The 70,895-nt window shown below is 46.5% G+C and overlaps 6 protein-coding genes and 1 long non-coding RNA gene across 8 annotated transcripts; 4 read left to right on the top strand and 3 right to left on the bottom strand.

Moving 5' to 3' along the window:
• Positions 1 to 5,808: 5,808 nt before the first annotated feature.
• Positions 5,809 to 23,509, bottom strand: LOC307090202 (uncharacterized protein; the record flags this gene model as incomplete). Its single annotated transcript, XM_079756775.1, has 3 exons — positions 5,809 to 5,886; positions 8,482 to 8,603; positions 23,389 to 23,509. 3 exons carry the CDS (start codon positions 23,507 to 23,509, stop codon positions 5,809 to 5,811), a joined length of 321 nt encoding a protein of 106 aa, XP_079612901.1.
• Positions 23,510 to 35,167: 11,658 nt separating this feature from the next.
• Positions 35,168 to 38,981, bottom strand: LOC307090028 (uncharacterized protein; the record flags this gene model as incomplete). The annotated part of the gene is made up of 7 exons (XM_079756555.1): positions 35,168 to 36,818; positions 37,277 to 37,397; positions 37,841 to 37,951; positions 38,071 to 38,169; positions 38,246 to 38,347; positions 38,460 to 38,656; positions 38,858 to 38,981. The coding sequence occupies 7 exons, from the start codon at positions 38,979 to 38,981 to the stop codon at positions 35,845 to 35,847; spliced, it is 1,728 nt and encodes a 575-aa protein (XP_079612681.1). The 3' UTR covers positions 35,168 to 35,844.
• A 43-nt stretch (positions 38,982 to 39,024) lies between these two features.
• mettl9 (methyltransferase 9, His-X-His N1-histidine) lies at positions 39,025 to 42,706 on the top strand (the record flags this gene model as incomplete). Of its 2 annotated transcripts, XM_079756560.1 has the most annotated exons (6): positions 39,025 to 39,160; positions 39,356 to 39,517; positions 39,672 to 39,862; positions 40,240 to 40,449; positions 40,848 to 41,032; positions 41,827 to 42,706. In XM_079756560.1, 5 exons carry the CDS (start codon positions 39,413 to 39,415, stop codon positions 42,039 to 42,041), a joined length of 906 nt encoding a protein of 301 aa, XP_079612686.1. In that variant the 3' UTR covers positions 42,042 to 42,706. The 2 variants fall into 2 exon arrangements, with proteins under 2 accessions (XP_079612686.1, XP_079612685.1); XM_079756559.1 differs by lacking the exon at positions 39,025 to 39,160 and having other exon boundaries at positions 39,341 to 39,517.
• Positions 42,707 to 42,949: 243 nt separating this feature from the next.
• LOC307090653 (ER lumen protein-retaining receptor 2) lies at positions 42,950 to 49,295 on the top strand. The gene is made up of 5 exons (XM_079757394.1): positions 42,950 to 43,219; positions 44,822 to 44,922; positions 46,554 to 46,712; positions 47,240 to 47,492; positions 47,847 to 49,295. The coding sequence occupies exons 1-5, from the start codon at positions 43,129 to 43,131 to the stop codon at positions 47,879 to 47,881; spliced, it is 639 nt and encodes a 212-aa protein (XP_079613520.1). The 5' UTR covers positions 42,950 to 43,128; the 3' UTR covers positions 47,882 to 49,295.
• A 505-nt stretch (positions 49,296 to 49,800) lies between these two features.
• Positions 49,801 to 54,471, top strand: LOC307090042 (uncharacterized protein). The gene is made up of 5 exons (XM_079756572.1): positions 49,801 to 49,908; positions 50,090 to 50,292; positions 50,655 to 50,768; positions 50,850 to 50,967; positions 51,088 to 54,471. Exons 1-5 carry the CDS (start codon positions 49,878 to 49,880, stop codon positions 53,895 to 53,897), a joined length of 3,276 nt encoding a protein of 1,091 aa, XP_079612698.1. The 5' UTR covers positions 49,801 to 49,877; the 3' UTR covers positions 53,898 to 54,471.
• Positions 54,472 to 56,181: 1,710 nt separating this feature from the next.
• LOC307090581 (uncharacterized protein) lies at positions 56,182 to 63,908 on the top strand. Its single transcript, XM_079757306.1, has 6 exons — positions 56,182 to 56,328; positions 57,580 to 58,301; positions 58,569 to 58,771; positions 59,639 to 59,752; positions 59,834 to 59,951; positions 60,072 to 63,908. The coding sequence occupies exons 2-6, from the start codon at positions 57,962 to 57,964 to the stop codon at positions 62,987 to 62,989; spliced, it is 3,693 nt and encodes a 1,230-aa protein (XP_079613432.1). The 5' UTR covers positions 56,182 to 56,328; positions 57,580 to 57,961; the 3' UTR covers positions 62,990 to 63,908.
• A 578-nt stretch (positions 63,909 to 64,486) lies between these two features.
• Positions 64,487 to 66,437, bottom strand: LOC307089969. The gene is made up of 4 exons (XR_013812636.1): positions 66,318 to 66,437; positions 65,845 to 65,935; positions 65,340 to 65,535; positions 64,487 to 65,117 (listed from the first exon to the last, which is right to left on the bottom strand). It is a non-coding gene; the product is annotated as an uncharacterized lncRNA (long non-coding RNA).
• Positions 66,438 to 70,895: the final 4,458 nt, after the last annotated feature.

Here is a 70,895-nt window from a genome sequence, read left to right as displayed (position 1 = left end):
CAAGGACGTCTTTATGGAGCGAGCCAGAGGGCGGAAAGGCCGGCCGACCCACTGCCCACATCCGAGGCGTTTAGGAACATTCCCCGGCACTGACTCAGGCTGCACTTCCGTGGGCCTTGTGGGTTTTGGACATGCTTGCTGTACATGCTATGTCTATGCCGGATCAACGCATTCTAGTTTCCTAGAGTCCGTCGTTTTCCTGGAGTCCGTAGGATAGCCAGTCGAAGTCCCCCTGCCACGCTCTGATCTTTTCCATCGCGAGAGAGTTCTGCCTCATACGTGTGCTGTGAAACAATCGTGGTGTGAAACATCAACTCTGTTTCTGTCCGAAATCCACACGCAGGAATTTGACAATTGTCGCCATTTTTACAAATCTGACCGACGTAGAACGCAAATCAACATTTCGTTCACTGAAACGGAGCCTATGTCACAGACTGCGATGGTATCACAGGACGTGTACGAAGCAGTACTCTCTGATATTAGAAAACAGCTGATCGCCCCCAGTTAACTCCCCCGACCGAGGATGTATGGGCCGGGCATGTTGGTGGAGGTCGTCAAGGCAACACCCCCCACCCACAGCTGTATCGCCCCACCCCTCCCTCCGTGGTCCTCTGACATGGGATGCCCGGTGGTCTCTCATAAGTCAGTGCTGTCTGACTAGAGAACGGCAGGAAGGTTGAATCCATCATAGGATTCTGTTCGCCCATGTCACATGACAGTGCTGTGACCTAAGCGGGTCATTTGACATGCTTGGGTCAGAATGAACACATCTCTGTGCAAACTCCAAAAACGCTTTAATCCAACCGGATTGTGTAAACTGTTATAGACACACACATATACACTAGCATCAAAAAGTTTGAATGCTAGTAATTAGCAAGAAAGAAAATTAATTAATTAATTAACATTAAATGAATCAGAAATACAGTCTAGACATTGTTAATGTGGTAAATTACTATTTTAGTTGGAAACGTAATGGTATATCTACATAGGTGTCCAGAGGCCAATTAACAGCAACCGTCACTCCTGTGTTCTAATGGTACATTGTTGAGCTAATCGTGTTAAAGGTCCCATGGCAGGAAAATTTCACTTTATCAGGGTTTTCCTACATCACCATGAGTTACCCCAGCCTGCGTGGCCCACCAGTAGCTAGAAATTGCGTTAGGTGTAAAACGAGCACTAGGTATCCTGCTCTGCCTTTGAAAAAACAAAGCTCAGACGCGCCGATTTGGAATTTTCCCCATATGTCGTCATACAGGGACATGCTACCTCCCCTTTCTCTGCTTTACCCCTTTAATGGGTCCATGCTTTGCCCGCCCAGAGAATTTGGCCAACCAATGGGACAATGAGCAACAACCGTGCGAGCGCCACGTGTGTGTGTGTGTGTGTGTCTGTGTGAATACCCACACTGTTACGCAAGTGTTGCACACTTCTTTGTTATTTGGAAAACCGTTCTGCTGTTGGTGCTATGGCGCATAACACGTCGGGTTCTCTGCGGGGCGAGGCGGGCGGTGGTGCCTCGGCAGTGGGCAGCGAGGCTCCGGCGGGAGACAATCGAGGTCAACAATCCCTTTCTCCTCCATGTCGCGGTTCAGCCTACTTCAGATGGAAGTGGAAGAACCAGAGACGTCGGAGAACCCGACGCAGTCGTTTGAGAATCATAATATCGTCTGGACGAGCGCACAGCTTTTGGCCGTGATATATATTCTATGATATAGATATCTATGTATAATATGATATTATTTAAATATAGAGCTCCAGGGCTCAAAACCTATTTACAAACAGACACATACACACACACACACACACACACACACACACACACACACACACACACACACACACACACACACACACACACGCATAAGCATATTTACGGAACAAGGCCAAAAGCTGTCTGTGCCTCGCCATTGCGATAGATCCACTGTAAACGCGATCGCATGGTACCGTGGCAACAAGCTGCTTAGGGCCACACCCCCACCCTCCACCTTGACCCGCCTCTAAAAACGGCATGTTTGTGGAAAGCTCATTTTGGGACTGGCTCGTGGTGGCTGTAATTCTGCACCAAGGCTGAATTTCTTGAACGTCTTCAAGAACTGTATTAGGGGCCCACTAACACCTATATAAAACATCCATAAAGTAGCATGCCATGGGACCTTTAAAAGGCTAATTGATTAGAAAACCCTTGTGCAATTATGTTTGCAAAGCTGAAAACAAAGCTGAACTCAAAAAAAATTCTCATGGAAAAGATGAAATTGTCTGAGTGACCCCAAACCTTTTGAACGGGAGTGTATATATATCATGATATTGTGATCAGCCAGAACTCCTTAATTGCGTGATGACTACATGTTTACTAAGGAGAGAGGCTCCAAGTCCCAAGGCCACAAATGTGATTTTATTGTGGAGACTAGTGTGATGGTGTGGCACTGTGGAACATCTGATGAATTTCCATGCAGTCCAGACAAAGCCCATGTGGTTGCTGCGTCACGTAACCAATGTTTTGTAGTGGTCACTTCAACCCAGACTCAAGTTACCCTGTCTGGAAAACACTGTTTATTTCCCCACCGACGCACAGTGGCATGGTGCCAATCTTGTGTTATCATACAAGAGAATACCTCAGACTATAACAAAATAGAAATACAGAACAGAATGCTCCATGAGTTCAATGGTCATGAACAACGCTTTGTGAGCATTGAAGCATGCTTCAAGATTCTATTTTCTTATTTTTTTATCTTGAATGTGGTTTATGGAATATAATATTCATAATCTCTGCCTTTCCATCAAAGGCCTTGACGGTCTTATTCTCCTTTTTTCTTTTTTATTCTCTTTTCTCTCCTCCCCCCTCCTTTCTTCTCCTCCTCACCTCCCCTCTTCCTCCTCCCCCATCATCTCCTCTCTTCACCTCCTCTCTTCCTCTCTTCTCCTCCTACCTCCTCCTCTCTTCTCCTCCCCCTTCTCTTATCCCCCTCCCCCCGTCACCTCCTCTCCCTCCCCCCTCCTCTCACCCCTCCTTCTCTTACCTCCTCCTCCCCCATCTCTCCCCGTTCTCTCCTCTCTCCCCTCCTCTCTTCCCCTCCCCCCCCCTTCTCTCCTTTCCCTCCTCCTCCCTCCTCCTCCTTCCCCCCCGTCTCCTCTCCCCCCCACCAGACGGCTGTGTTTGAGGGACTTCCCATCACCAACCAGCCTGGGTAGCCCCGCCCATTCTTCCAGCGAACTGAGTTCGCCCTGCACAAGGGTCTGGAGAAGAGCAATACATTTCTCTCTGCTTCCGTTCCGTTTTTGCGGATCCCCGAGCTGGCTTTTCCCCTTGGCGGGCTATTGGCTGGTTTAACACAATGACGACAGGGAAGCGACGGCAAGCAGCCAATCACGTACAGAGTCGGTTGAACTAGGCCCGTTGATCACGCCTCTTGTGCTGAAGGAAATGACAGCAGCTTCCCCAGACCAACGTGCAATGTACGGTTGGCTTGGTCTGGTAATAGCCAGGCTAATCACCAACGACATGCTAAAGGCAACCTACTAGCCCCCCAAAGACATCCCCTGACAGCTCCGCTAGGGAATCGGAGCGCAGCACATCGTGTCTCAATACCGCGCAATACTACACAATACCGTGAATAGCAGTTTTCAATTCGCGAATTTGTTTTGCTTTTATGTCAAACATGAAAGCCAAATCAAAGATGATTTTTTTTGACATGACCTAATTGTTTGGTCGAATTAGATTGGTCTATTCCTCATTCGTTCTGTAAGCCAACTTGCCTAATTAAAAGATGTGAGAATGCTAAGATGGAAATAAACCGAGGCACTTACTATCTACAAGGCACACACACCCATACACACACACACACACACACAAACACAGATACGCACATATTAAAACACACACACACACATACACATACTAACACACACACACACATAAACACACACACACAAACACACACACACACGCACGCTCACACACAAACTTCCACTACTACATTTAAGTTAGTAATTAGGTCTCATTCCACATCCCTGCTGTGAAGATTAGTAATTTCTCCGAATGCACAAGGGATTGATTTGAATACATATTTTTCACAGTATTTCCGTCATGTCCGGGCTCGTCAAAACATCTCTCGCGTGGAAGTCTTGTACGGCTGCTGTTTGTTCCTCCTGGAAGAGAGGGCTGGCCAGAGCTCCACCCTGGCCTCGCTTCCTCTTTACGCTTTCAGGCTTCGACTACGACAGCTGTCTCGGACAATAACCATGTGGGAGGATGATGTGGCTACTAGCATACGCTTCCACCGAGGAGAAGCATGACGTGGAGACCTAATTCATCAGTTGAACAGGTTAATGGACGCAGGGGCGTGTTCCATATTGAAATAAATGGTTGGGCGATTAAACTGTGATTTAATGTGCTGCTGGACACTGATTCGGAGTGAGCGGGTCAGACCTTTCAGTTTCCCCTGGTTCCTGACCGGCCGCAAGATCAACTGGAACAAACTGCAGGATCGCATTTCAAAGTAGAGCCAGGCACCACACGCACACCAGGTAGAGTTTTACATTTAAAGTTTCTACATCGCTGACTCCAGCCTCTATCCCCATCCCCAAAACCCCACCCCCATCTCCTCCCGGTCTCCTTCCCTCCTCCTCCTCCTCCTCCTCCTCCTCCTCATCACTCAGAACAGCTCTGGTTGTTCCTAGCTGCTCATGTATGGCGACGCAGCCGGATGAAGACATATTGGTTCATCAATCACATCTCGCCCTCTTCCTCTTCCTCTTCCTCTGCCTTCCACAACCAGTCAGAGGCTATCTGAGGGCCACAAGCCCAGTCACACCGTGTGTGTGTGTGTGTGTGCGTGTGTGCATGTGCGTATGTGTGGGTGTGTGTGTGTGTATTTGTGTGTGTGTGTGTGTATCCCTGTTCGTGTGTCTATTTAAAGTGTGCGCTTGTGTCTAAGAAAGCGAAAATGACAAATACCTATTCAAGCAAACTGCTGATACCTGTCTCGCTCCCCCCCCCCCCCCCCCCCCCCCACACACACACACACACACACACACACACACACACACACACACACACACACACACGTCTCCCACCACCCACCTGCTATCCGGTCTGCTGAATGACAGCCTGTTGACAGTATCTTAATGCACTGAAGAAGCGCCAGGAGTGGGTTCTGTTTTTCAAATGAACCATTCGTCTCCCTAAGTGTCGAGTCAATACATCAAATGGGAAGAAGAAGAGGAGGAAAAAATAGACACTCTCAGGGAAAGGGGAAGGCAGAGAGGAGAGAGGCGGGCATGTCACTTTTACACACCATCATGAGGCTGTGCATCAGAATCTGTTTGTGTGTTCATTGTGTGTTTCTCGGGCAGACAGGCCATGACAACGATGTGAGGGTAAAGAGGTTCTATCCTCCCCCTGCGTCTCCTGCATCGGTGAGTGTGCATGTGAGAGAATGCATTGTTATTTGTCTGTATTTGTATGTGAATGTTGTGTCCGTTAGTGCTAGTGTGTATTTGTATCCTTGTGTGTTTGTGTGTGTGTTTGTGTGTGTGTATTTATATGCATCTATGCACGCGTGTGTATGTGTGTGTCTATGTGTGTGTGTCTGTGTGCATATGCGTGTGTGTTTTTTTATTTGACTGTGTAGGTATTTCTATGTGTGCATGCACGTGTGTGTCAACTCTGAACCCAACCGCCTTCCCTCTCCTCCATCTCTGTACCCCCAGCCTACAGCACACAGCCTCCAGCCTGGCCCATCATTGGTACCCGGGGGGGGGCGGGCGGTCAGCCCAGACCCAAAGCCCAACCGGTCACGGCGGCGCAACTTACTCATTTTTCTGGAGAGTCAGAAGCAGCTGTTCACCTTCTACTTCAATCAGGAGCCTCAGTGCAGCCGGGTGGCCCTGGGGACAGACACACGGCACATATGAGATGAGCGAGATTAGCTCTGGGGGGACAGGAGCCGACAGCCGTTTGGTATTCTGCGCGTGAGCGAAGCTACAGCACACTGGGGTTGTTTCTGCTTTGTTGTGTTGTTTGTTTGGGGGGGGGGGGGGGGGGGGTGGTTCGCCAGGGGGTAGGCGAGCGGGGATGCTGATCAGATTTGTGCTCCTGTATCCCAGACGGATTACGGGTTAGATTTGGACTCCGTTTGAGTAAGGTTTGTGAACGTGAGATTTTTCTTGATGACATTTTTATTTATTTCTTTGGCCGTTTCTCGTATTTTTCAAATGGTTGTGTGTGTTTCTATCAGGCTATTGTTAAGAAGTTCTGCTCCATAACTTTTAATGCCCTTTATAAAAAAAAATCTTTCCATGTAGACAATCTATGATTAAACATCATTGGCGACACTGTGAACACATTCTTGGCCCTAATGAATAAGCATCAATTCACAACCCCCAAAATGGAGCCCTGGTCTGGGAGAGAATCGCGGTGGGAATATCTCCGGACGTCCAGCGATTCATGCCCTGAGCCCCGCCGTAAAACAGGCTTCGGTTCGATAAACAGCACATGAACACGCCATATTTATTTCAACATCTAATATAGTGTTGCAATTAGAGCTCTTCTGTGAGCAGGCTGATACTCAGGCGATCGCGGGAACGACCGGAGGTTCTGTGTTTGCTTCTCCGAGCAGGCCAGCAGAGGAAACCATCCAACACCGTAAATCTCCGCACTATTACAACAAAGCGTTATAATACCTCACCGTCGTCTTAAGAGCCCTGTGACTGGCGTGTGGATCGGACGCTACAGTGAGCCAAAGAGGACGAGCAACACTGCAGTCTCCCTTTAACGAACAGTCGGAGACTCTCGCCAGAGCTCGCACCTTAAAACAAGTTCCGAGCGGATTAGCGGAGCCCGTCCCTGTGTTTGACAATAATCCTACGGAGGGGAAGACACAGAGGCCTCTGAGCCGCTGTCTTAAGGCATTGTGTGGTGCGTGTGAGAAGCGATGTCTCTGACACACACTCAGACCAGGCCGCTCATCTCCTCTCGTATCACATCTGCCTATTGAACTCCTGACACACGCTTCTGCACGCACACACGCACCAGCACGGCAGGCACGCACTCACACACACGTGCGCACACACACACACACACACACACACACACGCGCGTTTGAAACACACACACACGCACGCACACACACACACACACAGACACAGACATGCATGCATGTACAGACACACACACACACACACACACACACACACACACAAACACACACACACAAACACACACACACAAACACACCCAAACACACACATGCACAGACACACAGATGCACACACACACACACACACACACACACAAACACATGCGTTTACACACACACACACACACACAAACAAGAGGTTCGTCACACCTAACCATTGTCAGGGTACGTCTCTGTGCATCCATTGTTTAACGGAAACATGCACACTCACGCAGCCGACTCATGCATACCCAGTCAGGCACACGCACAGACACACACAAACACTCACACACGCCCCAAAAAAACTCAATTCATCAACACAAAACACTTTAGCATCAACATCCAGCTCACATATCCCAGCTCGACGGGGGGGTGGGCCTCACTGGGGGTGAGGCGCCCCACCCAGAGAGCACTGCACTCTGGGTGAAGGCGCCGGTCCCCCCCCCCCGTGGAGACGCACCACGGCGGATCAGCAGCGGGAGGCCAGCTCGCACCACTTCATGGCCCCAGGCAACGCGGTTGCACAAGTCGTGTCAACATAAACGGGAGAGACGCCGGCCAGCGGGCCGAGAGCACAGCTGGACGTCCGCATGTCCAGGAACAGGCTGCAGCTGCTTCTGATGTGTCTCCTGGACGCTTTTATCGTAATGTCTTAAGAATGACTCCCAAATAAAAACGTCGTAGATTATTATTAGCGAGCATGAATTATTTTGTTTTCAACCTAGCCCGTCTTTGCATTTATTAGGCCAAGAAATACTCAATGGTGGGATCGAACAATGGAACTTTGAACAAACCGTGCTAGGTTTATTAAGTCTTTCTACATCGTCTTTTAAGCCTGTGTTTGGGCGGTTTTCATCTGCGAGAGCCAGAGAAAGTCCGATTTCAAACCTTTCACTCTTAGTCATAGTATTTCCCCGTCTCTGCTTCCTGAGATGCAAAACACATGTTTGAATTGTACTGCCTCTGCTGTCTGAAATGTGCTGAATCGAGCACTTTGATTACCTGTAAGAAAGGCATGGAAACCAGAACATCCTATTATATCTATATAATAGTGTTATATATATATATCAATTTATATAACACTATTATATCCATATAATAGTGTTTTGTATGTATAAATATATAGGCTGGGCTGCACATTGCGTTGTTGTACACTCCCAATGTGAAGAGTGATAGATGGGAAGTACATCTTCCATTACACATTCTGATCACGGTTACCATGGGAACGTAATTAGTTTTGATGAAGGTGTGAAATCGGGGTGTGTGTTCGCTCCGCGACGCTCCACGTGCTCTCGCCGCTATTCACCTGGAAATGAAGTGAACTGATTGGTCTCCAGTCCCGCCCAATCAGCAGGCGGGGCACCGTGGTCCCGTGGCGTTTCTGCTCGGCCGACGCTCTGTCGCCGTGGGGAGCGCTGATTGAATTTCCTGTGGAAAGAAAAGGGGAAAAGAAAAAAAAACGCGACGTTAACAAACAGCATGGCTTCGTAACAGATGTGCGTCCGCATTATTAATTCATCCGCTCGGCCGGCCGTGACGAGACGCGTCCCAGCGGTACGCGTGGGCGACTTCAGCTTAATAACGGGGTTCACAGTCAGAGCGAGCCGCCCAAGCCCCGCCCCCCCCCCCCCCCCCGATGCTTCAATCTGATGCGTTTTGTTCTTTTTAATGACATACAATTATCCAGCCGTCACAGAAACAAAACGCCGGCACTGCCGTCACTTTGTCATCGTCCCCCGCCCTGATTCTCTCACATTGGTTCCGTTCTATTTACAGACGGCGGCCGGGCCGATGTGGTCCTGTCACCGGAGCCGGCGAGCCGCGGAGACCGCGCCACGTAACGGCAAACATCAGCGGGAAAGGTATCCTCTGAGAACGACCCCACGGCCTCCCTGACACAGACGATAAGGGCCGGCCCAGGAGGAAGAGCGGGTTGGCTGGTAACCGGAAGGTTGCCGGTTCGATCCCCGGCTCCTCCTAGCTGAGTGCTGCTCCTGACGAGCTGGCTGTCGCGATGCGTGGTTGACCCCGCCATCGGTGTGTGAATGTGTGCATTAAACATTTATGCTTTGGATAAAAGCGTCTGATGTGAATGTAATGTGTGCATATTTGATGTAGTCTCAGGTCCAGCCTTCCTACTGTGTTTTAGCTGAACATCTGGGTGTGCGGAGCAGGAAACCAACAGCTGGGCTAGGCCCTGTTTCGCAATGGAGACACAAACACACACACACGCATTCAAATACACACACCCACCCACACAAACATTCACATACAAATACACACACATACAAAGTAGAGCTTTAAAGGGCATTTTTCCAGGTGTATTTCTACAATGGCCGGCCTCCCTCATGTTGGTTTGAAACCTTAACAGACCCTGCGTGACTTTTGATTATTAATATAAAGTCTGATTTGCGAGACTGCATTTAACCATCCCATAATCTATTTTTGGTTCCTGTGGGGTTAGCGATAGAACAGCGAGACACACGGCCCCGTCTGGCGAACGCTACCCGGTCCGAGGGATTATAGACACAGCTCCCAGCATGCTTCACTCTCTCATTTTCATTTTCCCTGAGCGGTATGTTCCGAACAGGGTGTTAACCAAAACGGCCACTAGCTGTGGCTTCTCACAAGCTCTGATGTGGTGCCAGTCACTCTGATGTGATGCTGCACCACCCTCCCTCCCACGTACACACACACAACTCCCCCAGTGCCCCCCCCACCCCTGCCCTTTCTTCCAAATCCAAAACCAGCGTGTCTTAAGTCTTAAGAGGCAGTCTACGTTCTGGAAAAGTACCACACCACTTCAGGCTGTGACAAGAAACTTCAATCCCCCTCACTCCCACTCTCCCACTCTATCCCTATCTCTTTCTCTCAGCGTCACACACACGCACGCATGTACGCGCACACAAACACACACAGCAAAAGCTGTAAAAAAAATAATTCAACCCTACTGAGGGACATGCTACCATGGTGACAACATCTCGCCCCCCAGGTGCCATCCCCGTCACTATGGAAACCATTTCTGAGCATGAAATGTTGGGGCGCTTGTGAGCAAGTTCACGAAAACATCACAAATCGAATGTTTCCTTCTAATTAACCTGGAAGGAGGCTCTTGCCTTCTAGACAATAACAAGAAAACACTCCAATAAGTGTGTCGTGCTGTTGAGTTTGTGGTTGTTAATAACTTCTTGACATCCAAACCAAACATTTCTCAGTTTTCTATGTCTTACCGGAACTCAATCGAGAGTCGGATTAAATTCCCATGACTACATTTACCAGGGTTAGGGTTACCACTCACACACATGTGCAGACACGCACACACACACACACATGTGCAGACACGCACACACACACACTCACACACAAACACACTCATGTGCAGACACACAAACACACACACTCAAAGACATGTGCAGACACACACACACACAGACACACACATGTGCAGGCACACACACACACACACACGCAGATGTGCCGACACAAACACACACACACACACGCAGATGTGCCGACACAAACACACACACACACACACATTTGCAGACACACAAACGTGCAGACACAGACACACACACACACACACATGTGCAGACACACGCACACACACACACACACACACACAAACAGGGTCAGATACACATTCGCACACATCCACACTCACACACAATCACTCTCTTGCACACACACACACACACACACACACACACACACACACACACACACACACACACACACACACACACACACAAACCACTCCCAGCATCCAGGCTATCTCCTTTGAAGGCCTTTACAGACGTTCCCACCAGCCATGACTCAGTAAGCCCAATAGCTGAGTGTGGCTGTTTAATAAGGCTGGGTTCATAAGGCTGGGCCCCCACAGCTGGGGCCCCCAGCTGGGGCCCGCTGGCCCTGTGTTCTGGTTCACACACAGAGAGACATTCTGGAGAGCATCACTCAGACTTCCCGTCTGATAAGAGCGGCAGAGACTCAGACGGGGTCTCGGAGACACACACACACACAAACACACACATACACACATGAACACACACACACACACACAGTTTCTCAAAGAAGCATAAGGCACGTCACACGCACTCTTACTCTCTCACACGCACACGCACACACACACACACACACACCCTCTGTTCGCTCTGCTCTGCTTTCGTTAAGTCTCGAGTGTTGGGGAAAAGAAGAAGAAGAGGAAGAAGAAGGAGGAGGATGAAAAGGCCACGGAGCCACCAGCAGCCTCGACAAAGGGGGTCAGTGACGTAGCAGCGAGAGAGGGTGGAGGCCGGCTCGGTCCACACAGTGAGGTCGGCAGTTTACGGGCGGAGCAATGGCCGCCGCCGCCGCCGCCGCCGCGCCTTCTGCGGTCTTGGGGTCCAGCTCCCCCGGGAGGGGGGCCCCGGCCACGTGAATGACCGTTTGTTAGCGGAGCCGTGCGCCAGCCGCTCCGGTTCCCCGCATGAACGAGCGGCGCAACAACACGGCGTCACGGGCGTACCGTCAGCGAGCGGTCTCGGTTTACTCAGGAGCCGCAGGAGCCATTAAAACAAAATAAGAAGTCAAAGTGGCCCCCAAGATTGGGAGCCTGATTTATGTGTTCAATAAAGGGGGGGGGGGGGGAGCGTAAACAAAGGATCTTAATAAAAGACCGGCGTGGGCCGCCGCCGCGACCGGCTGCCTTGGCGCTCACAGAGTACGCACAAGGAGTGCTTGTGCCGATTATATTACCTCCATAAAGCCAAGGCCGACGTAGCCAGGAGCCGTCACGCGAAAACTGGACTACTGTCTGTTTTTATGGGCGTGACCGAAATGAAATACAGCGGCAAGTATATACGGCGGTCTCCCTGCCATCAACATCAATTAGACGGCTTGTTAAGGAAAACACGCAAACTCTGCTCTACGCTGAGTTGGTCGCCCCGGTTACGAAAACAAGAAGGGTCCAGTGGGAGCCGGTGTTGTTGTTTAGTTTTTCTAAGAGCTCCTCTTACATGACATCCTGCGGCCACACATGCGGTGGTTGCGTACAGGTTTAAAGCGCATCAAGCGGCAGAAGCAGGCCCATGCTTGGAGCATATCTCTGTCGAGTCACATGGGCTCACAAACCAACGTTAACCGGTTCCCCAGGCCGTCACGGGATCCGCGAGAACGTCGCATCAGCTGCTCGGAGGACAACGCAGGGAAGAACCACTCTGGCCGTATCTAAGTCAAGTCGGGGATTCGTCTGTCTTCGTTCGCTCCACCGCTCCACTCACTGGTCCACTCCCAGCACTGTCGCACCCCCCAGTCTCCCTATCCCAGCAGGCACACCCCCCTTAAATAAGTTTGGATTCACATCTTAGGTCTGACAGCAGACGAGCTCAGACGCAGGTGAACGGGGCGTTTCGCTTTCGTTCGCTTCACATTTGTATCGACCAATCACGCCGCTGGGGGCGGGGCTCTGTAAGCACGTCATTGGCTAATCAACAGGGAACACACGGTCAAATCAACACCATGTCAGACCGGCCAACGATCAAACTCCCCTTCTGAATCCCCCTGCTGCCTCCGCACAGAAGTTCTGCTTACACACAGCAGGAGGGCCTCAGCTGAGAAGAACCAGCATGCTCCGTTCCATACACAGAACCCTAGAACACAGACAGGGCCTATGCCACCAACATGTTCTGTGACAGCCGGAAGTGGCTTTTTGTGGCCCTTTAGTGTGAGCGCTGGCGTCAGATAAGGACACAAGGAAACGAGGACATGAGGAAACGAGGACGCAGGAGAACGTCACTTTGACAGCAGCCCTGGTCCGCTTCTCAGAAACATGGCTGATTAAATATGAAGAACAATGCCTTAGGCGACTCGGAAAAAGACTGAGGCGCAAAGTATGAGCGTGTGGGTGCAACCAGATGGTTGTGGTGTTTCGTGTGTGTCCGCTTTGTTCTATGTGTTTAGTATCAATTAATATTGTGTGTGTGTGTATGTGTGTGCCTGAATGTGTGTACGTGTGTGCCTGTGTGCACACCCTTGTGTATATGTGTGTCTTTGCGTATTTCTGCTTCTGTGTGTGTGCATATAGTGTGTGTGTCTGTGTGTGTTTGTGCGCCTGTGTGTGTGTGTGTGTGTGTGTGCGTGCAGGCATTGTGTGTGTCGTGTGTGCATGCAGTGTGTGTGGCAGGGGTAAGGCAGGCCGTTTGACACAGTGAGGACAGTGTGTAGAGACGGCGCTTGAGCCTCGCCTGGGAAAGCGAGCTGGAGGAGGAGAGGAGCATGTGGAATCATTCAGGACCGGGGCTAATTATAGCCACATCATGCTGGTTCTGTCTGTGGGGCGAGGGCCCACAGAGAGACCATGGGACTCTTCCTCTCCCCACAAAGGTGGGGCCACGTGCAGGCCTGCCCTCCGCGGAGCACGACTAATAACACCGCTGCCTTCTCATCTTCCCTTCTCCCTCTTCTTCTCTTTCCATATTTTTCCGTTCGCTAAGTTCTTGGGGGGGGAAAAGTCGTTTCTTTTTTTTTCACAGACCCGCCGCTGTGGTTGTGCTAATGGAAGTCTTCTGTTAAAGGTAATTTGTTGTAGTTAATGTGTATGGACCTCTCTTACGCACTTAATGTATGTTGTACTTCCTGGCACTTCAAAATAGTACTTAAACATTGTGTAGCATCTTATCCTGGATATCTATGTTGTACACAGGGAATGGGTTAACCTAGTGATTGTAAGTGATTGGCGAATCGGTCTTTTGAACATCCTTACTGGACCGACAGTGATATATTGTTGTTTCTCTTTCTTCTGACAAATGTACTTATTGCAAGTCGCTTTGGATAAAAGCGTCTGCTAAATGCCTTAAATGTATATATGTAGCCTGGGAATCAGGAGAATATGCAAGCTGGTGTTTTATCTGGTCTGGCATGCGTGTCTGGCCCTAGTCCCGGTCCGAGTTCCAGCAGACCTGGATCGGGTCCGACCAATCGTGACCGTGTATCTAATATTGGGCGGGTTCGACATGACTGTCAAGAAGAGAGGCCTATGGGATCGGCGTTGAGGCCTTTTCATGTGTCACACGTTCGGTTGCTCTGATTGGTTGAAGGTCTCTCCGATGGCTTCCAGAGGCGTTTTGGTCTAAGCCTGTCGGTAACGGCCCCTTGGATATCAAAACCGAACCCAGAAGTACGTTATCTCCAAAATATGAAATGCTATGCGTCTCATTTTCACGGGATTATACAATAATTAAAATACTTTTCTATCTGGTTCATTCCGTAGATAACACTACATACACACTTCACTTCATTAACGATGAAGCGTAGTTCGTTCGTTAGTTTGTTAATTTACATATTCCAGGGCAGAGCGGCAAAGGGGTGACGTGTTTAATCATCGAACACGGCCGTAGCTCCCCCAGAAGTCACGAGTTTGAGAATGTCGTCCAACAAACCTTTGTTGCCGAGCCATTGCATCTTTAATAATTGGCTGATTGGCATGCACACGGTGAACTCAATCTATCCCCAACCAAGACTGTTTATGCTCATTTAAATACAACTGGGACTTGGTCTGGCATGATGGAAGATCAATCAGAGGACTAGATGACTTCCGCTTCGGATAACTAAATTAAAGCTTCACCGCATTTCCTTATGGATTTCTCACACAATCTTTACTCCTCTTGACAATTGTGGTCAGCACCTATTTAGGGGCCGATTCCGAATATTGTAGGAGTATAAAACGTCCGATATCGATATGTCGGCCGGTGTTCAACATATCGTTATATCGGCCATTATCCGATATATCAGATCTCCACACAGAACACACTCAAACTGTGAGGGTTGGGGGTGTCTACGCGTATGAGCTAAGTGGTTAAAGCATTTAGAGGTTCAACCGCGGCATCAGAGGATTTAAAAGGAGGCAATTACATTTTTTTTTAATCGTCAACACACCAGGTCAGTGGCGGGTTAGGTCCGCTTGGTTTCCACGGTGACGCCGCCATTCCAGCCAGGGACTCGGCTTGGGGACACTTGGGAACCGCTGAGCATGTGGCGTCATGGTAAAACAAGGCGGCCAAACCCTACCTACTGCTGCACAATGAACCCATGTCTGTACCCTGGGTTTACGTAGGGTCAGTAGCGGCTTATTTAAGGGCAGAGCCAAACTCTTGACGGTTTAACGATTAGCTAGTTAGAGAGCGGCTGGTATCGCTACACTGGTCAAAGGTTTGGTTGTTCTGTCTCCCCCCCCCTCTCTGCTTTCCTTCTCCCCCCCCCCACCTCACTACTGCTTCCACTACTGCACTCACTCTCTCTCTCTCTCTCTCTCTCTCTCTCTCTCTCTCTCTCTCTCTCTCTCTCTCTCTCTCTCTCTCTCTGCTTCCACCTCCCTCCCTCTCCCCCTAAGTGCACTAATTGCAGAAACTCCACTTCTCTCCCCTGTTATTCCGTTGAGTCTCCCTCATTCGATCGCTCTCACTCCATTTATTATCTCCCTTTTGTTTCTGATCCCCCCCCCCCCCCCCCCCTCTCTTGTTCCTCTAGCTGAGAGGTTCTCCTGCCCTGACCCCCGGTCTGAGCTGTTACATTTTTTTAATCCCGAACACATTGCAGAATAATAAGTCGTTCTGCCGTATGTGCCTCTTCCATTTTAAAACTCGCCCAGGGGTTGTTTCCAATAGCTCTGACACGAGGGCTGCTGTGTTGGGGCCGGCAGCCGTTAGCCCATCAAAGGTCATTTTTTGGGGCGGAACCCGGACCCCAGAGTACCTCAGGGGCTGTGGGGGCCCGTTGGATTGTGGGCCAGTAAAACCACATCCAACCCGCACTAAAAAAAGAAAATATTATAAAGTTAAAAACACTTTTTCTTTTCATCCGCTCCCTGGAGCCCGTGGGCTTGCGGAGAAGCCCTGCAGTGCTTTACCCTCTCTCTCGGTTCCCCCCCCCCCGCCTACTTCTTTACACTCGTGTCCCCTTACACTCTCTCCTTTCATCTCTCTTCCTCTCCGCCTCCATCAATCTCCATGTCTCTCCTTTGCCCTCTCTCTCTCCCTCGCCCCCTCCCTCTATTCTAAAACCGTACCTGCAGTACCAAAGTCATTAGCGCCAGACACACCCTTGATGTCATCACATAATTACTCACGGAGAAATGGATGGGGCTGCCACAGAAATTACCCTTGTCTCAGCAGTGCCGCCGGGCCTGGGGCTGGGGGGTGATTGTGGCTGGGACGGGGGGGTTAGCTGGTTGGGTAGTCGCGGTGCCTCAGGTGGCAGACAGTTTAGGCTCCCCAGTGGAACATACCCTGGTGCAATGCTTTCATGCCTGGCCACAAAGGTCAGAGTCTGAGAACGTGGTGTGTGGTGGCGGCTGTGGGCGTGTGATAGAGAGAGAGAGAGAGACGCAGGGTGTGTGTGTGTGTGTGTGTGTGTGTGTGTGTGTGTGTGTGTGTGTGTGTGTGTGTGTGTGTGTGTGTGCGTATGTGTGCATTTGTGTGTGTGTGTGTGCATATGCGTTTCTGCGTGAGTGCGTGCGTGCGTGTGTGTGTGTGGATGTGTTTGTGAGCTTGTGTGTGTGCGTGCGTGCGTGCTTACATACGTGCGTGTGCGTGAGTACCTGTGTGTGTGTGCGTGCGTGCGTGTGTTTCATTTACACCCAGGCCTGGAACTTCAGTCAGTCTGTCATGAAAAGCACATGTCTGGCAGTGGCTCAACGGCTGTGGCAGGCGTTCCTCAATGAGGGAATCCGGCTGCGACATCATCCCGCTCCCTCTGCACTTTTTAAGGTCAGAACAACATCTGCACATGAAGTGGTGTGGTGACTACAGCTGTCCTCGAAACGATGATCTATGGTCTAAAGGATTCACTAAAATGTAAACGGCTGGATTACATTGTTAAATGTGTCATATAAACGAGAGTAAAGAGTTCAACTACCACCCGACGATACCGTCAGGGTATCCCGACTGTTAAAGAGCCGCACATCAATCATTGGATTTGATTGGCTGGTTTAAGGTTCTGACCTGCGGACCAGCCAATCGCCCTGCAGGAGCGGAGGAGGGCGGGCCCTGTCAGCGCTCCGCACTCCTGTTGTGATCGCTGCGAAGCGTTCTATAGGATGTCCTGGTAGAAGGAGTTAAATAAAGAATTCATCGCGGGCCCTGATGTGGCTGGAACATAAATCAAACACACACACACACACACAGTCACAGACACACACACACACACACACACACACACACACACACACACACACAGGGGCAGACCTCACTGCTTTAAGGGACACACACAGTCGCAAACACACACACACACACACACAGACACACACACACACACAGACGCACACACACACACACACACACAGGGGCCGACCTCAGTGCTGGCAGCGACAGGGCTCTGACTGGGCCGGACCGTTTGAATTGGACCCAGAGAGGAGTGGACCTGTCATCTGGTCCCAGCCAGTTAGCCCCGGTCGCACCTCAACTCCTTCTTCATTTCCTCCCTGAGCAGAGGTATGAAATGTGGGCAGATGCAGCATGCCAGGCTGGATGATGGATTATCTACAGACCGACTATCGTCGAAACCTGAGGCTGCAAACACACACACACACACACACACACGACCCACACCCACACACACACACGCACACAGTTACACGTGGATGTGTATGCATACACACACACACACACACACACACACACAGGCGCACAAACACACATGCACACGTAGACACACGCAAGCACACACACAAACACACACATTCACAGACACACAGTTATACACACAGAGTTACAGATGCACACCTGGATATAAAAATAGAAATGTTTCCCTCAGTACCAGTAGGCAGTGGGACCAGGTCGGTTACCAGAAAGTCTCAAAAGTACAGTTCTGCCACACACTGGGATAACTTTCATTATTCTCTTTGTCTCTATCAGACAGACCAGCAGTATCCTACCAGTACATACTGGTCTGCACGGATAGCACTGTGCAACACCATGTTTAGAAGTGTGTGTGAGGAGAGAGAGAGAACGAGAGAGAGAGAGAGAGAGAGAGAGAGAGAGAGAGAGAGAGAACGAGAGAGAGAACGAGAGAGAGAGAGAGAGAACGAGAGAGAGAGAGAGAGAGAACGAGAGAACGAGAGAGAGAACGAGAGAGAGAGAGAGAGAGCGAAAGAGAGAGAGAGAGAACCGTACACGTTACACAATGTTTAGAAGTGTGAGGATTTAGCGGAGGGAAATGTTTTTTCCCCAGTTCCTTCAGTTTGTTTCTTATTAAAACTGTTGGTGGTCTTCAACACATGAAAATAAACAAGCTATATATCTCTCCCTTGGGGGTGGGCCTTTGGCAGTCTCGTATCTATCTGCTGGCCTCCATCATGAGAATATCGGGGCCAATCACAAGCCAAAAAGATATTCTGAACATTAAGAAAAAGGAAAAAGCCTATGGATGCTGGCGTATGGAGGAGAAATGGGAGTCCATAACGAGGTCTGTCCGACCGCACCTAGCCCCGATGAAGTATGAACACTTGGGGCGAACGGGACGAGCAAGGTCCCCCAAGAAAGTCTTCCAGGCGAAACGCAGATATGGTGAAAAACATGAGCTAACCCGGATAGATTACACACGGCTGGAGGAACAACTGGGCCCGCGGACCAGAGAGAGAGAGAGAGAGAGAGAGAGAGAGAGCAAGAGAGCGAGAGAGAGAGAGAATGAGAGCAAGAGCAAGAGAGCGAGAGAGAGAGAGAGAGAGAGAGAGAGAATGAGAGCAAGAGAGAGAAAGAGAGAGAGCAAGAGAGCAAGAGAGAGAGAGAGCAAGAGAGAGAGAGAGAGAGAAAGCAAGAGAGCGAGAGAGAGAGAATGAGAGCAAGAGAGAGAGCAAGAGAGCGAGAGAGAGAGAGAGAGAACGAGAGCAAGAGCAAGAGAGACAGAGAGAGCGAGCAAGAGAGAGAGAGAGAGAGAGAGAGAGAGAGAGAGAGAGAGAGAGAAGAGAGAGAGAGAGAGAAGAGAGAGAGAGAGAGAGAGAGAGAGAGAGAGAGAGAGAGAGAGGAGAGAGAGAGAGAGAGACAGAGAGCGGGTGCGTGTGCGTGTCGGGGGAACCCAGAGGGAGTTGTGCGTTGAGCTCAACTCTGACCTGGCGGGGTGTGTGAGCCCGGGGGGAGAGCCCAGAGCAGGCCTTGGGTTTCAGACGGCCTGTTAAACTTATCGGGGCGAGGTCAAACAAGTCCAAAAAACAGCCCCGCAGATAAATGTACAGAGGGGGAAAAAAACAAACACTGCAGCTACACATGTTGTTGGGTCAGCCACGCTAAGCCAACGCAGAACTAAATGACTTTTCCCTCCCGGTATACCGATGATGATAGCTATATCAGAGACCAGGAAACAAACAACTGCTCTATCGATTAACCGTTCCCCTACAGCGCTCCAGAACACGTTGGCCCGCTCCGGCATCAATCTCGCGTGTCTCAAAACGTCCTTCAACAACATTCTTTAAGGGGTGGACCAAAGAAATGTCTCCATTGGGCAATCAGGGCGAGAGAGAGCGAGAGAGAAATGGGATGGGTCACAGCCCGGAGATATCCGATTTCCCGAGGGTTAATGTTGTTCCTAGCGCTTACTTAAAGGAACGCCGTAACTACACAGTCCGAAAATATATTCCTAGCTCAGCTTTCATATGTCTCAGTATGCAGAGAGCAGGCCGCTCGTGATGACAGAGAGACAGAAGGACAGAGGGAGAGAGACAGAGAGAGAGAGAGGGAGAGAGACAGAGAGAGAGAGAGGGAGAGAGACAGAAGGACAGAGGGAGAGAGACAGAGAGAGAGGGAGAGAGACAGAGAGAGCGAGGGAGAGAGTCGTGTCAGCTGTAGCGACAGAGCTGTCTTAAAAATACACTGCCTGACAAGCCAAGTGTGTCAACTATCAGAGCACATTGTTCACAAGTGATACCATCCCGCCGCACATCGAGACAGAAACATTCTCAGATAAAGAAAACCAGGAAATGTGGAGGAGAAGAGGCAGAACAAGAACAAGAAGAACAAGAACAACAACAACAAAAAGAATGAGGAGGATAAGAATTAGGAGGAGAAGGAAAGAGGGAGACATTGAGACTGAAAGTCTCGACACTGTAGGGCAGAGGTTTATTCAAGTGAGCTAAAATATGTTTTCACTGATTTATCTTGAAAAGACCCAACAATTTACCTCCCACTATCTACTGATCTGATTAGTTGATCTACATGAGCAGCACAGGGACATTACTATAATAAACACATTTAAATGTTTAAAAGGGTGGAAAATAGCCTGGGAACCTCACCGGGACGGCGCACAGAAGAGATAGGCTGCCACACTCAACTCCAATTACCGATACAGGAAATCTTTTCACCTTAAAAACCAAAGTGCGTGCCGCCACCAGAGTGTCTGGGTAAGGGCCTCTTTGTTACAAGAGGGAGTGGAGGAGAAAGGTCACCAGAAAATGTCTTTCTTTCCAAAAAGTACACTCTCTAACTGGGAGGCAGTGAGGTCGCAGTGCTGTTTCTGCCTGCCTATAAATGTGTCCCCATTGTCTATGAAAGGTTTATGCGCCCCCGTTGACACTGGTGGTCCCACAGGCGTCCCCCTCTGGTCCCAGTCAGACCAGGAGAACCCGGGACCACCAGAAAGGCTTCCTCCATATGCCTTGTCTCTGGCCTCTTCGCCTCATCTGTAGTCATGGAGCTGAGGCGAAGCCATGGGTCTGAAGTCTCGTTGATGGCTGAAGGTCTGGATCAAGTGAAGCCCAGGAGGACCGGACTAGCGTGTGGTTCCTTTAACGGCCTCTAGGTGGCGCGTGTGTGTTGGGATGCGAAAAGACTGGCCACCATTCTAAGTCAACGGAAAATTGTGTTATGATTCTCCTAATGAAGCGAATGCATATTTCTGGGTTGGTTAGAGTCTTTCAGTGGCTGGTTCATCTCCATATCGTTTATTTTTGAGAGGTCGAGTTTGACAGTTTTACTTCATCAAAAAGATATTAGGGTTTGAAAATGAGTTTTGGCGGTAGACTGCGTGGAGGCCAACCAATCCTCACACTTAAATTGGCCAAAAGTGGATCGTTTCCACCGCTGGACGCAGAAAGTGTCAAACAACAGCGGCGCCCATAACGTGAAATCTTCGACTTCAGTACGGTTGAGAGTAAAGCGCTGGGTGACGTCTCGTCCCTACTTCCACATTTATGTACAGTATGGTAGATGGACTGCATTTATACTGCGCTTTTCTAACCAGAGGCCACTCGATGCACTCGACAATATGGCCTGACATTCACGTACACATTCACACATCGGCGGCGGTGTCAACCACGCAGGGCGACAGCCAGCTCGTCGGGAGCAGCCGGGGCGAGGCGTCTCGCTCAGGGACACATCGACGCTCACAGCTAGGAGGAGCCGGGGATCGAGCTAGCAAACTCCGGGTTACCAGCCACCCCCCTCTACCTCCTGAGTCACATGCCGCCCCCTGAAGGCTCCTCGGCCATCTTCAAAGCTGATGACCTGACCTTTAGCTGGTATGTGGCCTCCCTTCGGCCTTGTTTAGGCTCCGTCAGACACCTTCATGTCTTAAGGGTTCCCACAGTATGGTGGCTCCCAAGACGCCAACCACTGCGTTCACCCCACATATGTTCTCAAAGAGCCCCAGAGGGAAGGAAGTGGGCCCCTGGGGGCCGTTCACTTATCGTAAAGCACTGAACTTGAGTGGCCGTGGGTCCCCTGCTCCCAGGGGTGGGGCCCCCCAAGGGCCAAGGGATAGGAGGGTGCGGCACACTGTGTCTCCCACACACATCACAGCCGGGCAAATAAACACTCACTCATTATAAGTGTGCATGACTAAAGGAACATGCAAGCCTCTCGAACACACACACACACACACACACACACACACAAACATGTTCAACCCAACATTCGCACACGCATACACACACACACACACACACACTCCACCCCCACAAACACCCACACACACACAAACATGCAGACACATATTCAACCCAGCATGCAAACACACACACACACACACACACACACACACACACACACACACACACACACACACACACACACACACACACACACACACACACACACCTACACACGCACACACACACACAAATATATTCAGTCTGGTGCTGACGTTTCCGCAGCCGCGGTACTTCAGATTGTTACCGGAACCGTTCAGCATAATTGCTGGAGGTCTGCCTCACATGGACTCATCTATCCGCTGTAGAAGTTCACGTTTTCCGCAGCCACATTACAGTATTACATCCGTTTCTCTCATGCCATGCTATTGTGTGACATGAGAGAGAACCGATGTTAAAAAAAAACACTGATTCAATTAAACCATGATAAAAGGCGCTCTTGGAGGAATAAGTGGCGCACGTATTATCAAGACAGCTTCGGTGTCATCTGCAAAACAGCATGTCTTTAATTCTGAGGAGTGGAGAGTGGATGGGGGTGCACGTTTTGGGAGGCGGGGGGGGCACTGTAATGATTTATTATGTTCTCAACATAAAGTTGCCGGGGAAGCTAAGTGGAAGCATTTATTCACGAACAGAGCTGTCAGTATGCTTCTGTCGATAACCAGAGACCAGAATTTTTTTTAAAAAATACTGCAGTATAATGAAATAGAATAGAAAGGTATAGAATGAAACAATCATTATAATAGTTGTAATCATCATCATCATCATCATCATCATCATCATCATCATCATCATCACCATCATCAACCTTCCTAGAAATACTGACAATAATTCTAACAATATAAAATATGGTGCAACAGACTTCTTGAAAAGTGAGCTATGGTCATCAAATATCCGCACACCACCCACTGAACGCAAACTCTCCTCGCCCCCCACCCTGTACGGAAGTTCAACATGTTTTAAATTCGGTGGTGTGCACCCTGGCAAATCTGTTACTATACAATGCATTCAAACGAGTGTGTGTGTGTGTGTGTGTGTGTGTGTGTCTGTCGGTGTGTTTGTGCGCGCCCCACATGTATACCACCGTGGGCTGAATCACATAGTAGTACAGAAGTTATCACGCTGCTCTTTTTCTGGGAGACAGAACGTCAAGGCTGGGGAGTCATTGGTGGTCTTGCTCGGGTTTACGCGTTTGCATTACGCTTAGAATCTCAGTCAGAACATACAATCTCTCCATTATTGGTTCAAAATGTCAGTCAAAATGTAGTTTTAAACTGTGATTGATTATAGGGGACACAAAAAGGAATTATCTTCAACTCTTACCTTGCAAGGGTTCAGAGCGCACATCGTCCACGGCGTGCAGCAGCGAGGACGCCGATGACAACAAGGCGTGCATCGCTGTCAGAAACGCAAACTTGAGGCTCCAGTGACCGTGCCAGTTCATGGTTCCGAGCGAAACGTGAACAGGTCTGGACGAAATGTTTCACTGCAACACAACCATAACAGAGGCACGACTCAACAGCTGATGTGCACGGTCCCGAGGACTTCCTGAAATATGATCAAGCGGCGCAGGGGGAGACCGTTAATCCAGGAGAGCGCGTATCCAACCCGCAACACCGTCCCCATTCATTCATGGAGGCGTTTCGGGGCACCCGTCGTGCGTAAAAGTGAGTAAACTTCGGGGGGGAAGCGAGCAATACGCGTACACCGAGAGACGGAAACGATCCAAAAGGATTTAATAAAACAAGAATGGCATCAATTCCCGGCCAATTACTGTGGAGAGGAGAAGTGTTGTCTTGTGAGCGCACCCATGCATGTGCTCGCCAACAGCGCTCCTCATGGTCCTAGAGCCAGCCCACCGCGCGGGTTTCCCCTCGTCTGGCCGAGCTCTTCCCGTTACGGGACGGTTGTAACGGGATGCTCCAAATGAGCGTTATTGGCTAGAGAGAGGGCGGGACTTTCAGTTTCATGGGTTTAGCGGCGGGACAGCGCGGGGACTTCCGGTTGAGGGAGTTCTCCTCCGCGTTTCGGATATTGCTGTGTCCAAATGTTCGCAAAGAAAAATCCATATTTATATCTATTCGTAGTGGTTGTTATTTTTTGGGTGTTTTTATTGTTTTCGCCCCGGGGACCGCTAACTGGCGTATGCAGATCATATTAAGTAAAAGACCGGAATAGCGTGGCGGTAGACCGGGATAACGCTACTATTTAGGATCCTCTATCAACCTACCTTTTCAAGTCTAATAGTATTAGTGTAGGCTGTGATGATTAGTACACACATCAATTTACATGATTAATTCACTTCATTTTAGAAAAGGATTGAAAACAACCATTTAATTTGAAAAATACAGTTCTTACCAAATTGTGGTGGAAAAAATACAAGTAGGGACAATAGGATCAAATGCTGTGGCGGATCCTAATGGTCAGTGTTTTTTAATACAATAAAAATAAAAACGTAATTAAGCTGTAGGTGTTAAATGTGATTGACACATGATTGATTGATGTGATTGCCACATGTACTTCCTTGAGCAAGATTGGAACATTCTCATTGATTGATTGACAATTAATGATTAAACACACACACACACACACACACACACACACACACACACACACACACACACACACACACACCCACCCACCCACAGGGGCCGTCTTGTTGTGTGTCATGGATATTTGGTCCACATCAAAATTCAACTCATGGTTGAAAGCTTAGGATGAATATACACACAAACACAGACAAACGTAGGCCTATACATCATCGCTGGAAGCAAGTGTACATTCTAAGCACGGAAGCAGAGTCAACCGGTAGAAACCGCTCACTTCTGTAATGATGAGTAGACGGAATGGAGTGCACCAGCTCAGAGAAGCTGCTCCGCTAAAGGAAGGTGATGTTTAACAGAAGAGCTGCGCATGAACAAAGCAGCGCCTTGGGGGACGCGTAAGCCCATATTGACGGAGCGAGCTCCGACGTGAGCATAGACGTTAGACAAGATCACTGGAGTGTGGGTGTGTGATCCCAGGCGCTCCGCCGCGATAAGATAACACCCTATTTCTCCTTTAGTTTAAATGTTTTCTTTTGAAGTCGAACTTCAGAGAAAAAGACGGGTTATTGGACAGATACAATTAAATATGTATAGGCCTGGCTGCCCTGCTTAACAGTCAAGTCAGTGTTTAAAAATCAGAACAGAGACAATAATAACCCCGTTGCAATTTCCGCTTCATGGAAGGAATGATGTGATTATGTTTGAACTGCACTCACACAAAACCGAAACCCTGTTTGCCACTAATCAATCAGTAGTAAATATTGTGGTCAATATAATAAACAATGAATAATGACCCCCACATCAACAGCACGTGAGCTAAATAAGAACTCACACTCATCAATGCAAATTAAGATTAATACACAGCAACATACTCACGCCTGATGCAAAAAAGAAAAGAAAATGGGTATAGGGTGTTTGGGGTCAATCTTGTATTAGACGTCATGCACACGCAGAAACACACACACACACACACACACACACACACACACACACACACACACACACACACACACACACACACACACACACACACACACACACACACACACACACACACACAGACACACACACACACACACACACACACACACACACACACACACACCGTATGACAGTTTTGATTCACGCCCTGTGTCACATTGTCCCGAAGCGCTCCTCAACCTTTCCACGTCCACACTGGATCATAACATGCATCTAAATGAGCAGCGGCAGGCCGTCTTAAAGAGAGAGAGAGAGAGAGAGAGAGAGAGAGAGAGAGAGAGAACAAGAGTGGCGAGAGAGAGCAAGAGAGAGCGAGAATGAGAGCAAGATAGAGAGCGATACAGGGAGCATGAGAGAGAGAGAAGATGAGATATAGAAATAGTGAAAGAGATATAGTGAAAGAGAGAGAGATAGGAGTAGAGAGAGGGGGAGAGAAAGAGAGATAGTGAGAAAGAGAGAGAGAGAGAGAGAGAGAGAGAGAGAGAGAGAGAGAGAGAGAGAGAGAGAGAGAGAGAGAGAGAGAGAGAGAGAGAGAGACAGAGACAGAGACAGAGACAAAGGCTCCTTTCAATTGGCCGCCGTCCATTAGCGGGGCATTCCCAATGAGAACAGGGGTCACATTCCTGCCGCTCCCTGGTAGCCTAATAGCAAGGCAGTGAATGATGTGCTCCACCGCTTTAGCCCAACTAACAGGCTTCCCCCTGACGCATCGTGAGGGGCACACGGACGGGGACGTTTTCTCTGATGGCCCCTGATGAGGACGGACGTACGTCATGCATCGTTCAGGATGAGTTACCGTCCCTCCGTCCGTCCGTCCGTCTGTCTATCCGGTCACATTCGGGCGGGAACACACGGGGAACATGGCAAAGTGACTCCATGATGATGATGATGATGATGATGATGATAAGAACTAAGACGGGTTTGTCAGTTCCCCGACGGTAAGAGGATTGTTGTTTTTACAAAACCAAGCCACGTCTCGGGACCGGAGTGAGGAGGGGGGGGGGGGGGGGGGGGGGGGGGGGGGGGGGTGTCCTGTTTGGGAAGGAAAGTCCACAGAGCGCCTACGCTGACGCTGTTTAGTGTCTGTGGTGACCCAGTGGAGGGACTTTAACCACACTCTGGTAAAGCTGGGAAGGTATGAGTTCACACATAATTCGTCTCCATTCTGAAGTGCAGCGCCGCCATGGTGACATTATAAGTGTAACATTGATATTTATTCCTTCTTTCTCTTCATCCACAATGCAGCAGTAATGGAGGCGAGGTCAGATGGATGCTGGTCTGATGGCGTCCTCAGCTTCCTTCAGTGGTCGCTACCTTGAACACAAACACACAGTGACACACACACACACACACACACACACACACACACACACACACACACAGAGTGAGACACGCAGACACACACAAACAGTGACACACACACAGGGTTCCATCGCCCAACCAACAGATGTATCAAAATGTGTTGATACAATGAATGATGAAACACACAAACAAGCACGCACACACTCACCAATCAACACATACACACACACACACACACAGGGTTCCATCTCCCAATCAACAGACATGCAGAGAGAGAGAGAGAGACACTAATCCTCTTCCTCATTCATGATGGATCTGAGAAGGTCGCCACAGGAATACGGTGAGGATGGGGTTGGAGTGGGAGGCAGATGGGGGGGGGGGGGGGGCGTTAGTGGGTTAGTGACAGACGGACAGACAGAAGGGTCAACTGGCCATGAAACCCATGGCCCAGGTTAGCGTGCCAGTGCCTACCGGAGCCATGTCACGGCCCGGTTCGCTCTATCCTAAAACCCCCGGTTATCTCCTGCTGCCGTCCAGCAGTGAGCTCCGTGTGCGGGCAGCAAGCGTCCGTGCCTGCAGCTCCACAGCTGAATGGTGGCAGAGGCACTGGCACTCTGTGCCAGTGAGGGGCCTTTTGTTGCAACGGGAACACAGGGCGCTCATACACTCAGCACAGCAGAGCACAATGAAACTGTTCAGGCTCTCTGGATCCAAAACCAGAACGAGCGGGATATGGGGGGGGGGGGGGAACTGATACAGAGGGAGAGCAACAAGAAGGACCGTTGGGGTTACCGCTGGATAACGAAACAGTTGGCAATCACACACATGCCAACAACAAATAGTAAACATTTAAACATTATAAACGACGCCTTTCCTCGTTTGGACTGTGAGTTTCAATAAAAAAGTATTTTGGCAGTTTAATGTCCTCAAACAGTAGGGAGTAGGAGCAAATGTTTGATAGCAGTGACCTCTAGTGGAGAGACCCACTTAAGGGATACAGGCTCTATGTTTATTGCCGTTCTAAATTACATGTAAGCAAAATAAGGACAAAAAAAGGGCAGCGCAGTAAAGTTTAATGTAGTAATTTATAATTTGTTACTAAATACATTTCAACGTGACATAAATCATTTGGTAGCCTAATTACAGATTTCGTAGGCCTAATACGGCAGATAAACTGTAGCCACCAGGCACATTTTTAATTATGAGTCCAGCATATTCTATAATTGAATCATAAATTATCCTTTCATTTCAATTCATGTTCCATGTCATATATTTTATTTTCGCCTTACTGAAGGTTCTCCTGCTTCCCGTTAAAAGACCCCCAGACTTTTCAATCAAAAGCAATTATAAAACCTTGACCGCAAGTCATGACCGCAAAAGACCACCACACTTTAGGTTTAGCTGGGGGCGGAGTAAAGTGGGCCATCGCCTGCTCCATTGCCTTTGGGTCTTCACGTAATTAAAGGCTCAGCGCACCATGCATGTACGCAGCATCATGCTTACACGGCCGTTGAAGAGACATGCTGTCATGTGTGCTGCGGATATAACTTAAATGAACGAAGGGAAAACCCAACTAACATGAATTAACATGAGGATCAATGAAGACGTAAACATGAGATTTATGTGTGCGATGAAAATAAAGGTTCCGCGAGAATAAGTCAATTTTTATAGGCCTATGTTGATTTGTCTATCTATAATAAAATGATCGCAATATTATTTTATTTAAATAAATCAAGAGCTCTTTTGTGAGTTTTTTTTTTAATCAAAATTGTTTTTCTCTTTCTCAAACTATATGATGATGGCGAAACATAGTCCAATTAAACTTCCTCGTGTGCTTTCAGAAGCTTGTGTCGGCTAAAGGCCATTTCACAGTGGAAACATTTATGCGGTTTCTCCCCTGTGTGGGCCAGGCTGTGCCTCTTCAGAATCGCGGCACTCGTGTAACTCTTGTCGCAGGACAGACGGACACCAATACAGTCTCTCGCTGGCACCGAGTGCCTCCTCATGTGATCGGTGAGGTAGCGGGACTTGACAAACCCCTTCAAACACTCCAGACACTTTTCACGCACGCTTTGCACGAAAAGGCCCTCTCTTGCGTATGCATCATTTCGTTTCTCAACCGCACCCCGGCGTGTTCCTTGGCGATGAGAAGGTCCAAGCTGTGTTTGTGGGCGTAGGACTTCCCGCAGTGCTCGCAGATCAAGTGCTCGATGTCGACGACACAGGCGGTGAACTTTCAGGGCCGAGTTGGTCCCAAGCCCTGTGGAACAGTGCAAACTTCCGCAATCCACCAGTGCTCAGCGGCCAAGGCTGGTATTGCAGCTGTTTAAGCGGGCTGTGGACGGGTCCCTCGATTCACGGGGCCCAGAAGTAGATATCTCCGTTCACTCCAATACAAGTGGGGAGCAGGAATGCGTCTCCGCAAAAAATGTCTGGATATCAATCGAAGGCTCATAATTATCTTTACGCCATGTACTAAAAAAATGTAAGTTTTCTCTTTTCAAAACGCCACCTCAAGCGTTTTATTAGCCGTTTTATATTATTATTTTTTGCTGGAGAAGGAGGAGGGGGCAGCTGAAAGGAGTCGTAGTGAAACAAATGTTGTTTCGGCCCGGCATCCGAGAGGGCCTAGTGCACGGCTCCGTTAACTTCTGTGTCCGAGGTTTTTCCTTTTACTTTACATGAATGACGTTGATGGTTTTTAGTCACTGTGGTGACTTTTTATCACTTAAATTGTTTTAGTGATAAATGGATTTTTTAGACTGGCTCAGCTGCTGCTCAATGACTCTCACGTCCGTCTGCTTGGATCATTGCGATTCACCATGTATTGATCCATTTATTCAAAAGATCCAAAGACAAAGAACGGGTGCATTACGGTATCATTTTCATAATATTGTTAATAGCCTAAAAAACATTTCAGTTGCGTTAGTATCTTATTTTTCATTTGCTTGTTTAGCTGTGTGACAGTTAACAATGTTGGTGTATTACAATTATTTATGTGGGTAGGCTACTCCAACCCCGTTGCTGATCGATATGTAACCATTTATTTGTATATAAATTATTGATTGCATTTCTTATAAATTGTTGGAAGGAATCTGTTTCTTAAGCAATAACATTGAACTGTATTTTTTTGTAGGCCTACATACATTTACTATGTTGTTGGTGTTATGTGGAGCAATCTTTCATATTTATGAAGTAAACTTATACTTCCATGGTCGGTAAACAATGCGACTGCGATCGCTCAGACCTCTCGCTTATGATGCTACAATGCTAACAATGCTAGAAAACAATGAATATTTCTGCATCCGATACGTCATGAACTAGGGCGTGGCTAGGCTCCCATGATGCGGAAGCAAATCTCTCCTTGACGTTGCCCTGCAACATTGAGAAGTTTTCATAGGAATGAATGGGCGCCATTTTGGAATCCGCTGTCCATTCTATAACATGTGTCCATGTGTCCTGCAGCCTATGCCGCCGTCCCAGCACAGGAACGGAGACTCCTTGGTGTGTGTCCTGGCATGCAGTTTCAGAGCCGCGGCAAAACAGAAGGCCTCAAAACAGAAGGCCTTTGGGCATTTGAAGGGGAGGTCGCTCGGGTGAACTGTCTCGTGCCTGATCAGGGCCTTCAGGCCTGGGAAAGCCCGATTGTAAGACGTGCAAGGGAACGGGCCGTGGAACTGATGCACGTCGGCCGTCGGCCCTGAAAGAACACCGCCGCCTCTGTCGTCACAGTGCCTTCGACGACGAGCACTTGATCTGCGAGCACTGCGGGAAGTGCTAAGCCCATATACAGTTTAGACCTTCACATGGCCAAGGAGCACACCGGGGTCCGCTATCCCTGCCCGCACTGCGACAAGCTCTTCCGAAACGCCGGCTCGCTGATGAGGAACTTGGAGCATTTGAAGGGGCGGTCGCTCGTGTGAACTATCTCGTGCCTGATTAGAGCCTTCAGGCCTGGGAAAGCCCGATTGCAAGACATGCAAGGGAACGGGCCGTGGAAATGATGCGCGTCGACTTAGTGCTGTCTTACCTTCACGAAGCCAGTCTCGCCACACATTGTGCACAGCCGGGGCTTGTGGATTTCATTGTGTGCCACAAGTCTTGTTTCGTCTGGGAATGAGATGTTCCACTCGGTACAATGGAAAGCAGTAGCTGGTTTCGCTTTCCTTCCCTTATTCTCCTTCGAGGTCTTGTACCGCGGTCTAGCAGCATCAGCCTCCACTTAAAGGTTGTATCAGCGATGTTGGGAGACGTCACTTCTGTTGGTATTTGAAGCGAGATCCCAACCGAACAAAGCCCCTCCCTTCCGTGTTTCGTGTATCCAGTAAAAACTTTCATAAACGCAGCGCAAAACCCCACAACACCCACTCCTTGTCGGTGCAGTATTATTTATTTTAGTTTTGAGCGGTTGGTAGTACCATTTGTTTTTGTGTACGATCTCGGGGCATAGGCTGCCTACAGAGATGTTTTTTTTTGACGGCCCTGCTTATGAGGCGGGCAGCTAGCGGAGCGTGAGGAAAGATCAGATGAATGTGATAATTTATGTTTCGACCTAGAATTGCTGATACAACCTCTAACTTTGCATTCTGTCACTGGTGCAAAAGTGCTTCTTTATTGAACATTTGGACCTAAACTTTTACTTGCAGTTTGGACAGACTAAGGGGGGCTTATTTAAGGGAGCTCTTTTTGGGGGTTTCCTTCACCGCAGCAACACAAGGTGCAGGGTTTGTTTATTCCCTCCATGGTTTTGATCAGCACTTGCTCTTTGTTTGTGCAGTTGCTACCTTGCAACGCGGCTGATTTATTGAGCATATCAAGGATGGGCTCAATCCTTTAACAGCAGGTTCTGATGCCTGGCGGGTTTGCTCTTGTTTCACTTGGCATTTTTCCTCCTCAAACGCATCACTCCCTTGTCGAAGTGTTGATTCCATTCTTTCCATAATTGTTTTGGTCCTCGGGGACTGCTTGATTTGGCTGGGTGGGATTTTGCACAACAGCAGAAGGAATGTCCTTTCCAGGTGCAGAACACTCTTGCCAAGTTATTGGACACACCTCTTCATGGCTCCTCATACCTTGTAGAGCGCTCTGACAGCTGCCAACGGGATGAAGTGCAGTCTTCTCCTGGTCCCTTGTCTGAGGGAGCTGAGCGAAGCTTGCATAACCATGGCTTAGTTTATTTGGGCTCAAGGCTGGTTTAAACTCCTCAGTAAAGTGCTGTACGTAGACACGGAGAGCCCTCCGTCGTTCGAGACCCTCTCCATAGCTCTCCGTAGCTCTACGTGCGCATACAATATTTTTTAACTATCCGTCGACGCAACGGAGTCGGCAAGGACTGTGATTGTTCCTCTAACAAAATCATTTCCTTTATCACTTTTCCCCGGTTTGTCTTTGCACCAGTGGCGGCTGGTGGAATTTATTTGAGGGGGTGCTGAACGTTTGCATTCCAAACCCCTGCAGGGGGTCTGGGCACTAAGCATTCTGGTGCATTCTGACAAAATAATAAAGCCAAAACAGAGCATTTACTTATAAAGACGAATGGAGCCAGGGAACTAAGTGTTAAGTTAATTTATTTGCCTTGTAGAATTCAGCAAGATTAAGAGTGCAGATACATCAACAAAAACTGTGAATTACACACAAGGTAACATTCTCTCTCTCTTTGTGTGTGAGTAAGTGAGTGAGTGAGTGAGTGAGTGAGTGAGTGAGAGTGATAGAGAGAATGGGTGAGTGTGTTACGGACTAGCCATTGTGTTGGTAACTTCACTCATAAATATATCTACAGTTTGCATTAGTATGAATTTAAGACAAATACAATGAAATATGAATTCCACAAAATTCATATAAATGTGCAAACTTGTGTGTGTGGTTGTTCAAGACACACTTAAGGCATGATACCAACATAGGTTTGCAGAGGACTATCCAAATGAAATGCATAGAGGAAAAGGACAGAAAATTTTGACAAACTCTTCCCTCCTGTGCTCCCAGCTGTGAAAGGCAAACTAGGTACACACCAGATTTACTGTACAACACCAGGGGAGGTGTTTCATAGGGCAGTAAGTTGCTTCTACAGCTATCCAAAGGTGTGTGGCTGCTTCAAGGTCATAAAAGTCACAATGACCGCTGACAGTCCAGCTCAAGATATGACCCCTATCCCGTCCTTCTTGGATGAAGACATTGAAAGTGACCAAGACGTGTTGGAAGTGGGAAAGTTCATCATTCTGAAATATGATGAGAAGCAATATGTGGGCCAAGTGCTGAATATTCAGGGAGAGGAAATACAGGTAAACTGTATAGTTCAACACACGGAAAGAAAAATGCCTTCCAGTGGCCTGACAAAGAGGATAGCATTTACTACTCACGGAGTGACATAATTGGTACAATTTCAGAGCCTGAGCCCTATGGTCGAGTTGCCAAATCAACCAAACTGGACTGGCTCATGTTTAACACATAAGTTTGCCATTTCTCCTAAATCATTAAAATAATTAAAGGGGACATATTATACCACCAGGCGTGAGTGTGATTAGCCATTACAAGTTGTTTTGAAAATATGCAGCTTCTGACATCACAGGTGGCCGTGTCCACCTAGATGTATGACGATAGATGAGCAACGTTTGCTAGTCCATTCGGTAGGCTGGTAGACTGATATATCCAGCACACATCTAGGTGGACACGCCCACCTGTGATGTCAGAAGCTGCACATTTTCAAAACGGCTTGTAATGGCTAATCACAGTCAAACCTGGTGGTATAATATGTCCCCTTTAAATAATTTCTACCTCCTATTTTAAATATTGGCTGATTGACAGTTTGTTTCATTTGTTCTATAAGTGATGCCTCCAGAATGTCCAATTTCTCTTGTTGTTACAAAAGTATAATACATTTCACCATAAATGATGAGTGACGAAATGAGTGTCTCATTTCGTCCTGTGGTGTGACACCACTTCAAACACAATTAAATAACTTAAAATGTTAACTAGCGTTGTTCATTTGAAAACATTGCATAATATCAAAGGAAAAAAATCAACATTTTCAAATATTTTCTCTCATTTTGCACAATATTTACACGGGAGCGAGTGATAAAAGATGGCACAAGTAAGGAATAGAATCCAAAAACAGCTGCGAAAAAATATGCAGAATTGTAATGATCGTTCCTTAAGAATAATTCTTAAACTTAAAACATACCTGATTTTTATTTGAAATCAATAATATTTAAATATTTGAATTTTATTGTAATGTCATGTCACACCGCAGGACATATTTTAGTCTGGAGCTGTGAGAAAAGCTTGAAGGGGACATATCATACCACCAGGTGTGAGTGTGATTAGCCATTACAAGCAGGTTTGAAAATGATTTGGTTCAAACTATTTCTTGAAATCCTGGTTTCTTCTGCCTATAGCTGGTGCTTGACTTGTGCCGCCCCGGTCAAACCATCGACTTGAACACACTTCAGCCACACTTGGAAAGAATGCAGCAGCTCAGTTTGTTGTTGAACAAAGAGGTAGGTTTTTGACCAACGTTCATGAGCATTGGGGTAAATTGGTTGTGTCTGCTATCATACAATTTGTATCTCACAGGTATCCAACTCAGCGGAGGGAGCATCATTGTGACATCACAGGTGGGCGTGTCCATCTAGATGTGCGCTGGATAGATCAGTCTACCAGCCTACCCAGTAGACTAGCAAACACTGCTCATCTATCCGTCACACATCTAGGTGGACACGCCCACCTGTGATGTCACAATGCTGCACATTTTCAAAACGGCTTGTAATGGCTAATCACACTCACACCTGGTGGTATGATATGTCCCCTTTAATAAATTACAGTGAGAAAAAAATCTGCTAACCTCTAGCAGTTTCCAAAACTACATTATTTGAACATTACAAATTCATACAATTCTAAAGAAATTTAGAACTTTGTTTTAAAAAATGCTGTTTCACCCCCATTTGTCATCTTCCCATTGACACAATCGTATCAGAATAGGATACAATGCATATTTGTCTATACAATGGGCTAAACTCACATCCCAGCTTCCCAGAGTTATATTGTACACCTTTAGTTGATACTGCAACATTGTTCTGACAATACACCAATGTTACCTATTTTGGCAAATTACAGTACAGTAATTGCACTGATAAGTAAAATGAAAAACACTACAGTAAGAAAATGTTTAGACTGTCTTTCGGGGATGTAATGATGAAATCAGTGCACAAGTACAAAAAGGTAACAAAGCAAATATGTATTTATTACTGTAATACAGTAAAACGTTCAGCTGAACTGACTGCATAAAAAGCTTTTCATAAGCCAACAAAAAATAAAAATAAAAATATAAATGAGGGGAAACCGATCTACATGTAAATCAGTCTGTATCCCACCTCTGATCCTGATCAGGCCAGAGGACCATATCTACAACACAGTAGAGCTCACCTGAGGCCTATTTTATGCTCTGACACATTATTGAAGTTGTTTTGCCAGTTGAGTTTGAACAGGTGAGAAGTGAGTTAGACTTATTGGTGATTAGGTGTTGCGTTTGAAGGCCAGTGTTTCCAGGTGAACCAAGTGTGCCAAGTGATGAGATTTGTGCTTAGTTTTTCAAAAATGTGATTTGGAATTTCTATATGTGTGAAAACAGTGGAATTGCGCTTAGAGTTGAGCAGTCTGGAGTCTTGTACTTGAAACATGAGCTTCAAGTTTTCAGAATTGTGTGCATAGTTCCATTTTTTGTGTGTATACAAATCGAGAAAAACTCTAAGGACCCATAAAATGCCAAATAAGATTTGAAAAGCAATGAAAGTTTATTTACAGCACCATTTACATGGTTAGTAGTCAACATATAAATTGATTGGGTGGCGAATTGCATTGACATCCCGACGGAGAACTGCGAATGCTCGAGGGGTCTCCGTAAATACGGAGTCGGATTACGGAGTCGGAGAAGTATACTTTGGCCTTGAAGGCTGGTTTATACTCCTCCGTTAAGTGGTGTACGTAGACACAGAGAGCCTTCTCCTTGGTCGGGGACCCTCCTCGTAGCTCTCCGTAGTTTGCGTGATCCGCCATCCGTATTCAGGCTATTGGCAGTTTGGTCGTCTGGTGTCTGTGGTGATGCCATTCCTGGTCCGGCGCCAGGACAAAGTCTTAAAATATGTTTCTTCAGGTCGTGGTGGAACTGATAGGCTTTCTTACACTGAGGGCACTGGAATGGTCGCTCCCCGGTGTGTGTCATCTGATGTCTGGCCAAATCCGATGAGCGGCTGAGAGTTTTGCCGCAGGTTCGACAAGTCCTACTGGCTTTGGACTCGTTTCTTCGCCTCCTCCTGAAATACTCAGCCATCTCGAGAACTCTGTTGGTTCTGACTGGGCTTATCGAAGGTTCTGGCGAAGCTGGTGCCACATCATTGGCCATTGTCGATGCAGGTGCCCCACTTGACATGCACGTGTTTTTAAGGGGATCATTTGGAGGAGTATCTCCTATGGTAATCATTACAATGTCTTGTTCCATCTTTACAAAGGCAGAGCTCTGTCCCTCACTTGTGGAATCCCCATTCGGTCTAACACAGAGTTTAACCTTCTCATCTTCCGGCCCTTTAATATTACTTCCCAAATGTAACTCCACAGCGCGGGGATCCAGAACAACACGAGGGCTGTTTGAAGGCACCATCTTCTGTAGGCAAGCAATATCCTCTAGACTATACACTTTGACCATAATGGGGCGAATTGTGACTAAGTCTTCTACACTCATTGTGTCTTTTGTGTCATATCCCATCGTGGCATTTTCCGCGGTTGCCACGTCCATGGTCTGTGCTCTGCTAGGCGGGTCCACATAATCATCCAACATGTTTGCTTTTAAAAGGGTCTCCTCCTCCTCCACGAGGATCATCTCCATGGAGTGGGGAGACGGAACCGTGCAAACACCGTCTCCTGTAGGCAGAACATCTGGAATATCGAATTAGAAACAGCTCAGCAAAGATATAAACACATGGCAAATGTTGAGATGTTGACTGCAGCAGTTTTGCTGCAGGATTTTGGAAAGACGAAAAACACTATTAACGGTATGAGTGACTGATGGCTCTGACAGAAGTCTGGTTGGATGCAGTTTTAAGCAATTCCATCTATTCCTCCCGCCATTTGGAGAAAGCTACATTGGCTGTGCTTCAATTTATGAAAGCAAAAGAACTCAGGGCCTTTCCATCTGCACTGTCCCGTGGGGTGATCCCCGTCGCCATCTTGGTGAGTCTATTTCAAGTAGCACACTCAAAAGTAACTGACCACTTTAGGGACGTAGAGGGAAAGTTTGGCATATCGGAGGGAAGACAATCCAAATGCAACCATCATCAACGTCAGCTCCATATAACACACTATTTACGATACATAATAATATGACGTAGTATTACCAATATTGCTGGGATTAATGCAGTCTTTTTGGTGTTCCAAGATGGATTTGAGCTCTTGGTGGAGTGGAAATGCAACACATTCAGCCAGAACCGATGGAGCACTGCCAAGCATATTGGCCACCTGGTCAGGAGAAACAAACCATCATTTCAATGAATTAGGTGATTTGATCACAACTGAGACAACATTTGATTGCTGGCCGTGTCCACAGAGTACAATCAGACCAAACCAGAACTCAATCAAACCATGGATGAGTTTTTTTACGCTAAATCATTTGTCTACACAAAAATAATTGCTTCAGTGTAAAGGTTAGGTAATGCGGCTTCAAAATGTGCAATGTAAATAATAAATAACAATGTGGGCTTTCGTCTTCCAAGGGTAGACAAATTGTGTTTCAGCCCATTTCATAGCAGAGCATAATCAGTATAGACTGACCTTGCCCAGATCTTATCTTGTGGTCCAACACAAACATTTATTTTCTTTAGCTTCCAAACAGATAGGTAGGATCTTAAAATGAGGCATCTTTGTAACCTTAGATGACATGATAGGATTGTTTTATACGTTACCTGTTGAAGATTTGGAACCACTAGTAATCTCTCAAGCGCCACAAGGAATTTCATCACAAGCAACTCCACAGCTTTGTAATATTCTGGCCCATATTTCTGGGGGAAAACATCCTGAAATGGGGGCATTTGGTTGGTCGGTGTCAATTCAATGTTTAATCGTTTTCAACAGAAACAAGGTACAAGAAATGTTATAAAATTGTGTCATCTCATTTGGGCTACACACCACTTACCTGGTAAAAGTGAAGCCTGTTATCTGGGTCCGTTATCAGTCTTTGAATAAGAATAATAAGCATGCTTGGTCCACTCATTCCCTCCGCTGAGTTGGATACCTGTGAGATACAAATTGTATGATAGCAGACACAACCAATTTACCCCAATGCTCATGAACGTTGGTCAAAAACCTACCTCTTTGTTCAACAACAAACTGAGCTGCTGCATTCTTTCCAAGTGTGGCTGAAGTGTGTTCAAGTCGATGGTTTGACCGGGGCGGCACAAGTCAAGCACCAGCTATAGGCAGAAGAAACCAGGATTTCAAGAAATAGTTTGAACCAAATAAGCAGGGCACAGAGGTTATAGGCCTACGTTGGAAATAGTATACCAGAGTTGTTTCATTCATCACCTGTGCTTGAAAGTTAAAACACAGCAACCACCTCTGCCTGCAATTGAGCAGTCCAGGGACAATTTCAGTGATCTCTGTGATTACATGGTCCAGAAGCCCATAGGCCGACACAATCCTGTGCTGCACAGTGTGCCAAATGGCTGCTGATACCAGCCTGAGTGGGGGCACCAGCACACGCAGATAGGGGAGTGGGGTTTCTGGAAACAAAAAATATAGAACAACAAGAAACATCAGGTATCAACGCCTAATCAATCACAACATACAACACATTTTGAAATGTTAAAGCGCGTGAAACGGTTCGACAGAGTAAAGGCGGGATCGGCGCCGTGCTCGATGCTCACGTCGCATATTAAAAACAACAACGTCAAAACCCATCATTCAAGGAGAATGTAGTTTACCTTGCTTTATGGACGTCGGTGGCATCTCTTTATTATAAAAGTCTAAGTTCCTTTCTCCGTGGAAAAAAAGACAAGGCCACGCCGTTCTCGACCGAGGAAGGGAGAAAGCATCCGCCGGACACATTTAGCGGAGACACAGGAAATACACAGCAGCAGGCGCTGCAGTCGCTGCAGTCAGAAGTTGACTCAATGGGCAGGGTCCCCCCCCTCCGATGCCTTCTACAAACACACTACACAGTTTGCTCTACAGATCTAAATGATCCATAAACAAGGGATCCCCTGATACACCCACCGCACCCTCAGGTTGGTTCGTTTCGTGTTTCATACGGATCCCGCCGGGGTCATGCATTTACGTGTTCGCTTACTATTGGGTGGCTTTATATCGATCTGCCGGGTCTAACCGCTTACTTATCTGGCCGTGTGGCCTCCGCTGCTGTCATCCTGAGGCGGACTGGCTTACCGTCCCGTTGAACCGTTGTCCATATGTGTCATCTACAGCTGAGGACGTTACTTTTTGTAGCCTGGGTGGTTGGCTACATTGCATTTTTACTGTGCATGCGGAGGATGTGGACGGGGAAGTATGTGAGGAGCCCCCTGGCCCGGTCCATGCTCACCAACATGGTGAGCGACATGGAGGAAGCTGGACTTGAAACACAAGAGGTATGTGCTGTTACAGAAATGGAAATGATTTTTGCACTGCCGTGTCTTATGTCACTTGTAAACAGTTGCCTTAATTCCACGCATAACTCTAAATAGGACGTTCATTTTGAGCCTGCATCTCTCTCTCTCTCTCTCTCCCTCGCTCGGTCTCCAGTGGTACCAGTGCTCCACCGACCTGCTGGGGGAAGCGGTCCGGCCACTCTTCATCCAGAGCCACTTGGACCCCGACACCCAGGCCTTCCTCAAGCACAGCGTCGACAAGTCGGGCTGGCTGTTCACCCAGCTCTACCACTCGTTCATGTCCGCCGTGCTCAGCCCAGTGGTCTCTCGCACCTCCATCAACGGGTCAGCCAATAACAATCCTTTCTATGAACGTCCTCACTGTACCGACGGCGCCATATGGTTGCTCTTCCTTCTGACAAGTGTACAGCTATATAATTATGTACAAATGTAATTATTGAGATTCACTTTGGAAAATAGCGTCTGTTAAAAGCCCTAAATGTAAATGAAATGCATTATCACATTTACATTATTGTTGTCACATTGTGCTTGATATACATCGTAATTTACATCTGTCTAGCCCAGTGGTTCCCAACCTCTTTTGCCCCGTGACTGCATTTTCCCGGACCCCCGAGTGAGGTCCCGACCCGAAGGCTGGGGATCCGCTATTTCTAGCCCCCTCCTTGTGGGCCTCCAAGGCTGACCCTTCTCCCCTCCCCCAGGCTGCTGAGCCGGGGCTCCATGTTCGTGTTCTCCCCCGATCAGTTCCGCCGGCTGCTGCGGATCTCCCCCGAGTGGCGGGCTGAGCGGCTGCTGGACCTTGGCGCCGGTGACGGTGGCGTGACCGAGGTGATGGGGGCGCACTTCCGAGAGGTGTACGCCACGGAGGTGTCGCCCCCCATGAAGTGGCATCTCCAGAGGAGGAATTACAAGTAGGTGTGCTTCTGGAGGCGCTCCCTTCTGAGTGTCGAGGCGCCCCTGAGCGAGACAGCCTCACCCTGACTGCTCCTGACGAGCCAGTGTGTGAATGTGTGTATTAACCTTTTTGAAAGTCGCTTTGGATAAGAGCGTCTGCTAAATGCCCTAAATGTACATTTTAAAGAAGGAGGGACACACTATTGGCAGAGGTTTATAGGTCATTGTTGGTATAGTGCATGGTTTAACATTTATGTTTATACCGGGGTACATTCCAGCCACTCCTTAAGCTCTCTTTGCATTCGTGCTTATCTCTCTCTCTCTCTCTCTCTCTCTCTCTCTCTCTCTCTCTCTCTCTCTCTCTCTCTCTCTCTCTCTCTCTCTCTCTCTCTTGCCGTCTCTCTCCCGTTATCAGGGTGCTGGCTGTGGAGGAGTGGGAGCGGACGGGTTTCCAGTACGACCTGATCAGCTGCCTGAACCTGCTGGACCGCTGTGAGTCTCCTCTGGATCTCCTCAAGGGGATGCAGCGCTCCCTGGTGGCCGGCACTGGGAGGGTCATTCTGGCTTTGGTGCTCCCCTTCCAGCCCTACGTGGAGATAGGTGCGTGTTTGGCAAATCCCCATCGATGAAATAGGGCTGGGCGATTAAGCAAATTTTGATTGCGATTTTGATTTTTAGCATCAAACGATCACAGAGTTCTCAATATATATATTATTTCATTAAATGTTTTTTTAGAACAGCTGGATGCATATCTGTACATTATTTTAGATTTGAACATTTTCTTTTGACAATTTTGTGTATTTTTTTAAGGCGAAAGTTCTCAGTTACAAAGTGTTTTTTGAAAGAGACATGCTGAATTAAATACATCATGCTTTCAAACTCAAAAATAATCGTTTGAATAATCGTGATTTCAATATTGACCAAAATAGTCTGGATTATGTTTTTTTTCTCTTAATCGAGCAGCCCTACGACGAATCCAGGACGAAAGACTTTCAAAGGGGTGATGTTATGCCACCAGGTGGAGAGTGTGATTAGCCGTTACAAGCCGTTTTGGAAATCTGCTTTTTACTGTGTTTTAAGGACAACACAAGGCAGGGTGTCCAGCTAGATGTACGCTGGATAGATCAGTCTTCCATCAGCCTCCCAGTGGACTGTAGCAGACGTTGCTTATCTATCCATCATACATCCAGGTGGACACGCCCACTTGTGATGTCAGCAAGACTCAAATCTCAAACGGCTTGTAATGGCTAATAATATAACATAACACTCACACCTGGGGGCATGATATCACCCCTTTAAGTAAAGGCAGCATGACTCTATTTTGTCACTGGAGCTAAATCATGAACATTTTTGACCGTAATAAATTGCAGTATCTTATTTTCTCTTTGCCATAGGAGGGAAATGGCAACGTCCCAAAGAGCGCCTGCAGGTGAAAGGCAAAACATGGGAGGAGCAAGTGACCAGCATGTCCAATGACGTGTTCCGGGAGGCGGGGTTGGTGGTGGAGGCGGTCACTCGGCTGCCATACCTCTGTGAGGGGGACATGTATAAGGATTACTACGTGCTGGACGACGCCGTGTTTGTACTCAAGGCCTTGGAGAAACACTGATGAACGTCCGCTCGTTTACCGACGGGCTCAAGAGGACTGGGGCGGTTTTATTGATGGTTTTCGGTTGGGGCCGATTTTAAGGGTTTCGGCCAAAAATAATAGGTGTACAGTGTATTAGTAGCTTTTAGTTTAAAACAAAAGTGTGAGTCCGGTTTACAGCTCAGGTAGCGCCTTCATTTACCAGCCATCGGCACAGAGATAAGACCTCTTTATTTTTACTCAAAATAATATAGCTGAATGGCAGTTTGCGTCAAAAAAATATACTACAAGGTTATTGGATGATCCGAGAATGGCTATGTTCTAAGACATATCATTGTGATATGGAATTATTTTGTAAAAATGTCTTGTGGTACGCTTGTGGTATGGTTCTCAATATCTTAATGTGTATACTGTATTATCAATGGAGAGTAGTTTATCATTTAGTTTACATATTGTGTAAACTATATGACCAATACATTCCAGTGCAGAATGCAAAGGATGAATGTGTGTTGGATGTTACCGGTTTTAATTTGTCGGTGCATTTTCTTTCTGTAAAAAATGCTTACTTGATAGTGACGATAAAAGCAATATTAGGCAGATACTAAGCCAACAATGTGCAAAACGTGCCATAACACAAGTGTACAATAATCATGTGCCACATTAAACATGCTTTGTATTGCTCTGAATCTGGTTTCACTCCATTGCTTTCACACAGACACAAAGTGAAGCGCGATTCAATCGTTCAAAGAAATATATACGAATAAAATTGCATCATTTTTATTTCAAATCATAAACTTCTACTTAAACCAAACAGGAGTCACGGAGCTCAGACTATTTGGTGATGACGGTCTGTGATGACTATATGGGCGGACCTCATGAGCTCCCGGCCTGCGCTGGTTGGTTCCCTCGATGGCCACGTCTCCAGGCCACGTCGCGCATCACACGCCATTTTCCAAACCTTTCCCCAGAATAGACCATTACCGCTCTAGATATCACCCCAAACGGGACATCAGCGTGTCCGTCAGAGGCCACCTTACCTGCAGTGTTCAGGGAGACTCGAAGGGGTCGACTGTAGAAGGAAGCGGAGGACCGTGCGTCTTGCAGAAACATGAACATCTTCAGGCTAACCGGGGATCTCTCCCATTTAGCGGCCATCATCATCCTGCTGCTGAAGATATGGAAAACCAGGTCTTGTGCTGGTGAGTAGCCGTGTCATCTGCAGGCAGAGAACGTACAGTAGTGTCGGTGAAGGACAGGCCGTCGTGGTGGTCGTGGATGAACCATCAGCCCTCCCTAGTCCCACGTTGTAACGCAGGGTTGACGGAGAGGCTAACGACAGCTAGCACTGGTTAGCCTGTGCACTTCTAGCCTGCTGCTGGTAAACACAGTCGTTGCCAGGACGTGTCATTGAAACGATGGCTGAAACTGTGTCTTCTGCAACACGTATTGCATGACATGGCCCGGAGGAAACGGTCAAAGCCCGTCCCTGCACCTCTCTGTACCGCTGCGGTCTATGTGGCCGAGACAGCTCGGCTAGGGAGGGCCTGGCTCTCCACCTGGACACGCACACATACACACACTGCTCAGGGTACATTGGTGCATGGGGAACCCTGACATCCAGAACCAGTGGAGCACTGAGAGATGGCATTTATATCCTGGTTGATCCATCCTTTCGCTTCACCAGCTGGAGGCTCTGACGTGGCAGGGAGGGCCAGTCAAATTAAAGTACTACCTATTAGGCTGCAAGTGATTGATAATTGCAACATAAGTAATGCATTCCATTCCGTTTTTGGAGGATATGATGTAGGTCGTGTTTTCTGTTCTGTAGGGGTAGCGCAGCATCCTGCACTTCATGCCGACTAGCAGGGAGTGATTATGACCAGGAGTGGAAGCATATCCTCAGGCTGCTTTAAGAAAACATTTTTGCAGGGAAATCGTGCTTGACAGGTTCTTCTGAGCCCTACAAGTAGTTAAAATCAAACAGACCTAATGTTGTAGGGAAGGATTTGGAAAAATGCACAAAATGTAAAAATTCAAGACCAATAAATGACTTGTCAAGAACATGAAATGAAGTCAGAACTAGCATTACGTGGAGGACTCAATAAATAATGAGGTCATCGCTAGTAATTACTAATTACATTGTCAGTAGATGCTTCCAACACCTCTTTCATTGGCTCACTAATATCGTTGCTGTAACTTTCCAGGAATATTTATTTAATGACAACGAATTTCATGACACACCTCAACTTTCCTCAAGGCACACCGGCCTTTCCACAGTGGTTGTGAACCACACTGCTCCTGATAACAGAGATAAACAGGGCAGAGTTTTAGATAACTTGTATACAGTCCGTCCGTGTGTTTCATAGGCTAAAGTCTATTGACTCCAGAAGGAGTCCAGAAGGAGAAGTTACTCAAATGCATTCAATTTCACCTGGTTCATCTAAATAAAGGGTTGATATTGTCAAATTTAAATGTAACATGTTTACACAGTGTCACACTCTGTTGCTGCTATTTCACAATGTGCCTTCATGTTTTACATGTTTATACTTTTTCCATGTGATTCTGTGCAAGTTGCTACTAATGCTAGAGATGCTTTAGTGAAGCCTTATGGTTTGTGTCATTCCTTTGCTCCAGGCCGCTTCAAAGTAAACACCATAAGGAAAGCATCTGCATATACGGAGTCAATAGAGGTTGTACTTCTTGTACTTGCTCTCTTCCGGTATTGTAACTGGGTCGTGCTCTAGTGTATAATTGTAGTCTGTTGACTCTGCAACGTCACACTTCCCTCTGTCTCTGAACAGGCATTTCTGGGAAGAGTCAAATCCTGTTTGCCTTGGTGTTCACCACACGCTACCTGGATCTGCTCACCTCCTTCATTTCCCTCTACAACACGTCCATGAAGGTATGCAAACACAAATCCTTTCGCACACTAGGGGTGGTACAAAATTTCGATACAGTAGTGTGTTGTATTGCTTCCTCTTGCGATACGTTATCAATACACCGGTGCCGAATATATTGATGTTTTTATTAAGATATGAAGGCTCTCTAAACTGATTCCCCGCAAAGTTTACATAGCAGGGTCAGTACCTCATGACTCCTGGTGGGGGCGCTAATCAAATGAAGGAGGGTAAACTTGCGGTGTTGATGCAGAAGAAACTGAAGCACAGCGAGGGAAAGCGAATTAGAGCGGCACTGTTACAGGTCAAGTCTAAAGTCTGGCTTTTACAACAGTGATGGGACAAACAAAGTCAAGAAAGACGACGCGATCTGCAAGAACTCGTCAAAGTAAAGTACACAGACAACACGAGGAACGAGGTTAACGTCCTGACCTCGTCATGGAGGTCAGGACGAAAGCAAAGCTTCCTTCTCTGTAATGGAGGGCTTCCGGTTTTACCAAGTCTACTGAAGGGTTTAGTTGCAATGACTTCAGTCAGTCGTAAATACATTGTAGTCAAAAATACCGGTTTAGACCAAATGCTTGAAGCACCGGAACCAAGACATGACCTACAGAGTCGAAAATATTTCATTTATTTATTTATGTTTACATAGAAATTAAAGTAAGTTTGTGCTTTTTAAGCAATTAATGTTTCCAGGTTAACCTAAAAACAGTTTGTTATGTTAAGCACTGAACTGTGTAACTCTTTTTTTTTTTTTTTTTTTATAAATTTGTGTTGCACAATGATTCTTTTTTTTTATCCTATCTTTTAACCCCAGAACTGTTCTGCTTTTTGTGTGTGTGTGATCGCGGCCAACATTTCATGATTGTATCTGGGGTTGCTCTGTGGATCCCACCCCTAGTGGACACACAAGCGCATACAATGTCGAGAACCATGTCTTTAAGAGCCCTGTCTTTAACTGTAGATTCAGGCAAACCCTGACCTGGTTGCGTCCGCTTCACGTGGAAACATGGCAGAACCAATGACATGAAAACAACAAACCCACAATAACCTGATCTAACCTGCCCGTCTGTATCCACATTCACCTCCGTTGACTCCACTGCCACTTTGCAATTGGTTCTGGATTCCTTTCCAAAAAAGATCCTCCACACACACTCCACTGTTTCACAGCACTTGACAAACACTGTAGTTCAAATTCTGTCGCCGCCAAAGGACCCCGCCCTTGTTAACCAAAGAACCAAACAATAGGATCTGGAGAACCCATTCGAGATTAATTCATGCAAATAGAGGGTTAGCCCTCTATTTGGAGGAACCTTGGTGGTTAACGTCCTGACGTATCTGGACGAGAAGGGTTGCCTTTGGTGATTCCATTTTTTGTGATACCAGTGTAGATGGGGTTGTTGCTATAAAGTTATACATTGATATACTTGGGAATGCTTCACAATATCCCAGTCTTTCTCCTCAAAACAGGAATAGTACAAAAGACTGTTAGGGGTGACCTTTTTTTTGATGATCTCATATACATCATACATACATCATATAAACCTCCATAAAACTATATTGCTGTATTAATCCTGGTGAAAGTATGAAAGTCGGGTCACTTATGCCGCTTGTATCTCAACCCCCTCCGTTCTAGTTCATCTACATCGGCTGTGCCTACGCCACAGTCTACATGATCTACGCCAAGTTCAAGGCCACGTATGACGGAAACCACGACACGTTCAGGGTGGAGTTCCTGGTGGTCCCCATCGGAGGTCTGGCCTTCCTCGTCAACCACGACTTCTCTCCCCTGGAGGTGAGGACACGTTCGTACGGGAGACGCCCGTCCACTTAGGGTCTCCGCTGCGGTCCTTAAAGGCACAGTAACCGCCGAGGATCCGACCAATCGCAAACCTGTAATAAGGGTCGGGCTTCCCGGGCATCTGTAGCACTTCTGCGTCTGAGTGAGGGCTCTAGGAACACTTAAAGTACAACGCCACAGTGTGCGTGGTGCATATATAACGTTGCTTATTATGTTGCTCATACACACCAACGGTACTAAGTGAGTGTCACAGAGCTGTGGCGTGTCATAATCCTTCTAGAACTCTCTCAAGCTTTTTTTTAAGACCTTAGTGGTCTAATTATATCTGAAACAGTGGGTTCATTTACACTCAATTGTTCTATCGTGAATCTTTTGAAACAAGCGTTTCCCACGGCTTTTTATAGGCGAGAGGCCGTCATCAATATGAGACCTCCATGTAATTAAACAGCTCCCGTGTTTGTGGAGACCCCCCCTAGTTCACCAAATCCTCCCTCCCTCTCCTCTCCCACCCCCCGGGCCAGATCCTGTGGACGTTCTCCATCTACCTGGAGTCGGTGGCCATCCTGCCCCAGCTCTTCATGATCAGCAAGACGGGCGAGGCGGAGACCATCACCACCCACTACCTGTTCTTCCTGGGCCTCTACCGCGCCCTCTACCTCATAAACTGGATCTGGCGCTTCTACTTTGAGGGTTTCTTCGACATGATCGCCATCGTGGCAGGCGTGGTGCAGACCATCCTCTACTGTGACTTCTTCTACCTGTACGTAACGAAAGGTAAGTCGCCGCTGCCACGGTCCGCCACCTCGGCGCTTGTGCAACTACCGGCGCCCTTTGACCCCAAGCCGAGTCGACGTGGCTCCTCGAAGGGTTGTAATAGTTTGTCGTCAATGATTGGTTTTTGTACACTCTTTGTATGATAAGACAGGATTAACCATGATTCAAATCGGCTGACCTACACCCGGTTTCCAATCTATTCGATGGATGTCTGCTGATCCCGCCCCCCCCCCCCCCGATGTGTCAATATCCCTGCACTGTCTTTGACTTGACTCCCCGGGGGATGCTACCCCACTGTGCTGTGGGCCCGGTCCGTGGACGTCACTAACATCGTCTCCTCTCTCTCTGTTGCAGTCCTGAAGGGCAAGAAGCTGAGTCTGCCTGCGTAAGGGAGAGACCGAGAGAGGGAGAGTGTGTTTTTGGCAGACTCAAAGCAATGGTGAACACAAGGAGGGGGGAGGGGGGGGGGGGGGGGGCACAGGACACCACTTGCCCGCCCCCCAGTGCGCCACCCACCCACCCACCCTCCCAACACACACTCCCCCTCCCCACTGCCCCCAACCCCCATCGTCCCATCCCCCCCGCCCCACGCCTGGGGTAAGATGCCTGAGACAGAGAGCGAAAGGGAGCCGCTGAGCGTCGGCCAATCGCGTCGCCCGGTGACCGACTAACAGTCCACAGGAAAACACGGAAAACGGGTTTGGATCTGCATCGGGCCGTTCATTGGCCTTTGGGTTTCTGTTTTATGCATCTTGCCTTTACCTTTTTTTTTTTTCTATCATTATAATAATTTTATTTTTATTCTGCTCTGTGTAAAAGGAAAGAGGGGAAAAAAAGCAAAGTGTTTTCTACGTTGGGAAAAAATCTTTACGGATTGACTCGAGAGCTGATCCTCTTTTGGGCTCCTTGGTGAAGTGATGGTGAATGTTCCTTGGTTCCGCACCGTGTAATAACAGCGGACAAGTGGTGGGATGATATTGACTCGGCTGTGTTTTGCAATCTGAATAAATGTGCTTTTTTTTTTTTCGGAATCGGTTGGGGTAGGGAGAGGGTTTTGTTGGTTTAATGGAGGATATGTTTTCATTAAAATTGTTCACGGCCCTGATTACATTCCTGTGTCCTTAAAGAGGCCTTCCCCAGAGTTCCCTTGTGCATGTCACACCATTAGGTTGCTGGTGACGTCACACACATTTCATTGGTTGAAAATGAAACTTTGTTGATTCCAGTATGGACTGTGGTAAGGGCTTTGCCTGCAATTCCAAAGATTGATTTTCTCAATAAATTTGCCATTGATGTTTTGGATACCTATGCGATTTCACCAGGTTGTATTTTAGGAAAGACAATAAAAGCTTTCTGTTCAGTCCATGAAATAATCAAAAACATGCCCCAAAATGTTCACTGCTGTAAATGAAGTTATTTTTTAATCCTCATTTGAATACAAAATCCCCAAGACTGGTGCCATAAATCACCTGTAATATTTCATTGGCCCACTCACATTCACATTACTCTTTTTAGATGTTGGAAACAAGTAACTTATTAAGTGACATTCATAAATACTGCTGAATTCTACCTTCTTCAAATTAAAATATACTGTCTGAAGTATTGTCCAGGTGACAAATATCATAAATGTCTCCCAGAAGCGCCTTGTGGTGAACATCCTATCAACACTGTTGCATAGGAAACATCCCGGGGGCTGCCATCGGTTTTCATTCCAGATCATTCCATATTGCGTTTAGTTTTGTCATCATAGCAGAGGTTCTGCATGAAGATGCAACCACAAATAAAGGTTTGATGGTAAACAAATGCTTTGTGATGAATTAATCCTTCTGAGTCTTGCCCATATATTCTGCAGCTTTTTTCAGAAAATGTACAAAGGACGTGATAGTACAGTATATCTAAAAAGAAGATGCAGTACTTTGATTTGAGGTAAGAAAATGCATTGTTACGGCAGTGTATTAAATACTATAAGATAAACTAAGAAGGAGAGAGCGTCTTAGTAATGAAAATATCCCTAATTAAACTCAATAACATTATTTTCGTTGTAATATTCAAACCATTTGTTGTATTATTGTTTTAACTTTAATTTACAGTTGAAACCGTTATTTTATCCGTATTTTATTTTGAAAGGACAAGTGCAGTTCCGGTATGGTCCGGTTTGGCTTTTACTTTAGTTGCGTCCTTGATCCATCTCAAAATACGAAACAAAGGTTTACAAAAACATAAAATATATTGTAAAGTTTGTACGAATTTTTTATTTATTTATCTACCATCGGTTCGGTTGGTACACTGTTGATCAGTCGGAACCTTGGCGCAGGGAACTTTGAGCGTTTCGGACTGAAAAGAGCCCACGGCTTCCTTGTTTAAAACGAAACCCTTCAAACTCCAATGTTGACAGACAGAATGGATAAACATATCGGTGAGTTCAATGTAGAAACACAATCCGTTTCCTGTATTTTCCTAATCGAAGCTCCTCTAGCGGCATGTGTTTACTGTAAGGCTAAAATGAAAACGTCCAAAACGGTTCTTCAACTTGGCAGAATTATATAATTGTATCCAAATTTTATAATTGTATCAGCTTCCTTTTTATTTACCTCCAGGTCCCCCTCTCCCCTTCGCCTCTCTGCGCCTCCTGCTCTCCCCTGTCCGGCTGGTGTCCGGGGCCATCTGGCACACGGTCCAGCATCATCTTGTGTCGGATTATGGGATGCTTGAGGAGTTTGTTTCCATGGTCACAGACATTGTCCCTGAGCTACTCTCCATTGAACAGAAGACACAGCTTCTTCTGGGACTCCGCGCACGGGTGAGAAATAAAAGACATGGATGTAGTGTAAGTTGAGGGGTGAGGGGGATATAAACACACAGCTGAAAGGAGTGATGTCTTGTTCCTCAAGGACAAGATATGCCCATTCTGGGTTTCTGGGTCAGTTTACTGCAGGGCCTTCCCTGAACTAAGTTGTGCAAATAAAACAATATATTCAACATAAATGTGTACGAATTGATAATGAAATCAATTTATAGATTAAACTGGGTTACTTAGAATTTCTAAAAACAACTGAAAAATCGTAGAAAATTAAGGAAAATCTTATCCTACGCAGACTATGTAATTTAATAATATCTCTAATGGCGCAAATGATCACAATGTTTGCATTTCCTCTACATCAGAGTGGTTTCCCTGGAGAGTTTGGCTGCAGCTATGATGATGAGGCCCTGGTCAACGTAACATGGCATTTTCTGACCAGACTGGAAAAGCTTTTCCCTCTGCAGTCCATCCAACAGGTCGGCCAATGCAACATGTTGATTGACAGTTGAACTTGATCATCGTTATTGGTTTCATATTGACCGTGTCAATTCTTCCAGGTTGCCCTCATGCTCGTCGACATACCCTCTGCTCTCGAAGAGTGTTTGAAGTCAGTCTCTCACCGCGGCGAGCTTCAAACTCTTCTTGGTTGTCGGAAAGAACTTCTGGTTAAGAATGGTAAGCCATTGTTATGAGGGCAATCTGAAAGCTTATTATTTTATTGGACTAGGCTTTTCTTCCAATTCCCATTACTTCACCCTCATCACGTAACAACATTGTAATTCACTCTATTTTCAGGTTGTCCCCTTGATGGTGCATGTGAAACTTCAGCTCTGCACCTCTGTGTCGGGGATGAGATCAAAGCAGAGAAGGGGCATCAGGCCCATTCTCTGCCTGATGTCCACAGATGCGGTTCACAGATAGAAGGACCACATGCAAGCACTGCAGTTGCAATGTCGGAGGACATGGAGACGGCCGTGGAGAAGGAGGCAGTAGAAGGGACGAGCAGTCAGGAATTGATGGATGTTTCTGACAAAGATTGCCTAGTCCTGTTGAAAAGGCTTGACGACGTTCCGGCTGTGCAACGCAGACCTGTGAGGTCAAACAGAGGGTTGAAAATGAAAAGGATTTTGTTACAAGAGAAGAACGCCAGAAGGAAAATGACGTCCAAACAAGTCCTGCCCAGAAGACAAATTTTGATTCCAGAGCCCAGCACACAGATCTCCATCGACCCGTTCCCTTCTGTTACTTATACAGTCGTGGCTGATGAGGACGCTGATGTTGGAGGTTCCAGTGCGGAGGATTCTTTGTCTGATTGTTCGAACACACGCAGTTCCTTCGTCGAGCTGGCATACCCCACGGAAGGCAAGAAGCCTTTAATCACCCGCAAAAAGCAGGACACACTAAAAATCAGTCTTTCTGCGGCAAATTCAACCTCGGCGACTAAAGGCCTTTGTTTAATTTGCAACAAGCATGTGCAGACAGACATGAAGGAACACATGAAGGCCCATTTTCCTGACGGGGTCTTATCCTGTCCACGATGCGACACAGTATTCAAGAACATGCAATCCTTAAGGCTACATTTTAAAAGGGTTTGCTTCGATCAGCTGCAGATAGAGCCGGACAAGGTCACCCTGGCTCTCTATCAGTGTGATGGATGTGAAAGATCTTTTAAGTACAAATTACAGTTAAACAAGCACAAACTTGTCCACAACCAGCTCTACTGTGAGATATGCGAGAGAGTCATGAGAGATGCTGAAACCTTGGCACGACACAAGGTGTCTCACACGCCTTTTCAGTGCACCCTTTGTGAGAAGAACTTCGGTATCTTTAAGCATTTGGCCAGTCACTGCAAGAATGTACACCAGTTGAGCGAACCCTACGAATGCCACCACTGTCCGAAAGTTTTCTCCAAGTTCCATATTTTTATTGGACACGAGTGGCAACACACAGGCCAACTCCCCTTCCAGTGTTCCCAGTGCTCCATGAACTTCAAACACGACGCAGAGCTGGCGATCCATCTGCGGGTGCACACGCACGAGAAACCCTTCCTGTGCACGGACTGCAGTAAGGGCTTCGCCTGCAACTCAAACTTGATACGGCACAGAAGGATGGTTCACAATGAGTCCTCAAAAGTGCAGCAGTTCTTTTCCTCTCGGAGGAGTGAAGAGAGCGCATGTCCGAAGCATCATATGTCGCTATCTGGCAATGAGTCCAGTCTTCCGTGCCCGTATGAAATGGAAACAAAGGATGGAGCAAATATTGAAAAACATAACCGCGATCTAGTCAGCTTGCTCCAGGACCCTTCTCACGTAGCTCCCAGGCAAGACAACTTTTTGTCCAGTTACTCAACTGATCGTTCCTCCGTTGCCCTTACTGATTACGATGATGGTTTGGTGGCATTGAAAGAGCAGGATGCGCCACTAAGGAAAATTCCCGCTACAAGTAAGACCAATTCCTCAACCCAAAGAAGCCTATGTTTCATTTGCAAGAAACATGTGCAGCTGGATATCAAGGAACACATGAAAACCCATTTCCCTGATGGTGTCTTAACCTGTCCGCGTTGTGACACATTGTTCAAGAGCATGGCATCTTTGAGGATGCACTTTAAGAGGATTTGCGTCGAACAGCTGCTGATAGAGCCAGGCGAGGACCGAGTTGGCCAGGGTCTGTTTAAGTGTGATGAATGTGTAAAGTCTTACAGGTACAAGTTGTCGTTAGACGGGCATAAGCGCACTCACAACCAGCTGTACTGTGAGGTATGCAGGAGAGTCTTACGAGATGCCGAAACCCTCGCACGACATAAGGTGTCTCACACGCCTTTTCAGTGCACCCTTTGTGAGAAAGACTTTGGGATTTTTAAGCAGTTGTCCAGGCACTACGAGAACACCCACAAGCTGAGCAAACCCTACAAATGCCACCACTGTCCTAAAGCTTTCTCCAAGCTGCGTTTCTTTATTCGACATGAGTGGAAACACACAGGCCAACTCCCATTCCAGTGCTCCCAGTGCGCCATGAAGTTCAAACAGGACGCAGACCTGGTGGGTCATCTACGGGTGCACACGAACGAGAAGCCTTACCTGTGCGCCGACTGCGGCAAGACCTTTTCTCGCAACTCCAACCTGAGACGACACGTCAAATTCCGCCACAGCGAGTCCAGGGAAATGCGGCGCTTTACATGCACCCAGTGCAGCAAGACCTTCAAAGAGAAGGGATCCCTGCAGAAGCACGAGCAGCTCAAACACCAGAATCACAAGAATGCGCGCCACCCGTGCACCTACTGCGGAAAGATGTTCTCCCAGTCCGGGATGGCGAGGCACAAAATGATCCACACGGGGGAGAAGCCTTTGAAGTGCCACATTCCGGACTGCAACCAACGCTTCCGGTCGCCCTCCGAGGTGAAGAATCACGTGCTGCGCCATCACACCGCAAATCGCCCGTTTGAGTGCAACACCTGCGGGAAGGGTTTCATACGGGTCTCGATCCTCAACGAACACATGAAGATCCACTCTGGAGAGAAGAACCATGTTTGTTTAGTCTGTGGCAAAGCGTTTCAGAAGGCCTACAGTATGGCCAGACACATACAGCTAGTGCATACACCCAAGTAACCCAGGACTTTTAGTTCTATTGTACTTGAACACGTAAACAGAAAACGTGTTTTTGAAGCTGTTTGTTTGGAAATAGCTTTTAGGAAAAAAAATCTAGTCTACCGCTATTCCCCTCTGTTTCAGTCCCTTCAGAATGCGCTGTTCCTGGTGTCTGTAGCTTTAATGCAAATGAGCTGCTGCCCATTGACCAATGAGCTGTCAGAGTGTACCACAGCATGGGGGAGAAGTGACTCTTGCCGTTTGCGGACTCCTGGAGCTCTATATCTGTATAATATAATAATAATAATATATAATAGGTATTTATATAATATTATATCTAATATCACGGCCAAAAGCTATGTGCGCCTCGGATGATATTATGAATCATAAAGCCTGCATCTGATGTCTCTGGAACTTCATCATGTAAAGACTCGTAGTGGGGGTTATCTCGGCCATGGTCGGAAAGGAACTTTGGCCTTGACTCTCTGAAGTCCATATTGAACCGCGACATGGAGGAGAAAGGGGTTGTACTCCCGGAGCTGAGCTGCCGGAGGGGGGAGCTTGGCGGCAGTCCGGCAGCTCAGCTCCGGGGATACAATCCCTTTCTCCTCCATGTCTCCTCCTCCGGACAGTCCGGCAGCTCCGGCGGGGGGAGCTCGCCGGCCGGCCGGCAGCGCTCGTCCGCTGGTCCACAAAATCTTAGCTCTGCTCTGATTGGAGGGGGGTGGGGAAGTGGGAGGTTATATTCAAATATGCCCCCTTCCTACGTAGGAGGGGGCACTGAAACTTACTCGCTCGTTTGGTAACTGTAGGCAGGGTTCTTTCAGAAATGCATATCTCACTCAAAAAATCATGTACAGACTTTTTTCAAAGTTTGTATGCGTGTGGGAGCACCAGAGACCCAAAACAACACCCCAAATTCCAGGAAAAGTGTTGTTTTCATAATATGTCCCCTTTAAAGATGAGGAATAAAATTAAAGGGGACATATTATACCACCAGGTGGGAGTGAGATTAGCCTTACAAGCTCTTTCGAAAATATAGGTGGACACGCCCACTAGTGATGTCATATGGGGCAGATTTTCTAAAACGGCTTGCAAGGCTAATCACAGTCTCACCTGGATCATGTTTTGCTAATTTTTTTTAGCAAAACATGATCCAACAGCCATGTTTACACAGTATATGAATGGATCCTAAGCTTGATTCATTCCCTGTGGCAGAATAATTACTTTAATAATTACTTACCTGACCATGTATCCGCAAGCTGATGACAAGGAAAAACGTAATGTTCAAATAAATGTAGTATGAACTGCGGTCAAGGGGTAGTTCACTCAGATGGATGTCTCCAGTCTACCCAGGGGCAAACTTTAGCAAGATGCTTTTATATTTGATGATGCTTTAATTCATATTAAGTTGCATATCAGCATTGTAACAAAGACAATGCTAGACTCTATCTCGGTGGATGCCACCCTACACCTAGGTGACTTGCTCCTCCAAACACAAGGGGGGTAGGGTCAGGTGGTACGGTGGACTGGGTAGCCCCGCCCATTCTGCCGGCAATTTGAGTTTGCCCTGCACAAGGGTCTGGAGAAGAGCGATACATTTATTTCGGCCTCAGATACGTTTTTGCGGGAGCCAATCACCAAGCTGGCTTTTCCCTTTGGCGCGCTATTGGCTGGTTTAACACAATGACGACAGGGAAGCGACGGCAAGCAGCAAATCGCGTACAGATTCATTTGAACTAGGCCCGTTGAGGTTCATCACGCCTCTTGTGCTGAAGAAAATGACAGCAGCTTCCCCAGACTAACACCCGCTCCACAAGCGCCTTCCAAATTATTCAATAGAAATTGGAAATTATGGTCACCTAAGGTATTTTTAAGTCAGCGTGGAGTTTTATGTAGCCTACATATTTTAAACATGTCATAAATTGTATGTAATCTGGCCGCGTTTTATTTGTAATAAATATTTCATGCAGACATTTGTTTTGGACTGTTTTATACATTAGGGTACTACAGATGGATGCCCTACAGTTGTACAAACTGGAACGCTAACACAGATTAAGGAAAAACATTTAGCCAATTCGGCGTAATTAGGAGACTTCATAAATGTCAACATTTTCTTGTGCAAATTAGAAGGAATATTTAGTTTTTATAATGCACCTCTAAAAAATGTATTTATACATTGAGAATACCTTATTATTAAAGAAAACGCATTTCATTAGACATTAGTCACCGATACCGAAACTCTTCGGTGGGAACTAATATAACATTACCTTGTTTCACGGGTCAACAATAGCGGACGGACCAGCCGCCCGGGACAGCTTTTCCTGAGACAACATCGATACAACCATCAAAACTTCTCCGGGATTATCTGCCTTTGAACGATTATATTATTTTATTGCAATGTAATATCTGGGGACACATTGAATTGAAGAATATAGTTCTGAAGTCAATGGTGAGTAAGGAAATACACATCGTGAACTGAACAGATGAGTGTGTTGTAATGTGATTGCGGGCAACGGACAAACTTCATTAACTGGACTCTGACCTGAATCTTACTTGATTCTCACTTCAATGTACTAAACGTTGTTTACGGTGCAATCCATGTGTCTTTATAGCTCATAAAGGCTAGTATCCGCAGGATTTATCACGTTTGTGTTTGAATACACGCTTTCTTATCAAGCCCACAGCGGGTTCTACCAATATCCAATGCGTAAGTGACAAACATTGCAGTAGCACCGGGTGGCCACTACGAGGTGGTACCAAAAGTGAGCAATTCGTCGTTGACTCACTTGTTAAACAGGCCGTTTTCAGTCTTATTAAATCTTTTTACAGCCTGGTCCAAAAAAACATTCCAGTCAGTATGTTTAGTTCATATCTCCATGACACCACTGAGCGGGGTGAATTTTTTTTTTTAGCCGGATAGATTTTATTTTATTGGAGGTTAAAATGTCTGAATAATTAGGGGCGCGGCCTCTTGAGTGACAGCTAGCCGCTGACCCTCACCACCTCGGAGGCTAGTTTTCAGGATTAGCATGCTATCTCTGTCATCTCGACCTCGACTGCGTTCATTGTTGTTCATTGTTCATTGTTCTTGTTCATTCCGGTGCCAAGATGCCGAGCTAATTCGGTGTACGACACCTAGATGGGCGTATCTCCTTCCCCCCGACGTCACATCAATGTCCTTTTTTGGTTAGAGGAAATGAGGCGGAGTCAAACTATGACAAGATGGCGACGCTCATAAGCCAAGAGAATTGGAGGCAGTTTGAATAACTGAGGTCTGCCCGGATGCTACATCCATTTTATATACTATCTTTGGTTCTTATACATTGCATACCTCCAGTATGTTATTACGTGAAGTGAAGTTCTCTGTGGCGGGTTATTACAGTCTGAAAACAAGAGTAATGTGTAAAGTTGCTATCTGTTAACATGTAAAGTTCCTCCATGTGCACATGTTTAGTTCATACATAAAGTTCCTACATTTACACATGTAAAGTACCCGCATTTTCCCTAGTACATTTTCTACATGTTCACATGTAAAGTCCCTAAAAGTTCACGTATAAAGTCCATTCATGTTGACATGTAAAGATCCTACAAGTTCACATGTAAAGTTCATCCATGGTTAAAGGTTCCTCCATGTTCATCACCAAATGTTAACCTTATGTTCATCTGATTGGTCTATGCCGTGTCCATCTTGTGTTTCCAGGTCCGTCTCTCTCCCTCTCCTGTCTGCGTCTGCTGGTTCCGCCGATCTGACTGTTCTCTAATACACTGCGTTGTTACAGCAGTGTATTAAATAATATTAGATATAGTATGGAGAGAGCGTCTTAGTAATTGAAATGTACCTACTAATTAAATTATAACAATTATTTACGTTGTAATATTCAATCCATCATTTGTTTTATTATAAAACAGGTTAGGGTTGATACACTGTCCATCAGTCGGAAAATTGGCACAGGGACGTTCAAGCCTTTCGGACTAAATGGAGCCCACGGCGTCCTTGCTTGAAACCGACCTGTAACTTGCTCTCGAGTGGGAGCAGCGCGCATCTTATTCTTGACCTTAGCAATGAGCAAAACCAACTAAAAATGACAGGAAGAAAGAAAAGCAGTGTGTGGACTTATTTTAGGCAAACAACTAAAGGTCCAATAGGCAGCTGTAATATTTGTAAGGCAAATATTTCATTTAGAGGAGGGTCCACCACCAACTTGCACCGGCACCTCAAGACACGGCACCCTTGGGTCCGACTTTGCGGGGTGAGGAGAGAGGAAGAGGCACCGTCTGAGGCACATGCCGGATCATCACATTTCCAAACGACTTCAGGGGACTCCAGGGGCAGAGGCCAGGCTATTGGGCAAACTAGGCTGAACCAGTTCATGTCCCGGCCGACGACACCGCAGCGGCAGGAAACCCTGGACGAACAACTAGGTAGGAAGACCGTCTCTTCCGACATTCTCTATACAAACTCATGTGAGCGTGTGCAGCCAATGTTGACAGAGTGGATGAACATATCGGTGAGTTCAGCATACAAACACAATCTGTTTCCTGTGTTTTCCTCATCGAAGCTCCTCTAGCGGCATGTGTGTACTGTAATGCTAAAATGAAGACGTCCAAAGAGGTTCCTGAACTTGGCAGAATTAGTTAATTTTATCCATATTGGGTAATTGCAACTCCGCTTCCTGTGTTTACCTCCAGGTCCCCCTCTCCCCTTCGCCTCTCTGCGTCTCCTGCTCTCCCCTGTCCGGCTGGTGTCCGGGGCCATCTGGCACACGGTCCAGCATCAAGTTGTGTCGGATTATGGGATACTTGAGGAGTTTGTTTCAATGGTCACAGACATTGTCCCTGAGCTACTTTCCACTGAACAAAAGACCCAGCTTCTTCAGGGACTACGCGCACGGGTGAGAAATGAAAAACATGGATGTAGTGTAAGTTGTCTTGTTCCTCAAGGACAGGACCTGACCTGGACAATAAACACCAAGGCGCTTCTGAAAAAGGCCCAACAGAGACTGTATTTCCAAAAAATGCTGTTGACCTTTTATCGCTGCACCATTGAGACTGTCCTAAGCTACGGCACCTCGCTGTGGTTTGCCACTTGCACTGCAGCTGTAAGGAAAGCACTCCAGAGGGTCATAAAAACGGCCCAAAAAGTCATTGGATGTCCTCTTCTCTCTCTTGAGGATGTCTACAATAGACACTGCCTCAGGAGAGCTCATAGCATCCTGAGAGACTCATCCCACTTTTAAAATATATAAGTCATTTTTAAATATATATATTTGTTTTTGAATTCTTTAACATTCTATATATATTTTTTTTAAATAACCCTTTTCTCATTTTGTTTTAAAAAAAAAAAACTTTTTTTTTTAAAAAAGCATTTATTTTGAGAGCCTCTACCCTAATTTCGCTGCACTTTGTGCAATGACAATAAAGAGATTCTGATTCTGATTCTGACAAGATGTGCCCACTCTGGGTTTCTGGGTCTGTTTACTGCAGAACATTTGCTGAGCTAAGTTGTGCAAATTCAACAATAAATACTCAATGTGAAGGTTAAGTGTAAGCATTGATAATCACATAACATCTCTTGATCTTTTTACTTCATCCTTTGGAATTTGGAGGTTAATTTATCGATTCAACTTGGTTACTTATTTCTATAAACAACAGAAAAATCGTAGAAAATGTAGGAAAATCTTATCCTACAAAGACTATGTAATTTAATAATATCTCTAATGGCGCAAATGATCACAAAGTTTGCATTTCCTCTCCATCAGATTGGTTTCCCTGGAGAGTTTGGCTGCAGCTATGATGATGAGGCCCTGGCCAACGTAACATGGCATTTTCTGACCAGACTGGAAAAGCTTTTCCCTCTGCAGTCCATCCAACAGGTCGGCCAATGCAACATGTTGATTGACAGTTGAACTTGATTATCGTTATTGGTTTCATATTGACCGTGTCAATTCTTCCAGGTTGCCCTCATGCTCGCCGACATTCCCTCTGCTCTCGAAGAGTGTTTGAAGTCAGTCGCTCACCGCGGCGAGCTCCAAACTCTTCTTAGTTGTCGGAAAGAACTTCTGGATAAGAATGGTAAGCCATTGTTATGAGGGCAATCTGAAAGCTCATTATTTTATTGGACTAGGCTTTTCTTCCAATTACCATTACTTCACACTCATCACGTAACAACATTGTAATTCACTCTATTTTCAGGTTGTCCCCTTGATGGTGCATGTGAAACTTCAGCTCTGCACCTCTGTGTCGGGGATGAGATCAAAGCAGAGAAGGGGCATCAGGCCCATTCTCTGCCTGATGTCCACAGATGCGGTTCACAGATAGAAGGACCACATGCAAGCACTGCAGTTGCAATGTCGGAGACGGCCGTGGAGAAGGAGGCACTAGAAGGGACGAGCAGTCAGGAATTGATGGATGTTTCTGGCAAAGATTGCGTAGTCCTGTTGAAAAGGCTTGACGACGGTCCTGCTGTGCAACGCAGACCTGTAAGGTCAAACAGAGGGTTGAAAAGTATTTTGTTACAAGAGAAGAACGGCAGAAGGAAAATGACCTCCAAACAAGTCCTGCCCAGAACACAAAGATTAATCCCGGATCCCAGTGAACAGATCTCCATCAACCCGTTCCCTTCTGTTACTTATACAGTCGTGGCTGATGAGGACGCTGATTCAGGGCGCATCTTCGATGACGTCTCCTACGTGGTGCCTGTTGGAAGTTCCAGTGGGGAGGATTCTTTGTCTGACTGTTCAAACACAGACCGTTCCTTCGTCAAGCTGGCATCCCCCAAGGAAGGCAAGAAAACTTTAGTCACCTGCAAAAAGCAGGACACAGAAAAAATCAGTCTTTCTGTGGCAAATTCAACCTCATCGACTAAAGGCCTTTGTTTAATTTGCAACAAGCATGTGCAGACAGACATGAAGGAACACATGACAGCCCATTTTCCTGACGGGGTCTTAACCTGTCCACAATGCGACATGGTATGCAAGAACATGCATTCCTTAAAGCTACATTTTAAAAGGGTTTGCTTCGATCAGCTGCAGATAGAGCCGGACAAGGTCACCCTGGCGCTCTATCAGTGCGATGGATGTGAAAGATCTTTTAAGTACAAATTACAGTTAAACAAGCACAAACTTGTCCACAACCAGCTCTACTGTGAGATATGCGAGAGAGTCGTGAGAGATGCCAAAACCTTGGCACGACACAAGGTGTCTCACACGCCTTTTCAGTGCACCCTTTGTGAGAAGAACTTCAGTATCTTTAAGCATTTGGCCAGTCACTGCAAGAACGTACACCGGTTGAGCAAACCCTACGAATGCCACCACTGTCCGAAAGTTTTCTCCAAGTTCCATATTTTTATGGGACACGAGTGGCAACACACAGGCCAACTCCCCTTCCAGTGTTCCCAGTGCTCCATGAGCTTCAGACAAGAGGCAGAGCTGGCTATCCATCTACGGGTGCACACGCAAGAGAAACCCTTCCTTTGCACGGACTGCGGTAAGGGCTTCGCCTGCAACTCAAACCTGACACGGCACAGCAGAATGGTTCACAATGAGTCCTCGAAAGTGCAGCGGTCCTTAGGCTCTCGGAGGAGTAAAGAGGGTGCACGTCAGAAGCCTTATCAGAAGAAACGCCAGATGAAGCAGACCCCCGGTCCATGCAAGCACTGTGGAACGGTGTTGCACAGCAGCAGGCTCTGTCCACAGATGTCACTATCTGGCAATGAGTCCAGTCTTCCGCGCCCAAATGAAATGGAAGTAAAGGATGGAGCAAATATTGAAAAACATAACGGCGATTTAATCAGCTTGCTCCAGGACCCTTCTCACGTAGCTCCCGGCCAAGACAACTTTTTGTCCAGTTACTCGAATTATTGTTCCTCTGTTGCCCTTAATGATCACGATGATGGTTTGGTGGCATTGAAAGAGCAGGATGCGCCACTAGGAAAAATTACTGCTGCAAATAAGACCAATTCCTCAGCTCTAAGAAGCCTATGTTTCATTTGCAAGAAACATGTGCAGCTGGATTTCAAGGAACACATGAAAACCCATTTCCCTGATGGTGTCTTAATCTGTCCACGTTGTGACACATTGTTCAAGAGCATGGCGTCTTTGAGGATGCACTTTAAGAAGATTTGCGTCGAACAGCTGCAGATAGAGCCAGGCGAGGACCAAGTTGGCCAGGGTCTGTTTAAATGTGATGAATGTGTAAAGTCTTACAGGTACAAGTTGTCGTTAGACAGGCACAAGCGCACTCACAACCAGCTCTACTGTGAGGTGTGCAGGAGAGTCTTACGAGACGCCAAAACCCTGGCACGACACAAGGTGTCTCACACGCCTTTTCAGTGCACCCTTTGTGAGAAAGACTTTGGGAATTTTAAGCAGTTGTGCAGGCACTATGAGAACACTCATAAGCTGAGCAAACCCTACAAATGCCACCACTGTCCTAAAGTTTTTTCCAAGCTGGGTTTCTTTATTCGACACGAGTGGAAACACACAGGCCAACTCCCATTCCAGTGCTCCCAGTGCGCCATGAAGTTCAAACAGGACACAGACCTGGCGGGTCATCTACGGGTGCACACGCACGAGAAGCCTTACCTGTGCGCCGACTGCGGCAAGGTCTTTTCCAGCAGCTCCAACCTCTGTCGTCACGTCAAATTCTGCCACAGCGAGTCCAGGGAAATTCGGCGCTTTACATGCGGCCAGTGCAGCCAGTCCTTCAAAGAGAAGGGAGCCCTGCAGAAGCACGAGCAGCGCAAACACCAGAATCACAAGAAGGTGTGCCACCCTTGCACCTACTGTGGAAAGATGGTCTCCCAGTCCTGGATGGCGGGACACCAAATGATCCACACGGGGGAGAAGCCTTTGAAGTGCCACATTCCGGGCTGCGACCAGCGCTTCCGGTCGACCTCCGGGCTGAATAATCACTCACTGCTCCATCACACTGAGGAACGCCCGTTTGAGTGCAACACCTGCGGGAAGGGTTTCATACGGGCCTCGATCCTCAACGAACACATGAAGATCCACTCTGGAGAGAAGAACCATGTTTGTTTAGTCTGTGGCAAAGCGTTTCGGAAGGCCTACAGTATGGCCAGACACATAAATCTAGTGCACACACCCAAGTAACTTCTAGTTCTTCTTTTACTTAAAGATGAGATGACATTTCTTTTGCAAAACATGATCAACAGCCATGTTTACACAGGATATGAGTGCATCCAAAGCTTTATTCATTCCTTGTAGCAGAATGATTACTTTAATAATTACTTACCTGACCATGTATCCGCAAGCTGATGACATAAGGAAAAAGTAATGTTTAAATAAATGTAGTATGAACTGTGGTCTAGGTTCATACTACGGCGACTACTGTTTTCTTTTTTGTGAGCGCTTACAAAAAAGAAAATCCAAAAAGGAAAAAAAAAAAGCAAAACGTAGCAGGAAAAATAACACTATAAAAACATAGTCAGACCCTGAAAAAAACAAATCATAAACCCTTGACCCCCCCCGTGGCGAGTCCGGTCATCTCCTACGCGAGTGTTCCTCCCGTTGACTGCTATGAATGTCTCCAGTCTACCCAAGGCCAAACTTTAGCAAGTTGCTTATATTTGATGATGCTTGAATTTATATTCAGTTGCATAACAGCATTGTAACAAAGACAATGCTAGACTCCATCTCGGTGGATGCCGCCCTCCACCTAGGTGGCTTGCTCCTCCAAACACACTGTTGAAGGCCGGTTTATGTAGTTTACAGATGATGATGGTGCCATGCAGAGTATCTCCTTGAGGGTGTGTGGTGATGGCTGGTTGCACATTGATTACTCAATGTGCCACAGGTGTGTAGCCTCACTGAGCCCCAGATTCCAATTAGTTTGACTTACAAATCAGCCATCATCCAAGTGCCTTCTAAATGACAATAGAAATGAGAAATTCTTCCCACCCATGTTATTTTGAAGTCAGTAATGAGTTATGTTGCCTATATCTTTTAAAAATATAAATAAGATAAATTGTAATCTGGCAGTGTTTTATTTGAAATAAATTTTTGAAACAGTATTTGTTTTGGACTGTGTTATGTACATTAGGGTACTATATATAGATGCTCTACAGTAGTACAAACAGGAATGCTAGAACAGATTAAGGAAAAACATTTAGGCGTATCTTATCTTACTACTATATAATAGCAGGCCTGTCTCACAAGTAACTCAGAAAGACGGTCGAAGCGCATGTGCCAAGCAGGCTGCAGCTCACACACAGCACGCGCAAATGCACACGTACGCAACACGCATGCACACTAGGGGTGGGAGTCTCTTGGCACCTCACGATTGGATTCTAGACCGATTATCGATGCAACAATTTTTTTATGAACGTTTCCATGTGTGATTTTCAAAAATATATATATACATCTGAGTTTGCTCCTCAGAGTTGGCTAATAACTTCCTACTTTTGTGATCATTAAAGACAATCAACAGATGAATTACCTTCTCCAATATTTATTATTAGGGAAAGGGTTTTCTTTCACAAATGACTCTCAACATGAACATTGAAATAATCAATGCAGCTTGCATTTTCTATGCTACACAATTGTATGCTGCTTGCATTTCAACACATTGTGCAAAAAGTATGGCTTGGAATTCAGCTCATATAAAAACACTGCAATATGAGGAAGAAAAGTAAACAGAAATATAACAGTGCTACAATGATATAATGGCAGTGTACCATGGAAGTGCAAACTTATTAAACTAACAGTAACAGTAGAAGTGCTTAATAACTGGTGGATGTAATATGCAAGTTCTTGTGTAAGAACAGGAGCTGGTCGACATGCTCTGGTGTGAGTGTACTCTGTTGGGCGGTCACAATATCCCCTGCAGTAGAGAAGAATCTTTCTGCAAAGACACTGGTTGCCGGAATACAGAAGTATCGCTTGCCCAACTTGGAAAGCAGGGGATACACCGCCTCATTCTTTCTCCACCAGCTGAGAGGGTCCCCAGAGAGAGGAATTGGTGGACCACCACGGCACTTTAAACCTCCTCCTCAACTTCAGCATAGGCAGAGATGGGGTGCTGAGCTGTGGCACCAGCGAAGGTATTCCCCAGTAGATTCTCCAACAAAGAGGATGAAGCTCGTCTCTTAGGAGGACAGGGGATTTGCAAAGAGGGGGCAGCTCTTCTATTTGGAGTGGAGGAGCTGTGGTTCTGCTCCTCAGTGGTGTGGGTGTCCTCTATGTTGGGCTGGCTTTCCTCATCTTCCACTCTCACCTGTTGCTGTAGGTAAACACAACAAGAACAGATTACCACAGCGGCCTCATTTTCATATTTCCATATGTCAATATCTCCAATCCTAACCACATAAAAAAATAAAATAAAGAGCTGGTCGACATTTATTTTAATTAATTGTGTGTTATGCTGTACAATTTTATAATTCCACAAAGGAAATGGTAAACCTTGAAAAATCGTACAATGTTACAATAAAATAGCATTATTTACCTCAAGTGATGCAGCCTCAGCAACGACCCTTCCAAATGTCTCCTCTACAGTGGCGTTTCTACATGTAAAAAACAGGTGGGGCTAGGCTAATATTTGTTATTCTTTTAAATGACGAACCAGTGTCCGTGACGTCACCGTTTGTTTTCAAAGTCGTGGCGATCTTTGTAGACGTTGACTCCGCCTGCTCCCGGCTATCCTGCACAACACAGGATTGTATGTAAAAATCTAGTTCAACATCTGACCTGTGAAGGGCAGTCATAGCTAAACAGTGTCTAAACTGCCGAAATCTCTCAACAAAAATGTTAGACCCCTTCACTTTTATTACCGTTGCTACTGGCTTTGCAGGAATACAGACATCCATCCAAACAAATTACGGGGCATTTTAATTTCGTTTGAAATTCATTTTTGGAAAAAGTTACAGCCCTAATATATTCCAAATAAGAAAAATAAATAAACAAAAGTATTTCAAAATAGAGATTGAGCTTCCTTCATTGGTCTTACTTACGTGTCAGTGTCCCACCATGCTGTTTGTAGCCCTGGCTTGGTGTTTCCCTTTCTCTATTCAGCCCTCAGCTCACAAGGACAGCAGGCAGGTACTGGGGCCATCACAACCATTACAAATAAAAATATACTTTAACACTATTCAGTATGCTGGGCTTTTTGTTTTTGATCTAAGTGACTGTTCTCCGTGTATCATTTATTTATTTATTTATATATATATATATATATATATAATCTTTTATTGCTGACAAAACATTGCAATAATAAAAATATAGTTTTTAAAAGTTTTTAAACTTTAAACTAAGCTTCCGTAAACCTCAGAATAAAATGATACTACTGCAAACAGCTGTACCCAATATCATTATACCATGGAGTACACCTCCCATAGGCCTAGGCAGTATCCTGGAGAAGAAATCAAGTGGGAACATATAAGCCGGGTAAAACATAAATAGAAGCACAAGACATAAGGCGTTTTACCTCTAATTGTTCCTCCAGACTAAGGGTCTCAAATCTGTGCTCCAATAGATGGTCTACCTCAGTCGACTCGTTTTCATTTGTGTGCCTCCGACATGTCTGTTAGCAAAGTTATCGTTCTCCTTCTCTTCTTCACTACCGGACTTGGGAGGTGGGAGGTCACTCGACTCATGACTCATCACAACACACACTATAGCCAATGAACGGTGAAAAATTAAATTACACTGTAGTGGAACGAACCATATATGTCCATGGCGGTCCCGGTGGGGCTAGCCCCACCAGAAGCAAATTAATCTTCGTCCACTTCAACAGAGAAACACTCTGAGCATGCGCATTTCAATTTTTCAAGTCCAATACACATCACATTGGGCTGGTGGGGCTCGAGCCCCTCTTGCCCCTCCAGACGAACTCATTCTGAAGAAGCAAGCCAGGGTCGACTAAAAATGAACTAAAAGCGCCAAACTTATTATTTTACAGTACTTTCTGGGGAGTTTTTTTTTAAATATATATATGTATAATTTATTTAATATATATATTGTTTTATATTTTTCTTTTTTCATTTTCTTTTTTTTCCTTTTTTTTCTTGTGAGAGTAGGTGGGGCCGAGCCCCACTTGCCCCTAATGACCAGTCGCCGCTGCTCCTCTATATCCTCCTCAGAAAGGAAAGGCATTCCCTTGAATCTCGGGTCTAGAGCAGAAGCTGAACGAAGTAGGCTTCTCTCTAGGTCAGAGTTGTACCTTTTGCTGCGTTGATGGTCTGCTTCATCTCGCGGGTAATTGATGATTCTGCAATGTTGCCCATCATTTCCTGGCAGAGTTGAGCTTGCAGTGGGGCAATCAAACATACTGTGGGGCTGCTCTCCTCTGATATGAGTGTAGTAGCATCTTTCATTGCCTTTAGGGCCTTCTACATCCTCTGCGTTGGAGACATCTGTCTCAGTGAGAGTACAGAGATCAGCTTCTCCTTTCCTCACCTGGGGAGAGAGTAAAGCGGCGCAGATAGCCGGCTGCTGTTCCAAAAAACGATCCACCATCTCAGGCGAACAAAATGTTGCATAAGGCGAACAAATGTAATTTTTAAAATTCCGATTATCAACTTATCTGCATCGAAAGCGAATCGTTTTAGAGAGAATCGCGATGCATCTGTGGCATTAGATGAAACGGGGGTAAGCGACAACGCCACCCTAGGAATTGCACCCAGGGAAATATCAATCAATGAACGGAAAACAAGAACTTAGCACACACGTTCGTTGGCTAACGGCACCAGAGACGAGGTTACGAAAATAGGTTGTCTTTATTGACTACAACATGTACGTTCCACACAAACATTACAATTACGATGACACTGTACGTTGGGGAAAGACAGAACGATCAGGGCTGAGGCTTACCGGCAAGGGGGGGGGCAAGATACCAGGAACGCGGAGGGGAGAAACCAGCGACACCAACCAGTCACTCGTGTTCGCACATACTCACAACAAAAGCAAAAGGCAGGTTCAACATGGCAAAATAAAAAGAGAATCCAAAAGGGCACACGTGACAGACACTCGGGAAGAAAGGGCACCACCACCTATGGGATCTAGTTGCCTCCCTGCCGTGGGCACTCAGCACCTGGAAACAAAAAGGAGTAGAAGAAGCATATACACACGACCAAACTCACAACTTGTAAGTCACAAAAAAGGAAATCAAATAAGAAATAAAAATAAAACCCAAATGCACCAAACAGGCCCCAAAAGATATTACACATGCGTGATAGCCCACTGGCTATCCGCAGCTATAAAAGGCCTCCTGCCAGTGGCTTAACAGAAACTGGACTCAAAACCAAATAAAGACAGAATCCCCCAAATTAAACCAAACACTTCCCCAGGACACACACGCACACGCACACACACAGTCTACACGCACACAGACACACTAATTGCGACACGGACAGGTGGAAACACACAAGGACAATACAAACGGATCAGGTTAAAAAGGAGTGGTTGTTAGCGTCTTCGCCGCTATCTTCAAGGCTAGCCCGGGACAGCTAAGGCAGCCTTGCAGGTAAGCGAACGGGTGGCAAAAACAGCAGTCGGCAATGACGCAATCGGCAGTACCTAGAAGGTATACAGGTCACCCTGTTAGTGCTAAACATAATTCTAAAAAAAACACAATAGCAATCTAACATAGGGGATACATACCAGGAAGTTGGCAACTCCCTACTCAAGTCAGCGAGCTCACGGAGCACCGCTGGATTTTAACGTTCGGTAGGGGATCGAGGATGTTACACGATCAATAATCCCGCACGCACCACCAACCAAGGCAGGGCACCAGCAGGCGACAGGCAGAAGCGCTGCAAAGCGACCAGTGCGAAAAAGTAATCCCACACGCACCACCAACCGAGGCAGGGCACCAGCAGGCGACAGGCAGAAGCGCTGCAAAGCAACCAGTACGAAAAAGTAAATCACCATGCTACAAACAAATCAGAGTCAGATCATCCATAACAGCGTGCGTACATACCGGCAGCCGGTTGACGGGAGGGGCGCAGCCGGAAGTAACGAGGAGACCAATTGTGGCACCTCCCGACACAAGGGCTACTCGTGAATAAATAAGGTGGAGACGCAAGCCATTGGCTGTGCCGGCCCCGATCATTAAGAAGGGCTCTGCCCCCTGCGTCTCACCACACATCGGAGAATCGATTTTTTTCCCACCCCTAATGCACACCGCACACACACACACCGCATAAACACACGCTCTCACACACACGCACACACCGTAAACACGCGTGCGGACGCAGACGTTGCAAGACAACGGCAAGATCGAGATAATAGCCCCGCCGTTGACACTCTCCCAGCTGAGACATTATGTCTATAGACTACACTTTTTTGCTAAACATTATTTATTTTTAAATATCACTCGCCTCTGAGCATCCCGCAATGTCTTGCGTTATTGATATCCCAGCTCCGACTGTTTTAACGGCCCCGCCGTCGACACTCTCAGGTACGACTTTCTGTCGATAGATTGTAGAAATTGCGATAAAAGAAACGAAGAGACAAAAACTGTAAAATTCAAACAGCGCGCCGACCGGCATATCAACAAAAAATATGCGATCTCTTAAGAGACAGCGCAGAACGAAAACATGTCAATAGCACACTACACTTTGTTGCTAAAATGTAATATTACCTTCCTCCTATTGATATCCCCCCCCTCTCCCCTGCAGACTGTTTTAGTTGTTTTATTTGACTAATGTTTTGTGTGTAGACTGTGTGACTGTAGGCTACTTCACACAAGCCCATGCTTTATTTCACTATAGTTAGGAAGGGTGCTGCCTTAGCTGTTGTTACATTTAATTTATTTCACCAAGGTGCTTCTGTAAATGAACAAAATTTTCAGTTTCAGAAGAAGCTGTTTATTATTATTTTCAACTGACCAATAGAGGGATTATCAGTCTACGTAACTCTACATAACTCCCCGCATGTCGTTTGCAGAAAGAGACGAGAGCGACAAGAGCAGCAATCATGTCTTTTTGTGTGGTTGCTTGCCCAAACCCTTTTAATAAGACTGATTATCCCATTTATTCTACTTCTTCCTTGCCAGCATCATAAAACAATTCAAATACTTTAATAATCAAGTTTTTTCTTATTCGTATTGCATGCTTATTAAATGTATTGTAGCGGCGACTAAGAAGCAAGCAGAGTCAGGTTTTAGCTCCACTGTAGCTCTGCGTCCCATACACCGCACGACTGCAGGCTACTTTTATTCCACACAAACGCACGAGAAAACAGCACACCCAATGAACAAACATGACACAGTCAGTGATGGTGGCGACAACAATAAACACACATGTAAGCATTCAACAGCACACAACTAAACAACACCCCGAACCCAGCAATAAACAAAGACTTCAAAAACCCCTTACATCAACTGAAAACACTTAACTCCCAGGATCCCCTACTTTTTTTTCCTCAAAAAGTAGTCCCCTTTAACTACGATCGATCAAACATGTTTTTGACACCTCGAAGGGCATTATCCCGCTTATACCATGGCCACTTGCCAAAGAAAAGAAATTAAGATTAATTTATATTTTCCTGCGCTTTACAATCCAAATATGAAGTTTTTCACGTAAATAGGACGGACCGTAGCTACGACGTGGCAACGGGAGGTATTCTAGTCTGCTGAGCTATGAGCCAGAGAGCTAACGTTATGGATTGTACATATTTAGGTGAGTGCTGCATGCATTTCCTTAAAAGCCTCTTGTGCCCTTTTAGAACTGAAATAAATGTTAACAGAGAGCATTATGGATAGTAAAAAAGTAAAGTTATTTTAAACTCGGTGTACTCTTTAGTGTAGATAACTTTGTAAATAAGAAAAAAAAATAGCTTTTTAAGAATGCAATTCACAGTGGTCTTAATTTCCTCACACTAGTAATTGAATCCCCCTTAATGAAAAACAGGATATCAACAAGCTGCACGAGCTGCAGTCCGCTTCTTAAGCCGCTAGTTTCTTAAGCTAGTAGCTTATTTTTGAGGCTGTTCACTTTTGGGGACAGCTTCGAACTCTCCAGTTCGAGAAAGAGCTTCTGGAAGGCCTCAAATGTGTACCTGA

Source organism: Pollachius pollachius (assembly GCF_949987615.1).
Source record: "Pollachius pollachius genome assembly, chromosome: 19".
Classification (NCBI taxonomy): domain Eukaryota; kingdom Metazoa; phylum Chordata; class Actinopteri; order Gadiformes; family Gadidae; genus Pollachius; species Pollachius pollachius.
Note: the sequence above shows the minus strand (reverse complement) of the source record. Positions and strands in the feature narration are given on the sequence as shown.

Bases quoted from the DNA above. Each gene is read 5' to 3' on its own strand.
- LOC307090653 (XM_079757394.1), top strand. From the start codon at position 43,129: ATGAACATCTTCAGGCTAACCGGGGATCTCTCCCATTTAGCGGCCATC. The intron at 43,220-44,821 runs GTGAGTAGCCGT...GTCTCTGAACAG, and splicing joins GAAAACCAGGTCTTGTGCTG to GCATTTCTGGGAAGAGTCAA. The intron at 44,923-46,553 runs GTATGCAAACAC...CCTCCGTTCTAG, and splicing joins TCTACAACACGTCCATGAAG to TTCATCTACATCGGCTGTGC.
- LOC307090581 (XM_079757306.1), top strand. From the start codon at position 57,962: ATGACAGGAAGAAAGAAAAGCAGTGTGTGGACTTATTTTAGGCAAACA. The intron at 58,772-59,638 runs GTGAGAAATGAA...CCTCTCCATCAG, and splicing joins TTCAGGGACTACGCGCACGG to ATTGGTTTCCCTGGAGAGTT. The intron at 59,753-59,833 runs GTCGGCCAATGC...CAATTCTTCCAG, and splicing joins CTCTGCAGTCCATCCAACAG to GTTGCCCTCATGCTCGCCGA.
- LOC307090042 (XM_079756572.1), top strand. From the start codon at position 49,878: ATGTTGACAGACAGAATGGATAAACATATCG. The intron at 50,293-50,654 runs GTGAGAAATAAA...CCTCTACATCAG, and splicing joins TTCTGGGACTCCGCGCACGG to AGTGGTTTCCCTGGAGAGTT. The intron at 50,769-50,849 runs GTCGGCCAATGC...CAATTCTTCCAG, and splicing joins CTCTGCAGTCCATCCAACAG to GTTGCCCTCATGCTCGTCGA.